Source organism: Syngnathus typhle, linkage group LG11, assembly GCF_033458585.1.
Source record: "Syngnathus typhle isolate RoL2023-S1 ecotype Sweden linkage group LG11, RoL_Styp_1.0, whole genome shotgun sequence".
NCBI classification, from domain to species: Eukaryota; Metazoa; Chordata; class Actinopteri; order Syngnathiformes; family Syngnathidae; genus Syngnathus; species Syngnathus typhle.
In genome coordinates, this window is record NC_083748.1 from 2,275,090 (window position 1) to 2,336,037 (window position 60,948).

At 45.3% G+C, this 60,948-nt stretch overlaps 5 protein-coding genes and 2 non-coding genes across 12 annotated transcripts in view; 1 reads left to right on the plus strand and 6 right to left on the minus strand.

The window, feature by feature from the left end:
* The window catches only part of psmf1 (proteasome inhibitor subunit 1), a 7,756-nt gene extending 639 nt beyond the window's left edge, over positions 1–7,117 (minus strand). The window contains exons 1-6 of one of the 3 annotated variants that reach the window (XR_009716106.1): positions 4,811–5,671; positions 2,739–2,891; positions 1,717–1,799; positions 1,342–1,518; positions 315–371; positions 1–136 (exon numbers count right to left, since the gene is read on the minus strand). The exon at positions 1–136 is cut by the window's left edge and continues 15 nt beyond it. Coding sequence is in view for 2 of the 3 variants with exons in the window: in XM_061290228.1 (XP_061146212.1) it covers positions 1–147; positions 315–371; positions 1,342–1,518; positions 1,717–1,799; positions 2,739–2,891; positions 4,811–5,437 (1,244 nt within the window). In the remaining variant the exon portion in view is untranslated. Of the gene's footprint in view, positions 148–314; positions 372–1,341; positions 1,519–1,716; positions 1,800–2,738; positions 2,892–4,810; positions 5,672–6,759 lie in introns of those variants that run through there. The other 2 variants (XM_061290229.1, XM_061290228.1) reach the window with 2 other exon arrangements.
* A 294-nt stretch (positions 7,118–7,411) lies between these two features.
* Positions 7,412–12,055, plus strand: pigu (phosphatidylinositol glycan anchor biosynthesis, class U). 2 transcript variants are annotated; one of them, XM_061290227.1, is made up of 12 exons: positions 7,429–7,604; positions 8,283–8,347; positions 8,450–8,509; positions 8,664–8,726; positions 8,816–8,925; positions 9,117–9,217; positions 9,282–9,379; positions 9,496–9,650; positions 9,844–9,987; positions 10,058–10,182; positions 10,257–10,399; positions 10,763–11,013. In XM_061290227.1, exons 1-12 carry the CDS (start codon positions 7,475–7,477, stop codon positions 10,874–10,876), a joined length of 1,308 nt encoding a protein of 435 aa, XP_061146211.1. In that variant the 5' UTR covers positions 7,429–7,474; the 3' UTR covers positions 10,877–11,013. The 2 variants fall into 2 exon arrangements, with proteins under 2 accessions (XP_061146210.1, XP_061146211.1); XM_061290226.1 differs by lacking the exon at positions 10,257–10,399 and having other exon boundaries at positions 7,412–7,604; positions 10,763–12,055.
* LOC133161698 (cytochrome c1, heme protein, mitochondrial) lies at positions 11,895–18,714 on the minus strand. Its single transcript, XM_061290230.1, has 7 exons — positions 18,555–18,714; positions 17,600–17,790; positions 16,622–16,748; positions 14,494–14,651; positions 14,090–14,250; positions 12,287–12,387; positions 11,895–12,204 (listed from the first exon to the last, which is right to left on the minus strand). The coding sequence occupies exons 1-7, from the start codon at positions 18,633–18,635 to the stop codon at positions 12,100–12,102; spliced, it is 924 nt and encodes a 307-aa protein (XP_061146214.1). The 5' UTR covers positions 18,636–18,714; the 3' UTR covers positions 11,895–12,099.
* Positions 18,715–32,560: 13,846 nt separating this feature from the next.
* Positions 32,561–46,330, minus strand: ahcy (adenosylhomocysteinase). Of its 2 annotated transcripts, none has more exons than XM_061291298.1 (11): positions 46,170–46,330; positions 43,547–43,737; positions 42,083–42,158; positions 41,614–41,766; positions 37,502–37,614; positions 36,955–37,162; positions 35,956–36,043; positions 33,992–34,109; positions 33,679–33,801; positions 33,411–33,482; positions 32,561–32,998 (listed from the first exon to the last, which is right to left on the minus strand). In XM_061291298.1, exons 1-11 carry the CDS (start codon positions 46,195–46,197, stop codon positions 32,867–32,869), a joined length of 1,302 nt encoding a protein of 433 aa, XP_061147282.1. In that variant the 5' UTR covers positions 46,198–46,330; the 3' UTR covers positions 32,561–32,866. The 2 variants fall into 2 exon arrangements, with proteins under 2 accessions (XP_061147282.1, XP_061147283.1); XM_061291299.1 differs by lacking the exon at positions 46,170–46,330 and adding an exon at positions 45,755–45,909.
* Positions 41,358–41,485, minus strand: LOC133162918 (small nucleolar RNA SNORA17). Its single transcript, XR_009716297.1, has one exon. It is a non-coding gene; the product is annotated as a small nucleolar RNA SNORA17 (small nucleolar RNA).
* Positions 43,349–43,458, minus strand: LOC133162920 (small nucleolar RNA SNORA17). Its single transcript, XR_009716298.1, has one exon. It is a non-coding gene; the product is annotated as a small nucleolar RNA SNORA17 (small nucleolar RNA).
* A 1,194-nt stretch (positions 46,331–47,524) lies between the features above and the next one.
* Positions 47,525–60,087, minus strand: LOC133162133 (charged multivesicular body protein 4b-like). 2 transcript variants are annotated; one of them, XM_061291108.1, is made up of 5 exons: positions 59,733–60,087; positions 49,617–49,794; positions 49,078–49,192; positions 48,835–48,961; positions 47,525–47,963 (listed from the first exon to the last, which is right to left on the minus strand). In XM_061291108.1, exons 1-5 carry the CDS (start codon positions 59,920–59,922, stop codon positions 47,587–47,589), a joined length of 987 nt encoding a protein of 328 aa, XP_061147092.1. In that variant the 5' UTR covers positions 59,923–60,087; the 3' UTR covers positions 47,525–47,586. The 2 variants fall into 2 exon arrangements, with proteins under 2 accessions (XP_061147092.1, XP_061147094.1); XM_061291110.1 differs by having other exon boundaries at positions 47,728–47,943; positions 59,733–60,085.
* Positions 60,088–60,948: the final 861 nt, after the last annotated feature.

The following is a 60,948-nucleotide window of genomic DNA, read 5'->3' on the forward strand; positions in this document are numbered from 1 at the left end:
CCCACGGGTTCAAACGGGTCGAAGCGGGCGCCGGGTGGCACCGCACCAGGGGGCAGGATGTCCGGGATGCCACCAGATGGGTCAAAACCCGAGCGGGGGTAGCCCATTCGCAGAGGGTCCGCCATCATGCCGCCACCTGATCCCGACCTGCCGGGAGGCAGAGAAAGTGAAAAGCAGGTGTCTTGCCACAACGGTCAATGTTGCACTCAAGAATTGGACCGCAAGTTTGTTTGGCAACTTCAGGAAAGAAAATGAGTAATTTGGACCCAGAAAAGGGGAAGAAATGCGTGTGACGCGGCAAGCGGGTGACTCACCCCAAAGGATCCAGATCGGTGCCACCCACTGAGAACGACGGCGCCATGGGTTCGGGCCTGAAAAACACACACCACACCGTGTTGCAACCAAGAGTGTATTCAGACCTGACTGTTTAGTCCACATTAAACGGACCAGGGTTCGATTGTAACGCTGATCCGGACCATTTGTGCAGGTGTAAATACACGCAAACAAATCCTGGTGTGGATTAAAGAAACGGACCCAGACCCACTTTTTAAAGTGGTTTCGGGTCGCTTCCAAATGAACTCTGGTGCGGTTCGCTTAAGGTGTGAATACAAACAGCATAGATTCAAACCAACAGCACAAATATGCGGAGCAGGAATGCGTCCGCGTAGGCCTCGCATGTTTTCTTCCATTTCCGGATCTGTGCTCTGTGTGCCGTCTTGGTCATTGCTGTCCAATGGGAGCACAGATCGTCACAAGCATGGGTGTGTTTACAAAATATACTTCGCTTCCAACATGTACAGTCTGAATAGGAACCGCACCAAACGAAAATAATTAAGTCCGCTTTTGGTCTGGACCAAACAAGCGGACTAAAGGACTTTTCTGGTCTTTATACACCCTAAGTATTGCCACAGCCACAGGAGAGGAACTTGTGCCAATCCCCACAAAGGTGTGTGGAAATGTGCAGGAAATTTGGAAAATTGTTGCATCATTGTACAACTTCGCAAAAATTCAAAGTGGTGTCTTGGGCTGCTTCTTTTGTCAAAATCAATCTCCACAACTTGGGTCCGCACCGGCGCTCGATATGGCGAAGAGTCACCACTTTTCTTCAAGCCAAACTCCCCGACCCATGTAGGCACTAGTGCTGGTGCCCGAGCGCTACTTTTGTCTAAACCAAACTCCTCGACTCGGGTTGTGACGGACGGTTCTTGGGCACTACGCCGCCACAACACTTTGCCAAAGTGCCGTTTGGTCAAAATCCCCACAGGTGGGCACGACTCGGTCCTGATGCTTGTTACCACGCCGACTTGCGGTCGGTCGGCCGGCCAGTCGGCCGGTTCATACCAGTGCGGCTGCGCAGCGTGTCGCGGGTGCCTGTCAGGGACCCGCGTGGTGTCGCGGAGGTTGTCATCGTCGCGGCCGTCTGGCCTGCGCGTCCGTTCCGCTTGCGTGCGTTTGTCCCGCGACGGTAGCAGCTGAGAGCGAACGGCTGCCGCCAGGCCACCCACGTCCTTGTAGACTCTGAACACCAAAAACGAGAGCAAAACGTCTCCTGAGAAAAAGGTTGGAATGTTTACAAAGCGCTGGCTGGATGGCCCCTCTCGTGTTCCCAACGAAGGATCAGCAATGCGCTTCGGCATCTTTGAGAAAAACTCCTTCACAATGTGCAAAACCATTATTTGCAGATGGTGCTATAGCAACAAATCCTGTGGCACTCACCTGTCGAATGTGCGCAAGTGGCCGGCTTCCACGTGCTCGTTGAGGTTGACGATCACGTCCGACCTCTGCTGTGTGCTGCGGTTCTTCACAAACACACACGCGACCACCATCAGTCGCAGCTCCGAGCGTTTGTCAACAACTACTTGAAAGTTCCTGATTTAAAAATCTCCCCCCTTACCAAAAAAACAAAAATCAAGATTGACACATGCTGTTGGTGAGGAGGCGCAATGAAAAATAAAAAAATAATTTCCAATCGCTTCTTGAAAAACAGGACGTTCATTTCCATGGACACTAAACTAAATTAACAACGATTTGGGTCCGTCAGTCCGTTCGTCATATTCGTCGAAAATTGGTGGAAAATGTTCATTCTGAGGATTTGGACAGTTTCAAGTTAAACAAGAGCTCCAAACGATCCAAGTAATAACTTGATCATAAATGGGTCTCGTTAGTTTGCTTTATTAATCAATCCCTTCACCTCCAGTGCCGAGTGTGGTTAGAAAACTGGGCTTCAGACAACTAACGGTGGCAAAAAATATCAGCTCAGTGGCCTAGTGGTAGAGTGTCCGCCCTGAGACTGGAAGGTTGTGGGTTCAAACCCCGGCCGGGTCATACCAAAGACTATAAAAATGGGACCTATTGCCTCCCTGCTTGGCACTCAGCATTAAGGGTTGGAATTGGGGGGTTAGATCACCAACTGATTCCAGAGTGCGGCATCGCTGCTGCTCCCCTCTCCCCCAGGGGATGGATTAAAATCACATGGGGATGGGCTAAATGCAGAGGACAAATTTCACCACACCCAGATGTGTGTGTGACGATCATTGGGACTTTAACTTAACTTTAACTTTAAACACCTTCCAATTCGGAGTAATTGAGTCAAATGAGTTTATTCAATTTACTTGTCAAGTTTCTTTTATGATTCATCGAAGAATTAGATAAAACATTGAATCTTCTGCTTTATTGTCCTTTCATGTTCGCATGACTTGCCCGATTGAAAATCTCTCCGCATAAGGCTGATGACTCACCATGAGGTTGAAGACGAGCGCCGAGTCGACCACCAGTGCTTTGAGCAGCAGCTGAGCGTCTCCCGGCTCCGAGGCGTACCTCAGGGTGTAGATCTCCTTGTTACTGCTCCAGCCAGACGGCAGCAGTTCCGACTTCTTGTCGCTGCTCAGCGCCTGACCAACCCCGAAACAAAGAGAAAGGTTTGGGGAAATACTTACAAAACTTTGCTACAGCCACTTATCATCCCGCAGAAAAGAGCAATAAGGACTATTCATAAAGTCAACTACTTAGAACACACAAATATACTTTTCATACAATCCAAACTATTGAAATTCACTGACAGTATCATATCAAACAGTAATCATTATGTATAAGGCAAAAGCAAAACAACTACCAGAAAATATCACTTTGTAGAGCAACTAGACGGTCTTTATTTGCGTCTCATATTCTTCTAAACTCGCAGCCATTCCACATCACTAGAACACCCCCATCCCCAACTTCCTGTTTTGCCCTTCAGAATAAAACAGCAGTACAAACACCTAACACCACATCCCCCTTTCTTTGCAAACATGAAGACGTACTAATTCTGCATGAAGGAAAAACTTTTTCTTTTCTTATCACACCACTCTTAAACATTTCCTTTTTGTTTTCTTACATACATGCTTATAAATCCAGTTTTTGCGGCCTTGTGACAACACGGCCAAACCTTGTTCTGACAGGACTTGTTGCCTTTGGAGTTTGGACAAGGGACTCACTTATGTTTGGTGTTGGTAAGGTATCCTCTGTTGGACTGATAGGAGTACTTGGGATTGCCATCTTTGGTGTAGTTTCCGGCATTGGCAGTAGATGATGTCTATTCCTCCTGATGGCTCCGGAAGGACTTTCAACCAGGTAAGAGCGGGGTGCTGAGTGAGAAGAAATGACAGTCCCTTCACTCTTAGTGTCCGTGATCCATACAGGTTGTCCTGGTGACAGTTGAGGAAGATCTCTCACACGATGTCTCCTGTTGTACCCCTCACTGTACTTCAACTTCATCTCCCCTTCCCTTGACGCCACAAAGCCCTTGTTCGGTAGACTGGGAACAAGTAACGAAGGGAGCTGGAGCACTGGAGTGCGAAGTCTTCTTCCCATTAGAAGTTGAGCTGGGCTATATCCATTAGCCAAAGGGGTCGCTCTGTAAGCTAAAAGTGCAAGATACGGGTCTCTTGCCTTCTTGAGTAGTCCCTTTACAGTTTGGACATGACGCTCAGCTTCACCATTGCTTTGTGCAAACCTTGGACTGCTGGTTACATGTCTGAAACCGTAGGCTGCAGCAAAATCTTTGAACTGTTGGCTAGAGAACTGAGGTCCGTTGTCACTGTAGAAGAATTCCGGAATACCATGTCTGGAAAAAATTGACTTTAGGTGTACTATAATGTCCTCTGATCTAGTGGGTGTCAGTTTAGCTATCTCCACGAATCTGGAATAGTAGTCCACCAGAAGTACGTAGTTGCTGTTGTTGAGTGTAAAAAGATCTGCACCTACTTTTTGCTATGGTCTCTCTGGAAGCTCGCTGGGCATTAAAGGCTCCACTGGATTGACACGTTCTTTAATGCATGTGGTGCAGTTTTTCACAAGCTCATTTATTTGGCTACTCAAACCAGGCCACCACACTGCCTCTTTCGCTCTCTGTCTGCACCTTGACATGCCCTGATGTCCCTCATGAAGAGCTACAAGGACTTTGTTGCGCATAGTGGTAGGAATAACAAGTCTGGTGCCTTTCAGTAACAGTTCGTCATGGACTGTTAATGTGTCTCTGTGTGGCCAATATGTTTTGATTGGACCTATGAGACGGCTGTAGTCTGGCCAGCCTCTCTGGCAAAATGACATGAGTTCCGAACATACACTGTCATTTTTTTGCTCTTCTTTTAATTGTGTGATATATGTCGAGCTAGCAGGTAGGTTTTTCACTATTTCGTTCACATAGATGTTTGTATCATTTAGTAGTTCCTCCGTAGCTTTAGAGTCTGTCTCTTGATTGACAGGTGCGCGTGACAGTGTATCCGCACTGAGAAGTGCTTTTCCTGGGGTGTGTGAGATAGAGTAACTGTACCTCATGAGCCGTAGTCTGAACCGTTGAATCCTGGGTGGAAGTTCTGTTAGTGCTTGTTGTCCCAACAGGCTGACAAGTGGCTTTTTCCAGCGTCAAATCTTTGTCCATTTGGAGTCTCTCAGCTAAATTGGTGTCTCTCAGTCCCACAATGAGACGATCTCTTATTAACTCATCGTGCAAGGCTCCGTCGTTACAGTTTTTGGCCAACGCGTACAGGGCAGTGACAAATGAGTCCACAGTCTCATTAACTTGCTGTACTCTTTGGTTAAATCTAGCCCTCTCGTAAATTATGTTTTTTCTGGGCACAAAATATATGTCTAAAGTGTCTCTTACTGCTTGGTACTGATGCCTCTGCGCGTCCGATAAAGCTTGACCTCGAAGTTTGTCGTCTGCTTCGTCCCCCAGGCAGTAGATGAGCGTGTTCACTTGATTAGCTTCCGAACTAAGGTGCAGGTTGCTAGCAAGTCGGAATCTTTCAAACCTCCGTATCCACTTCTCCCATTGCTGTGGCCTTGAAAAATCAAATGCTTCAGGAGGCTGAATGGTGAATGTGGCATTCGGGGGCGGATTAGCCTGTTGCTGGTGCGGTGGAGTCCCCACGTTAGCTCCTGCGTTATCCTCCGACATCTTTCTGTGTGTGGCGAGGGCTACTTTTTCTTCCAGCACGACCTACTCTCAATCCCCGGCGAGTAAGCTCTTACAGTTGATCCACTTCTGACACCATGTCGCGTTTCGGGTGTAAGGATTCAAACAACACTTTGTAGAGCAACTAGACGGTCTTTATTTGCGTCTCATATTCTTCTAAACTCGCAGCCATTCCACATCACTAGAACACCCCCATCCCCAAATTCCTGTTTTGCCCTTCAGAATAAAACAGCAGTACAAACACCTAACACCACAGGAGGTTATAAGATCTATCCTAACTTCAAAATCTTAAACATAAGAACAACCTTAAAAAGTTTCTGTGTATCTATAACCGGGGTCAAACTATGAAACAGTCTAAGTGAGGAACTCATAGTCCAAATATCCACCAGTTTAAATTGTTTTTACAAAAACATGTTGTTTCGCGGGTACAAGGACTAAAGATCATAGATTGTGTGTGTGTGTGTGTGTGTGTGTGTATACGTGTATAGAGGTATAAATATTTCTGCGTGTGAATACATATGGATACATGTAGCTGTATACTATATGCTATGCTACTGTGCGTGTACCTATGTACGCATATAAATTATGTTTAGATAAAGGGGTGAGAGCTACAAAACTAAGCTTCTTCTCACTCCTTTCCGAATGTCTTTTTTCCTCTCTTTTTTCTCTCTCCGTGTTTATTTTGCTTCCTCGATTTCATTTGGTCTTACGCAGGGATTTTATCTGAAAGCAAACGGCAAGTTTGTGTATTTGAATGTTCGGAATAAAAGTTGTCAAATAAACAAACAAAAACGATGAAAACGACGAAAAGAGCACAGAAGCCCTTTTCCCGTTTTGCACTTCTTTCTGTGACTCTTCCGGTCTCAAATACGTTCCAAACGAGTGTCCTTGTAATCAAAGCGTAAACTGGACATCGACTCTCGATAATACGTCTCTGGACATTGCGGACAAGAATTTGGAGAAACTTGCATCTTGTCCATAAGCACGTAGCATTACGTTATGTGTGCGGGGGCTAGTGGATTGGTAATCACCGACCTGGACTCATCTAACTTGAAGTGTTGGGGGTGTGAAATTTATCACGTTAAAATTTGATGCTCAACTTTTATCTTCAGCTGCAACCTGGTAATGAAACCCTTTAAACATGTCTCCTTGAAAGAGGCGACGGTGTCACGTGACTTGTAAAGTTAAGCATTAGGCTCGCAGCCTCCGAGCACCGGTTAGTGAAGAATATGCATGGTCAGTAGACAAAAAGAAGAAAGCGAGGTGAAACGACACGCTCAAGAGCCACTAAAGAGTGCGTTTACCTCGTCCCCGGAGCCGAGGCACTTGTATCCGCTTTTGACCACTTCCCAGTGGACGAAACACACGACGGCGTCCTGCGGACACGAGATGGCGTCGCCACAGCAGGAGTACAACAGCTCCAAACCCGCCATGGCACTGACGAAAACTAATGTTGAGAAGCAAAACAAAAAGGAAAAACGCAATAAAATGATGTGATGTCACATTCACAATCGGAAGAAGGGCGGGCTTCCCGCTCGGCCTCTTCAGCGTAAAGCGTCAAGATGGGCGACACTGCCTGCCTAGTCACTAACAACCGACTATTGAAATGATTGAAACTATTGAAACCAATTAGTCGAATAGACTATTGTATTATATTACATATTACAAGGACAAAAATTAACGGTTCCAGCGTTCATTTTGAAATTTGTCATCGATATAAATTGAATAAATTATTATTATATCTAGTTACCCACGTTATTATACTGGCACGATTTGTCATAGTTTGCGTTACGTACTACGATTAGTATTAAATGCTTACGACGTATTGATTACGATACTATATATTATATAGTATCGTAATATTTCGCCCGTCAGTTGTATTTTGAGCCCACACTTAAATGCCCCCCTGAAAACGTTAGCTTTCGCCTTAGTTCCGCCCTGTACAATTAAACAAAAGCTGTGACTGTCGTGGATCTATTCATTTCCCAGCGTGCACCTAGCTTAAGTCTTAACGTCAAGATGGCGGCTCCGTTGACTCTCCTGCTGATCGTGGCTGTCACCATTCGTGCAGCTCTTTTTAGGTCCACCTTGGCGCATTGGATCGCCGAGAGGGTGGAGGTTGCGTCCCCGTTAACTGCCTGGAAAAGAGGTGAGCGTGGCAGACACTCTGAGGGGATCGTTTAGGGGCTTGAGTTACGCTGCTGAAGCATCCCTCATGTGTTCCACAATGAAAGCCACTATGTCTTCAAAGTCACTATTGATTTTGCGTCCCGTTTGGTTAAAAACAGTGTCCCTAAAGCGAGTAATGATAAAAAAAAACGAGCATGTTACTCTTATTATTTATTGTTTGTGCCTTCTTGTTTTTTATATTGCGTCGTTTACTTGTGTGTCTATCGTGTAATATGTCTTGTCACCGTGGGATAGGGAAAACGTAATTTCGATCTCTTTGTGTGTCTCGGCATGTGAAGATGTTGACAATAAAGCAGACTTTGACTTTTGATCAATACTTTGGTGTTTTGAATATGCCTTTTCTATTGCATACACCCGGAAGACTTTCACAACTTTGATGTGTATCGGTGACGTCACAAGTTTCCAGCTGTCCAACCACCTCTCGTACTCGGTGGACACGACATAATTATAGTTATTCTGTTTAGAGGTGAAACGTCAATTATTACATTAATAAACTGATTTGATCAGATTAATAATTTAGAGACCCGGTGGTTAGAGTTTCACAATGTTGTCCGAATTTTACTTTTTTTTACAGATCGAACTGCGAAAAAGTGTATCACACAAAAACAATAATAACCCTCTTTTTGTTGGCTTGTAGTGGTGGAAGGTTTGGCGCTACTGGACTTGGGAGTGTCGCCATATGAGGGAGATGTCTTTCATGAGGTGAGGGGGTTGAACACGTGCACGCGCACTTGGATATTGGTTCTCCTGAACTGGTTGTCATGACAGCGATGATGGATAAACGCCTTTTTCTGTCTTACTTAGACCCCTCTCATCATCTACTATTTCCACTTTCTTGTGGACTATGCGGAAGTTACCTTCATCGTAAGTAACATATGCTCATTATAACCGTTAGACATGGTGAGGCGTAGAATTTCAGGAAATTACAGGTGTAGAATACATGACCATGAGCACTTTTAAAGTAGACTAAGGTTCAAAGGTTAAAAGAAAGAGAAAGAGTCTCTCGGTGTCTCTCCAGCTGGCCGACATCATCGTGGCCGTGTCCTTCTACCACGCAGTGAAGGACTACAACAAACAAGTGGTGAGGAAGTCAAACAACCATACATGGCCGTAATGAAAAATCGTCCCGGCCCATCAATAACCGCCGACACACGCCAACCGTGTTTCCAGTTCAGGAAGCAGAAATTCGCTCTGCAAGCTGAGCGCTACCCCGCCGATTGTCACGAGCTGGTTCGAAGCCCCAAAGAGATGCACTACATCCCCCTCAAGGTGGCCATGTTGTGAGTACCAATCCAATAAAAAAGCAAAACGCACTTACACAGCCAAATTTAGGACAAGAGTCAAATGATCTGACTGTATTTCATCGGCGTTAAGGGAGCAAACATTTTGATTTTGCCCCCACAAATTATTTTTTCCCCCAAAAAATAAAGCCAAGAATGCACAGGATGTTCCATGTGCTCTGGTTCCGCAGTTACCTTCTGAACCCGTTGAGCGTACTGTCCTGCGTGGCCAAGTCCACATGCGGCCTGAACAATGCCGTGATATCGCTCTTCATCCTGGCCACAGTGAAAGGTGAGGCGGCCGAGTTGGTCTGGTGCAAGGGGGTTGGGTCTCATCCCTTTCCTTTTGTGGACAGGGAACACATTGCTGAGCGCAGTCTTCTTGGCCTTGGCCACGTACCAGAGCTTCTACCCACTCACGCTGTGTGCTGCTGCTCTGCTGTATCTCATGCAGGTAAGCTCGCCGACTGATCCCGAGTCGTAATGAGCAGCTTATTCTGCCACTAGATGGCGACCCACCTCTCCTCAACTGGTTGACTGCAAAACTCCTGGCTTGCTTTGTGTGTGCAGCTCCAGTTTATCCCTGTCAACGCGTGTCGTCTGAGTTTCTGGTGGTTCGTGGCACAGTACGCCTTCATGTACCTAGGCAGCCTTCTAGTGACAGTGGGCCTCTCCTTCTTCCTGCTGGGCTCGTGGGACTTTGTGCCCTCCGTTTATGGCTTTATGTGAGTATGCGGTCAAGTATCTGAAAGTACAAATAGCTGGGCGACTTGAGTAGTGTGGTGCCGGCTTGAGATTCAGATGACAAAACTCACCAAGTGCGCTGAACGTTGTCGTAAAAACAACTATAGGCCACGGAACAGAATTGTTCCAAATGGAGGTGAAAGTACAGTGACGCCCCGCCGCGTTTGTTTCCAGCCTCACCGTTCCAGACCTGACGCCCAACATCGGCCTCTTCTGGTACTTCTTTGCAGAGATGTTCGAACACTTCCGCCTCTTCTTCCTCTGCGTGTTCCAGATCAACGTCTTCATCTACACCACCCCCCTGGCCATCAAGCTCAAGTGAGTCCTCCTCCGACACAGAGGAGAGACCACAAACCGGGCTGCCGAATGACATTTGTACGTTTTTCAGGGAGCATCCGGTGTTCCTGATCTTCATGCAGCTCGCCATCATCTCTATCTTCAAGTCGTACCCAACGGTGGGCGACGTGGCTCTCTACATGGCCTTCCTGCCTATCTGGAGTCACCTCGCCAGATGTGAGTCAGGTGTGATGGTGCTCCCGTTGGTGTCCCGCTATCTATCACAAGTTGCCATGCTTTGCCCTTTGTAGTTCTTCACAACGTGTCCCTGGTGTCCTGTGTGCTGCTGACGTGTTCGGCGCTCTTTCCGGTCTTGTGGCACTTGTGGATTTATACGGGCAGCGCCAACGCTAATTTCTACTTCTCCACCATGCTGGTCTTCAACGTCGCTCAGGTCAAACTTTTGTCACTTTTTCAGAATCTCGTCAACTTGATAGGTTTGTCCCAGACCCTGACTTGTTTCTCTCCATCGGTTTTCTTCTCCTGCTATTTGGCTTTGTTTTTCTCTTTTGAGTGTTGTGTGGGGAAAAGCACGTGTTTGAATGGAGAATACCTCAAACAAATACTTGGAGACAAATTGATGTATGCAGTTTCTTGTTCTTCTCTCCCGTGGAGATGCATACAGTTGGCTTTACACCTCCGCCTCGGGCTAATGATTTTGGGCAGACGGACTGGAAGCAATTCTTGTGTACTTGTCTTCAAACAGCTGTTGTGACTCACTATTAAAGGTACAAAAACCTTTGTGTGGCTCTTTCAGATGCTGCTGGTGTCGGACTACTTCTATGCCTTCTTGAGGCGAGAGCACCACCTGGTCCACGGACTTTACCCAAAGAAGCAAGACGGGTCGGAGGCCGTTCTGGTGCTCAAATGATCCCTTCAAACTTCAAAGCACAGAGAAGGAACGACCAGCGGATCTTCTTGCAAGGCTCTTGGAATGGGGGGGGGTCGTTCTGGTGCTCAAATGATCTCTTCAAACTTAAAAGCGCGGAGCAGGAACGACCAGCTGATCTTCTTGCAAGGCTCTTGGAATGGGGGGGGGGTCGTTCTGGTGCTCAAATGATCTCTTCAAACTTAAAAGCGCGGAGCAGGAACGACCAGCTGATCTTCTTGCAAGGCTCTTGGAATGGGGGGGGGGGGGGGGGTGTTCTTAACTATTTTTTACTTATTGAGGACAAATTAACTAATGATTTCTGTTAAAACTCCAGGAAGAATGTTAAGGGCACGGGGGGAGGCTAATTTATTTTTTGTAATGATCATGCATTGGAAATACTATGGTTGTGAAGTAATTTTTTGTTTCAAGTCTAAAGAGTGAAAGTAATTCTCCAGGTTGGGGTCCATACTGACTATTGAGCTAGGAACCAGGTTCACCCATCTGAAGTCATATTCACACTTTGGCATTACAAAAGTCTGGCAGTCAAGATTGTTTTGGAAAGCTATCAAAACTTAACCATTCCGTTTTTGAGCTCATGCTAAAGCTAAATAGTTGGGCTTCGGTGGTAAATGAGGGATGATGGCATATGCAAGTGTCGAGCTTTTGAACTTGACCAAGGTGACATTCGGGTGGTATTTTGAGCCAATTGTTCATGTAGCGAATTTATTTGGATTGAGCTGAATGCAACATTCAATATTCCCAGAGCCAAAGTAGAAGATTTTTCTTGTGACAGCTTATCCATAAGTGGTGGATGAAATGAATAGCTAGATCAAGTTAGGGGAAATTTTCTCAAGGTGGACTAGAAGGACTTGCGTGTGCAAAAAGTGCATTCAGCCTTTTGGTTGCAAGTTGCTAATCTAACTTTTTTTTTCCTTTTTACATAACTTTTCTAACTAAATTGCTTAAAGGGTTTGATTTGATTTCCATGTCTGATAATTACTGATGGATTGAACAGATATTGCTTCTGGATATAATTTATTTTGTACAGTAGAACAAAGGCAGGATTCTCACATGGTTGTCAAGTGTTTACCAAACAAAAAAACATTGAATGTTGACACGCAGCAGCGAGTTTGTTACCTTTTTTCTTGCTTTGTGTAATAAACATGATGGAAAGATGCATATGTTTGTGTGGTGCACTTGCGTGCGTGGTCACGCCCCGTATCTTATTTGGGCGGCCTGTAGGCAATCTTCCTGCTCTTGAGTACGGCCCACCTGTGTCGCTTCATGTAGTAGAGGAGTGGCACCAGGATGGCTGAGCCCATCAACAGCTGCACCAAAAACAAGAACCGTTGCTGATTTGTCACGTGTATTGTGCTCAAGTGCGTACGTGTGTGTGTGTGTGTGTGCGACCTTGAGTCCCATGCGCTTGCGCTGGTCGTGCTCGGGCTCCGCCGCCCACCTCAGGAAGGTGCACACGTCCTTAGCCACCTGGCTCATGGTGGCAGGGGTCCCTGTGAAAACAGCATCTTTGTGCTATTCCACATCTATGTTTGCCACGGTTGGTGAAAAACGAGGGCTCCACCTCACCGCTAGATACAATCATGATTATTTTTTCCCCGAAGGGACTCCTGCCCTTTTAGGTCTTTAGTTTTTAACGGACGAATGGTAAAGTCCACTAAACAGGAATTTGTCTTTGAAGCGCTTGTTTGGCGTTCTCTTCAATTCTGCATCCTTTGCAGAATACTTGTACCGTAATTTTCGGACTATAAGTCGCGTTTTTTTTTCATAGTTTGGGTGGGGGGGCGACTTATACTCAGGAGCGACATGTTTTTCCCCACAAATTTTTACTTGATCATTAACACATCACTTACAAGTATAGTTGACCACTTCACATGTTATTTTTGGTATAGTTGATCACTTCACATGCTTTGATATCTTTATCTTGAACATATTCAAAACATGAAAAATAGAGAAAAAATCAAATAAAGTAATTAACACTTTAAAGCGCCATATCCTCTGGACATGTCCTCTGTCACCAGGATGACAAAGGACGAGAAATTTGATCGATGCATTTAATGATTTGGAGTGACACAGATGGTTTGATAATATTGTTTATGTGATAGTTATTTAAAATATAGTTTATATATCCTTGTATGGGCCTGTGGAATAATTTGAACTGCGGCGCGGTACGCGGCATTGATGACAAGGGACGATCGAGAAAAGACGAGAAATTTGATCGATGGATTTAATGATTTGGAGTGACACAAATGGTTTGATAATATTGTTGTTTATGTGAGTTATTTAAAATATAGTTTATATATCGTTGTATGGGCCTGTGGAATAATTTGAACTGCGGCGCGGCACGCGGCATTGTTTACAAAGGACGATCGATGGATTTAATGAATTGGAGTGATACAGATGGTTTTATAAACGTGTTATTTATGTAATAGTTTTTTTTAAATAACTGAATGTTACGTCAGCCCCGTTCTCAGCTCCTCGTTTGTGTTTGTCACGTTAGCATACCGTATCGTTTAGCCTGTTGTTGCTCGTTCATGTCTGTTCTTGGTGTTGGATTTTGTCGAATAAATTGCTCCCCAAAATGCGACTTATACCCCAGAGCGACTTTACTATGTTTTTTTTTCACATTTTTGGGCAATTTTTGGCTGGTGCGATTTATACTCCGGAGCGACTTATAGTCCGAAAATTACGGTACTACCAAATGTTCAAAAGTATTTTGGGGGTTGATTGGTTATCACTGACCTTGACCATTGGTTTAATTGTGCCATCTCTATTATGAATGCAGTTTTAGGTAAAAACGCTTTGCGCAGCTGTAACGCCACCGCTGAGATGCCACGTCTGTCTCCATGTGCAAATACTGACAAATTTCTTGCGCACGTGTGGAAAATGTATCACTCATGTTACTTGCATCACTGTTCTCTTGTATGCAGCTAATCTGGCAATTAGCATTGCATCAACAAACCGTGCACGTGACACTTGAGCTTGTCTACCAGCAGCTATTCCGACTTCACACACGGACAAATTGGAAGTACAAAGGAGCAGAGGCCAGATGACATCTGCTACTCTCATGCCACACACACCTCAAACGCTACACGTTTATGTTTTCTATACTCATCATTTTTCGTTAATACGGTGCACCTCTAATTTGGCCCATTTGTTGTTTCTCGCGTACATCTGTAACGTGGCGTGTCTTACCGTCATCGTATTCCAGAATCTCGTTGTAGATGGGCGGCGCCATGCCAATTGCCTGTCCAGGGAAGTAGGGGTTGTAGTAGAGACCCTCCCTGACCGCCACGCCGGCGGGGGGCTCGCAGTAGCCCGTCAGCAAGCTGAACACGTAGTCCTCACCACCGTGCCTGGGAGGATTTGTAAAGGAAAGGGCAGAATTTTGACAGACAGCCTCCGCAACCTTTATAAGGCTAGTACAAACGACTGGCCCCGACTGGCATTGTGCCGTCTACATATATGAGCCGGCCACCCAAAATGGTTCATCTTGCGCATAGCCAGAAACAGCCGCCACCCCCCGAGACGGAGCCCAATATTAGTGCCAGAATGCATGACGAGTGAGCAGCCAGGGGCATCCGAGGCATTTTTGGCACCTGGCGTTGACAATGTAGCTGAGGTCTGGCGGCAGGGCGCCGTTGTTGGCCACGCGGGCCGCCTCTGGGTTGGCGTAGGGTTTCGGGAAGTAGTCAGACAACTTGCCGGGCCGGGTGAACATCTCGCCAGTCTCATCAGGACCGTCTACCACCTCCACCTGAGGGGGGCAGGGGGCGACTGTGAAACAGTTGCCAGATAAAACAATAGTGCGCTCTTTACATCGACATCCATCGGAGATATCCGCGCTCCTCAAACTGACTGATTTGTTGTGTTTTTTTTGTGCAGAGGCCATTGCGATAGACGTTACTTGGGCACCATTGCCATCAACCAGGTTCCAAATTTGTTGCTACATTAAAGTCATTGTCAGTGCTTTTGGGCCTGCGGCGTTTCACAGCTTAAGCAAGCCCGCATATTAGTTTGCCCTTGAGTGATGTCATGGCACTTTTGGAAGCCACTATGCTGTCCACCACTAGCAATAGGAGGGTGCTTGCTTGCTTTGCGTGGAACAACGTAGCTGCTCAACACTAGGGGTGTAACGATTCATCGATACACATCGATTAATCGATATAATGTAGGGGTGTAAATCGCGGGTTTTGTCACGATACGATATAATATCGATATAAAGAACTACGATACGATATTTGCCGATATCTTAAAGCCTGCTGCGATTCATTCACGATATATCGCGATATAGTGCTCTACGATCGATATTTTTTTTTTTTTTAGTAAAAAATATATAACAATATCCTGATTTATAACAATTCATACGCAAAATCAACAAGGTACTGCAAACTCTTTATTTAGGAAATTACAAGAGTATTGTAGTATACAAATTGCTTACGTTAACACTGAACTTTGATGTCGTGTTTTTTCTTTACATGTGCGGCGAGATTTGTGCTCCCTGAATATTTGATCACCGCATGGCAGGATTTACAAACTGCACGTGTCTTGGCCGTAGAGCCATCTTTTCTTTGGAATCCAAAGTGCTTCCAAACGAATGACTTGAAGCCTAAAGGGGAGCCAATTTCCTTCCTCGTCTTTTTGGACACTAGCCATAGCACCAGCCCAGGAGCCGCGGACTAGTTGTCCCCTCCCCTTTCACGTGCGTGCTCTGCTCACAACACAACAACGCCGGAAAGAGGAAGCAAGCAACAATGAACTGGATTTCAAAATAAAGTCGCGTCTAATGTCCGAGGTCAAACACGGCGATATAAATCGATGTTTACCTTCAGCATCGATACCAATAAATCGTAGAGCATTATATCGATTAATCGATGTGTATCGATGTATCGTTACACCCCTAATATAATGCTCTACGATTTGTTGGCATCGATGCTAAACGTAAACATCGATCTATATTGCCCGTTTTTGATCTCGGACATTAAACGCGACTTTATTTTGAAATCCAGTTCATTGTTGCTTGCTTCCTCTTTCCGGGAGCAGTGCGCGGCGTGTTGTGAGCAGAGCAGGCATGTGAAAGGGGCCTCGACAACTACGCGGCTCCTGGGCTGGTGCTATGGCTCGTGTGCAAGAAGACGAGGAAATTCGCAACCCTTTGGGCTTCAAGTCATTCGTTTGGAAGCACTTTGTAATTTCTTAAATAAAGAGTTTGCAGTACCTTGTTGATTTTGCGTATGAATTGTTATAAATTAGGCTATTGTTCTTTAATCGACCGTAGAGCACTATATCGTGATGTATCGTGAATGAATCACAGCAGGCTTTAAGATATCGGCAAATATCGTATCGTGGTTCTTTGTATCGATATGATATCGTATCGTGACAAAACCCGTGATTTACACCCCTACTCAACACAGTTGATGCAACGTGGATTTAGCCGCATGTTCATGCTGAGGCTTTTTGCCATCTTGTGGCATTTACATGCTCAGTTATTGTTCCGCGTCTATGCTCACAGGTAGCGCTCAATGCTAAACTAAGAGAGCCGCAGAAGTAAGTGGTGACATGCATCTGCAAAACATTACAGTGCAGAAACATGGACGGCACGACATTCAATTGTGGGGGGGAAAAAAAGTTTGCTTGAGCAAAAACGGAGTCCGAATGTGAGAGAACAGTTCATTCATGTGATAGTGGCATCTTGAATTTTGGCAGCATGATTACTATGGCACTCACCTCCTCAGCGATGGCCTTGACTTCATCCTCGGTGTGCGAAACTCCCACCAGGTTACGGAAGGCAAGGTACTCCATGCTGTGGCAGGCCGAGCACACCTGCTTGTAGACCTGGTAGCCCCGGCGAATACTGCGCGCGCACACACATACATACAAATTTTGGACAAAGTGATCCATATGCACTTGGCTAAGAGTCCAGGAACATTTCTTGCATTCATTTAGACATTTCACACTAAAGCTAGTGGATTAAAGTGCACTGGTCTTTTTTAAAAATAGCAGAATTGTTTTATGTGAATAATCATTATCACAGTTTGACAAACTGAATAATTCAATATGAACATTGAATATTGTATTACTTTTATTAGATAATCTGTTCAATTATTTACGGCAACCAAAACGATGTTTAACATTTTTTAAATTTACAAACTGTTGAATGACTTGTAAAGTCAATATAAACCACTCCTCAAACACTAAAAGTGTTCTATTGAATAGAGAATACTCATCTTTTTTTTACAGAATAGAAAAATACATCCATTAAACAATTGATGATACTAAATTGTAAGAATTTCTATTTAACTTGGGATTTTCTTAAGTAATTTGACATGTTTTAAACAAAAACAAGCAAAACAATTTCACCTCCTCAACTTTTTATAAATCAGTTAGTTTACTGTATGTAAAAAAACAAAAAAAAATCTGTACTAGTTGATTTTTACCTGCAAAAATAGCTACACAGACTGTTTTACAAATACAAAAGAATAGTGAAATAACCTGTTGAACATTTACATTTAGTTTGGAGTATTATTTCTGCCTGAGAATCATTTGCACGATTGCGGTTGGAATAATCTTTTCAAATGAACACATCAGGATGACTTATGATCATATGACTACAACAAACTCTTGGCCCTAATTGCAGGCATGCCTTTGGAAACTCAGAGGAGGATGCATGCATGGTGTCAAGCGTGTGTGAGGCATGCTCCTAACCTGCCGTGGTCCAGGGACGACAGCGGCCCGGCGTGGCTCCAGGGGTAGTTGGGCGGGTGGAGCTCTAAGTCAGAGGCTTTGACGGACTGGTGCAAGGCCAGGGCCACGGCGGCGGTGCCCGCACCTACCACACCCAGTGTGGTCAGTGCCACCTTCTTGCCGCGAGGCAGGCTGGCCAAGGACATGTTGGCCTGCGGGCAGAGCAATCTCATACATGTGCTGTACACCATTCTGCTCGATAACAAAAGCACAGTCAGTGTTGACAACTTGGTCATTTTTTCTTTCACGAAAGGGTAACGTCACATTACAATTTGTGGCTGACCTCAATGTCTTCTTTTTCAACAACTCTAACCTCCCAGTCTAAAGAGGCGTTGTTGTGCACTTTTTCTAGTCCGAAGTCGTTCAAGTCCGACTTTCCAACTCGAATGCAGCAAAAATAATAATAATGAGGGCCTGGATAAACGCTGCGGCAGAAAAAAACGGAAGTCTGCTCAGTCCTTGAGCCGGAAGTACATTTAATTCTTGAAATGCTAACCGGTTGAGCGTCATACAACCGATTGGCTCAGCACCTTGAACAGGTGGCAAATGTATGGCGAGAGGACCGTTGCACGAATGTCGGAATTCCTACCGCATCTCAACAGCGGTTAAACATTTGAATGTACTTCTAGTGTAGCCAAAACTGTAACAGTCGGGTTTATGATAGACAACATGACTACTGCCTGCATCCGATAGGGCTTGACAACTCGATGTCATTTCATTCTTAAGTAACTATAAGTTATTGATTTGAAATAATACAACATGACGCGAGTGACCTTGTCTCCACCACCTGACTGCCGTCCGCGTTAGCATTAGCTCGTACTCGTAGCCAGGGTGTCCGTCCCCGTGCGACGACAGTTACCAAGACTTTGTAGTGAAAGCACAGCGTGGGCTAGTTTACACGCTCCGGTTCGACTACCTTTGGCGTGGTGATGCTTTTCGAGGTACGCAGGAGGGCTCTCCCGTTGCCCGAAAGCGAAGTGACTCGTAACGCCGCCATCTTTACTTCTGCTCGCTCGCGCTCAGTTGGCGCCGACAAGTTTTGACTTGTTTCCTCGCGGCGTTTCCGGTATTAACATCCCCAATGCTAAAGCTACTGGAGTTGAAGCACAAGATGATTCTTTTATTCTGAAAATCCCAGCCGTTCTCTAACCAGAAATGACGTAGGTTTTACGCAATCGTGGGTCGTAATGTTATAAAATGAAGGTGAAACCTTTTTTTTTTTTCAATCGACAATCAATTAATTCAGCTCAAGACGCTCGTCCCGGTCGCGTGACATGTTTCCCCAGTCGAGCTCGCAAAACTAGCAAAAATGAGTAAGAATTTATTTTGAACAATATAAAAAAATTGGCGATTCTCTCCCAATTACATCCGTCGGTGCATCTGTGTCTCTTGACAGGTTAATTCTGGTCAAGACGCTCGTCCTGTTCACGTAACATGTCACCCCAGTCGAGCCCGCGAATCAAGGAAAATGAGCACGAAACAAATGTTTGGAAAGCTTCTTCAGAAAGGGAAAAAAGCCCAATAAGGAGACGGAAGAAGAAGAGGCTACGACTTTTAAGAAAAGGAAAGCTGCAATCAAAAGAACATTTCTGGAGTCCTACTTAAAATATGGATTTATTGGCACGGGTGATTCTGACGCGCCATCGGCATAATGTTTGGCGAGAGGCTAGCTAACGAGGCAATGAAGCCTTCAAAACTGCTTCGGCACAGTCGCCACAAAAGCGCCGAAAACCCTGATTCCTTTTCCAACAACCTATCTTTGTGAAGTTGGATTTTCTGCGGTTACAGCGACTAAAACAAAGCTGCGGAGCAGACTGGACATCAACGGCACACTTTGGGTGTCATTGTCTCCGACTACACCTAGATGGAACACACCTGTTGTGCTCGATTTGGTTCCCCCGTGGGATTTTGTTCCCCCTGCCGCGGGAGCGCGCACCCCTTGTTTGGAAAGCGAAAAACCAATGTCGTACGACGTCAGCACTATGTTGTTTTCAATGAAAACATGAACTCACGTTTGCGTCAGTCAATTTTAATTTTTAGAAAGGATTATTCACATTCAATGTCTTTAGGTTTATCCGCGTTCTGCCGTTGAAGCGCGGTGCATTCAAAGACCAGTCGTACAGAGGGAGCACTAATTCACTTCTCCAAAAAGAGCCTTCGGTTGGCGGCTCCTCGACACATACAAGATGGAACCACCTGCAACACTCGTCACACTGAATCTGGTCAACAAAATAAGGGGGGGAACATATCCTCACGGGGCCGGAAAATCTAAAAAGTAGAAAGTTCAAAAGTAGTAGAACCAAGTGCTAAGATCTTTTCAACTGATTGACTAGCAGAGGAAGCAATCAAAGTTGCTTTGTTTACACAACGTCGTAAAAGACCCCCTCCTATGCTTTAATCAGCAGGCCAGGGGCTTCACCCCATCCTGACTTCACACACCCCCACTTTCCACCCCACTCTGTTTCGCTCAATAAATATGCACATGATGAGGCCTGAGTCAGACCTCCTTCGACCATCGCTGTAAGCACAGCGACGAGTGGACTCTCCACCTGCAGGTGTCTAAAATGACTTGCTTGTCTCCAGTGTGGTTCTTGCAAAATAAGTTAGAGTGAGCACCACCCTAACATTTTGGTGCCGAAACCCGGGACCCTCATACCCGCCATCTGGCTGACGGAGCAGAACGTGCTGCATTGTCGACAAGCCAGCGTCCTTTAGGAGGACCTGGAAAAGAAAGTCCTGGGAAGAGAATTTCTTCGCTGGGCCAGCATCTTAGGTCTGCCTTCGTCTGCCAGAGGTGGATTGACGGGACCCGGCAGTGCAACGAACCAGGGGACAAGTAAGTTAAAGCCCTAATGTTGTGTGATTGTGTTGTTGTGCACAAGATATACGGCTTTGATTTGTTCGAGCTATGAAACGTGTGTTGCGACGAGTGAGAAAGACAGATGTTCTGATGTATTTCATCTAGAGAATGATGATGATGTTGACCTAGAGATGAAGATACAACAGTCTTCTTCCGTGGGTCCCAGTGGGCCAGTGGAAGAGGTAGAGGCCAACAAGGTCGCAAGCCACCATTCAAATCAAAATCCCCACCAGATTCAGAGACCTGTTGAAACTGTGGGAAACGAGGACATTTTGCAAGAGAGCGTCGTCAGGCGAAACAATACCAAATCAAAGGGTGGAGGAAGGGACAGAGGAAACGCCAAATTTTCAACATGCCAAGTTTCCTCCTCTTTGACCGCTCATGCTAATACAGAGAAAGAAAGAATTAACAGATGCCCATATGACAGCAAAACATGTCATTGTCAGTTTGTTAGAACATTTTGGGGATTATTAGAGCTCCTGTCCATACAAGAAGTATGACAATGCTGTTTGTATGCCCAATGACAAATGATCTGAGATCAAATTGTGTGCACACTAAAGTTAAAATTTGCAAAATAAATGGAAAAGAATTACAAATAGCTTCTAAAAGTAAAATAGAGAATAAATCTGACAAGTAAGACGAGCAAAAAGGTGTTCTTCGTGCGGTCTATATCTTCTTATATATATCTTGCTCTTGGCTCGGCAAGCGGCTCCAACCCAACTTGCTGGCCACTTGGCCGGCGTCCTCGGGGGGATCACTCGCTCGCTGCGAGCTCGCCGGTCGTGGCTCGGCTGTGTGCCGCCATGACACACTGGGGCGTGCCGTTTGCACGGGTACAGTTGGGATTGACCAACACCACCACCCACTCCACCTACATCACGACTCGGTCCACTGCTGCTTCCATGCATTTCACTGCCTACCAACTTCTAGTTAACCAGCTACTAGCCATTTCTACCATTTTATCTGGATTATTCCCTTCTGCTGTCACGTCTCATCTCCTGCATGAACTATCACTTCTGCTACTCCGGGCTTCCATTCCACTAACTTCTCGTCCATTTGTCTACACTGCTGCTGATCTTCATCATTTCAACAATAATCACCGTCTCCCTGCTGCTGCCGCCTCAGCTGCCAGCAAGGCTGGGATCCTCCGCCGTCGCCGCTACATCCACCGTAGCTCCGGGCTATCTTTTAAACGACATTTCCCTGATGGCTCACCCATCCCCTCTTTCTGGACTAACTCTCGCCCCCCCGTCACCCCCACCTTCCGTACTGTGAACTTCAACAATCTCCGTTCCCCCACCCCCGCTCCTTCATCCATCTCCCTTGCACTGCTGAACTGTCGCTCCCTCTCCAACAAATCACTAGTTATTTTCGAACTAATATTGGACAATAATTTGGATCTGCTCCTTCTCTGTGAAACATGGCAACAGCCCCTGGACTATTTTTCTCTCAACCAAGCCACTCCGTCTAACTACAGCTACATCGCCAAACCCCGCCTCTCTGGGCGAGGAGGTGGTATTGCTGTCTTCCATAAGCGGTCCCTATCAATCACTGAATTGGACCTCAACCTCCCATCTATTTCATCCTTTGAATATCTCGCTTTTTCCCTCCCCAACTCTACTACTGCTGTTCTTATCTACCGCCCCCCCAAGTCACATCCGTCTTTTCTCTCTGAACTCTCTGAACTTCTCACCATCGTATCCTCAGTCTCCTATCGCCTCCTACTAATCGGTGACTTCAACATCTACATCGACCAGCCAACTGCTCCACTGACATCTCACTTCATATCCGTTCTGGACTGCTTTCATCTCACCCAGCACATCAACTTCCCCACCCACACCAAAGGCCACACCCTGGATATAGTATTCTCCTCGTTTCCACTCACATCCAACCCCCATCCTCTCACCTTTCCACTGTCAGATCATCTCTGCATCCTCTTCTCCGCCCCTCTACCCTCGCCTCATAAATCCACAAAGCGCACCATCTCCTACCACAACATCAAGACTGTAAACCCAATCACGCTTTGCCAGCTCTTATCCTCTGCTCTTCCCTCCGACCCAACTTCTTCCTCCCCTGATGACCTTGCCACCACGCTCAACAACATCCTTTCTGACTCCCTTGATTCCCTAGCCCCCTGGAAAACTTCCTCTGTTACATTCACTAACTTTGCCCCTTGGTACGCACCGGAACTCCGCACCATGAAACAAACTGGCCGTCAACTCGAACGCCTCTACAAAAGAACCCGCCTCACCGTCCATGCCGAAACCTTTGAACAACACATCTCCTCCTACCGTGATGCTCTTCTTGCTGCCAAATCTGCCTACTTCTCATCTCTCATTAATAACACCAACCGAAACCCCCGGATACTCTTCTCCACCATCAACAAACTGCTCCAGCCACCGGTCACCAAGCCACCCTCCTCATCCGCCCTCTGTAACTCCTTCCTTGTCAACTTCAACAACAAAATCGCCTAAATCAACAGTTCTCTGACCGACACCATCAATAACTCCTCCTCCCCTGCCCTCCTGCCCCCCTTTCCTGACCGCCTGCCCTTTCCCTCTCTCACTGCCTTCTCCCTTGTTGACTCCTCCACTATCCTAGACATCATTACCTCATCCAAGACAACCACCTGCTCTATTGACCCTCTTCCAACGACCTTAACTAAGGCCTGCCTCCCTGTCCTCCTCCCCTACCTCACCACCCTTTATAATCAGTCTTTATCCCTTGGCCACTTTCCCGCTGTCTATAAACTTGCAGCCATCACCCCCATTCTCAAAAAGCCCACCTTGGACCCACTCAACCTCTCCAACTACCGTCCCATCTCCAACCTTTCATTCCTTTCCAAAACCCTTGAACGCATTGTCTCCGCCCAACTCCACACCCATCTCCAGTCCAACAACCTCTATGAACCCTTCCAGTCCGGATTCCTCCCACTTCACAGCACTGAAACAGCTCTAGTTAAAGTCACCAACGATCTCCTCATTTCTGCAGACTCTGGTGCCCTCAACATCCTACTACTACTTGACCTTAGCGCAGCCTTTGACACTGTGAACCACTCCATCCTCCTCCAAAGGCTGCGCCAACTAGGAGTTGAGGGCACTGCACTCGACTGGCTCACCTCCTACCTCACCAACAGAAACCAGTTCATCTCTCTCTCCGGTCACACATCCATCCTCTCCCCAGTTACACAAGGGGTCCCCCAAGGCTCAGTTCTTGGCCCCCTCCTATTCATCTGTTACCTCTTTCCCCTTGGTACTGTCATCCGCAAACTCAATCTGGACTTCCACTGCTACGCTGATGACACCCAGATCTATATACGTACGACACCAACCCGTAACCCTTCCCTCACCCATTTTGAAACCTGCATCTCTACAATAAAAGCATGGCTGACCCACAACTTTCTCAAACTCAACAGTGACAAAACAGAGTTCCTCCTCATAGGCACTAAATCCTCCCTTAATAAAACTGGATCCATCACACTCACCATCGACTCCTCAAACATCACTCCTTCCCCTCTGGCACGCAATCTTGGCGTTATTTTTGACCCCACACTGTCCTTTCAACCTCATGTTAACTCAGTTGTCAAGACCTCCTACTTCCACCTCCGACGCATCGCTAAAATCCGGCACTGCCTTTCTCTCCCTGCCGCTGAATCTCTCATCCACGCCTTCATCTCATCCCGGCTTGACTACTGCAACTCCCTTCTCACTGGAATCACTGCTCACTCACTCCATGGACTTCAACTAGTCCAAAACTCTGCTGCCCGCCTCCTTACCCACACCCGGTCCCGTGAACACATCACTCCTGTTCTCCACTCTCTTCACTGGCTCCCCATGAAGGAGCGTATCATCTTCAAGATACTACTCCTCACCTTCAAAGCCCTTCACCACCTGGCTCCCACTTACCTATCCGACCTCCTTGTCCCCTACTGCCCCAACCGTCCCCTCCGATCCTCCAATACTTCACGTCTGACAGTCCCAAAATCCAAAATCCTTCGGTGACAGAGCCTTCTCCTGCACATCACCCCGACTCTGGAACTCTCTCCCCCAGTCTGTCTGTGACTCACCCACACTCCCCATATTTAAGTCCCGTCTAAAACGTAGCTCTTCTCCCAAGCTTATGACCTCCCCTACCCATAACTGGTTTCCTCCTCTTAAGTTTATCCGATTGTTTCCTCCCCGTCACCCCCCCCCCCCTCATGTATGTCTTTGCCTTGTTCCCTGTAAGCGTCTTTGGGTTCTTGAAAAGCGCTAGAAGATATGTTGTGCGTCATCCTTTTGTGCTAGTGTGTGTGCGTGTGCGCGCAGAGGAGCCTCATGAATGTTAGGTAGATGTGTGTGAGAGTGAGATGTGTGTCCTATGGAAGAAATCAGTAATGGAGAATGTTCAGGAGGCTGTTGAGGAATTATAGGGACATTGAGAAGTGGATGATGATGTGTTTAAGTTGGTTGGAGAAACTAAGATGAGCAGCGTGTGGCAGAAAGTGACTAGTACGGTGGGTTGATAGGATGAGAATAAGAGACAGCAAATGTTGTGTAGAACAGTGGTCCCCAACCACCGGGCCGCGGACCGGTACCGGTCCGTGGGTAACTTGGTACCGGGCCGCCAAGCCGCACAGAATTTTTTTTTTAATCGACGATCAATTAATTCAGGTCAAGACATTCGTCCCGGTCACGTGACATGTTTCCTCAGTCGAGCCCGCAAAGCTAATAAGTGGCGACAGGCTAACTAACCAGGCAATGAAGCATTCAAAACTGCTTCAACACATGGAGACCAAGCATCCTGCAATAAAAGACAAACCTTAATCACTTCGGGTGTCATTGTCTCCGATTACGTCTGGATGGGACCGGCTCGTTTCTGAGAAGCAAACTCAGTGCTCCCACTAATTCAACGTAATGGTGAGTTTTGTTTTTGTCATTTGTACTTATTTTTATGTCAGTCGTATCATTTTATTTCATCGTATTTATATATTCATTATAAATGTATTATTTATTTATATAAATGCCGGTCCGCGAAAATATTTCTGACATGTAACCGGTCCGTGGCGCAAAAAAGGTTGGGGACCACTGCACTAAAGAATTTATTAGTCTGTGGTCTATCCAATTTGCACCGCAGAACAGAAACGATTTTGAAAGATAAAAATGAGAGGAAAAGAGAGAAATCTGTTTGCGAGCAGAAACTGATCCACACTAGTGCATGTTAAGAAAAAAACAACAGAAGATGCTTTCAGGAATTGGAAGAATCAAAATTGTGAATTTAAGACGTTGCAATGCTACATTTAATAGAAATAATTGATTGGTTGTGTTATAAGATTATACAAACTTCTACCGTTTTTTTCCGTGTATGGTGCGCAAAATTTAACTAATTTATTGTCCTAAAATCTGGGGTGCGCATTATACATGGGTACAAAACTTTTTTAATTTTTTTTTTTAATTTTTTTTTTTTTTTTTTTAAGTCCCAATGATCGTCACACACGCAGGGAGGCAATGGGTCCCATTTTTATAGTCTTTGGTATGGTCTTAACTAGGCTGGATGGAATTTTTTTTGTTGGCGTTGATTTCTCCGACTGCCCGTAAACGCACCACCGCGCTCCGTGCGCGCACGGGAAAGAGGCGGCTCTGTATGGGAGAGACGTTGAAGAGGAATAAAAACACCCTTGGAAACCAAAACTTGCCCCTCGTCGTGACTCGGAGCCGCAACAAATGTTTCGGATTTGTGTAGGGTACATTGTGACAGACAGCAAACGAGCAGGTGATCGAGCAAGCCTTGTCTGATACGAGAGCATTGCGGTCGCATGGAGCGTGTTTGAAGTGAACAGCAGAGAAGAAAGGAACAAGGCAAAGTGTTGTGAAATAAAATGCACAGAACGGATGCGCAAGACACGTCAGCTATATAAAGAGCGAGAGTTGTTTTCTTCCTATTAGTTTCAATTCACAGTTTAATTAGCAGTTTCAATCAGCAAATAACAAAATGCGTATTACAGGTAATATTTTATTTCACAACACTTTGCCTTGTTCCTTTGGTCTCTGCTGTTCATCCTAAAACACAAAGGCGCTCTTTAAGCAATGCGACAGTGAGCGCCCGGCGCGCTGCGGTTGCGCGACCGCACCAAATTAAGCTCCCTGCGCAGTGCGCACTGAGGTCCACTTAAATTTTAGAAAGTACATCAGGACTTTAAAAATATCTTCTAAATTTCAGCGACGGCTCTGTCACAATAATAAGACCAGCGCGGTGCAGTTGGGCGGTCGGCGGCGCGCTACGGTTGAGCGTTCTCTCTCGCTCTCTCTCTCTCTCTCTCTCGCACACACGCAAACCGGATATTATACGGAGGCCGCCATTACAGATGCGCAGAACGGATGCGCAAGACACGTCAGCTATATAAAGAGCGAGAGTTCAGTTCTCTACCTAAATCCGTATTACAGGTAATATTTTATTTCACAACACTTTGCCTTGTTCCTTTCTTCTCTGCTGTTCACTTCAAACACGCTCCATGCGACCGCAATGCTCTCGTATCAGACAAGGCTTGCTCGATCACCTGCTCGTTTGCTGTCTGTCACAATGTACCCTACACAAATCCGAAACATTTGTTGCGGCTCCGAGTCACAACGAGGGGCAAGTTTTGGTTTCCAAGGGTGTTTTTATTCCTCTTCAACGTCTCTCCCATACAGAGCCGCCTCTTTCCCGTGCGCGCACGGAGCGCGGTGGTGCGTTTATGGGCAGTCGGAGAAATCAACGCCAACAAAAAAAATTACATCCAGTCTAGTTAAGACCATACCAAAGACTATAAAAATGGGACCCATTGTCTCCCTGCGTGTGTGACAATCATTGGGACTTAAAAAAAATAAAAAAATAAAAATAAAAAAAAATTCATAAAAATTGGGTGCGTATTATACATGGGTACAAGCTTTTTTCCAGCATCAGCATGCCATTTTTAGGGTGCGTATTATACATGGGGGCGCACTATACACGGAAAAAAACGGTATATGTGAGCTGAATCTGAGAGATTGAGTTCTTCAAATTTAATAACAAAGAAAAGATTTTGATTACCGTTTTTTTCCATGTATAATGCGCCCCCATGTATAATACGCACCCTAGAAATGGCATGTCGATGCTGGAAAAAAGCCTGTACCCATGTGTAATACACACCCAAATTTTATTTTGATTTATTTTTAAGTCCCAATGATCGTCACACACGCATCTGGGTGTGGTGAAATTTGTCCTCTGCATTTGACCCATCCCCGTGTGATTTTGATCCATCCCTTGGGGGAGAGGGGAGCAGTGAGCAACAGCGGCGCCGCGCTGGGAATCATTTGGTGATCTAACCCCCCAATTCCAACCCTTAATGCTGAGTGCCAAGCAGGGAGGCAATGGGTCCCATTTTTATAGTCTTTGGTATTGTCTTAACTAGGCTGGATGTATTTTTTTTGTTGGCGTTGATTTCTCTGACTGCCCGTAAAGGCACCACCGCGATCAGTTAGGTTAAAATGAAAAGAGAGGAAAGTGACGTGCGGACATGTGAAAAAGGCGGCTCTGTATGGGAGAGAAGTTGAAGAGGAATAAAAACACCCTTGGAAACCAAAACTTGCCCCTCGTCGTGACTCGGAGCCGCAACAAATGTTTCGGATTTGTGTAGGGTACATTGTGACAGCAAACGAGCTGGTGATCGAGCAAGCGTCTGATACGAGAGCATTGCGTTCGTATGGAGCGTCTTTGAAGTGAACAGCAGAGACGAAAGGAACAAGGAACAGTGTTGTGAAATAAAATATTACCTGTAATACGTATTTTGTTATTTGCTGATTGTATTAAACTATCACATTCATTGTCAGTCAAGAAGAGAAGAGGACTATTCGCATCGGATCCATAGTGCGCATGCGCAGTGATACTGCCTCCGTATGACGTCCAGTCCGCGATGGAGATTAAAAAACAAACAATATTTGACAACAACACAGGTTTCTGTTCCTGTCTTTGGTAATGTCACCCTGAGTTTTTGTTCCACGTCTTTGTCGGTCAGTCCTGTTGTTGGTTTTGTTAGAGAGTTATGTTAGTTTACCAAGTCTGTGTTTTGAGTTCCTCCAATGAACCCTGGTCCAAGCTGCACTTGGTCGCCCTGCTCCTATCCACACTCCATCCGTGACAAGATTTTCTTCAAAAATTGTTGTACCATGATTTTCTTCTTCAAAAAAATAAATAAATAAATTGTACCCATGTATAATGCGCACCCCAAATTTTATAAATAATAAATTAGTTAAATTTTGCGCATTATACATGGAAAAAAACGGTCTATGTATATATATATATATGTATATATATATATATATATATATATATATATATATATATATGTATATATGTATGTATATATGTATGTATATATGTATGTATGTGTGTATATATGTGTGTATATATATGTATATATGTATGTATGTGTGTATATATATGTGTATATATATGTGTATATATATGTGTATATAAAAAAAAAAAAATCCCCCTCTCACCCTCCGCGGGTGGTCTCCCACTCCAAGCTCGGGTCCTCTACCAGAGGCCTGGGAGCTTGAGGGTTCTGCGCAGTATTTTGGCTGTTCCTAGCACTGCACTCTTCTGGACTGAGATGTCTGATGTTGTTCCTGGAATCTGCTGTAGCCACTCCTCCAGTTTGGGGGTCACTGCCCCAAGTGCCCCAATGACCACGGTCACCACCGAGGCCTTCACTTTCCAGGCCTTCTCAAGCTCTTCTTTGAGGCCCTGGTATTTCTCTAGCTTCTCAAGTTCTTTTTTCCTGATGTTGCCATCGCTTGGTATTGCTATATCCACTACAACGGCCTTCTTCTGCTGTTTGTCCACCACCACAATGTCCGGTTGGTTCGCCATCACCATCTTGTCAGTCTGGATCTGGAAGTCCCACAGGATCTTGGCTCGCCCGTTCTCTGCCACCTTAGGGGGTGCTTCCCACTTTGAACTTGGGGCTTCCAGTCCATACTCTGCACAGATGTTCCTGTACACTATGCCAGCCACTTGGTTATGACGTTCCATGTATGCTTTCCCTGCTAGCATCTTACACCCTGCTGTTATGTGCTGGACTGTCTCAGGGGCCTCTTTGCACAGCCTACACCTTGGGTCTTGTCTGGTGTGGTAGATCTTGGCCTCTATTGCTCTGGTGTTCAGAGCCTGTTCCTGTGCAGCCATGATGAGTGCCTCTGTGCTGTCCTTCAGTCCAGCTTTTTCCAGCCATTGGTAGGATTTCTTGATGTCAGCCACTTCACTTATCTGCCGATGGTACATCCCATGTAGGGGTTTGTCCTCCCATGATGGTGTCTCTAGTCACTCTGTTTGCCATTGTCTGAGACATTCACTGAGCACGTCATCCGTTCGGGCCTTTTCCTTGATGTACTCATGGATCTTGGCTGTTTCATCCCGAACAGTGGCTCTCACACTCAGTAGTCCCCGGCCTCCTTCTTTACGGCTAGTGTACAGTCTCAGGGTGCTGGACTTAGGGTGGAACCCTCCGTGCATGGTTAGGAGCTTCCGTGTCTTGACATCTGTGGTCTGCGTCTCTTCCTTTGGCCATCTTATTATTCCTGCAGGGTATCTGATGACTGGCAGGGCGTAGCTGTTTATTGCCCGGATCTTGTTCTTGCCATTTAGCTGACTTCTGAGGACTTGCCTTACGCGTTGTAGGTATTTGGCTGTGGCTCCTCTCCTTCAAAGTCAAAGTCAAAGTCAGCTTTATTGTCAATCTCTCCACATGTCACAACACACAAAGAGACCGAAATTACGTTTTTCTCTATCCCACGGTGACGAGACACATAACACGATAGACATACATGTACGCGACACAATATAAAAATCCTTGTGGCTTCATCGAGGTTGCCATTTGCTTGTTGGATACCAAGGTACTTGTAGCTGTCCTCAATGTCTGTTATTGTTCCTTCTGGGAGTGAGACCCCTTCTGTATGGACTACCTTCCCTCTCTTTGTCACCATGCGACCGCACTTCTCTAGTCCGAATGACATTCCAATGTCTGTGCTGTAGATCCTGGTTGTGTGGATCAGTGAATCGATGTCTCGCTCGCTCTTGGCATACAACTTTATGTCATCCATGTATAGGAGGTGACTGATTGTGGCCCCATTTTTGAGTCGGTATACGTAGCCAGTCTTGTTGATTATTTGGCTGAGGGGGTTCAGACCTATGCAGAACAGCAGTGGGGACAGAGCATCTCCTTGGTATATGCCACATTTGATGGAGACTTGTGCAATTGGCTTGTAATTGGCCTCAAGGGTTGTTTTCCACAGTCCCATCGAGTTTGCAATGAAGGCTCTCAGGTTCCTGTTGATGTTGTACAGTTCCAAGCATTCAGTGATCCATGAGTGTGGCATGGAGTCGTAGGCTTTCTTGTAATCAATCCGGGCAGTGCACAGGTTGGTGTGTCGAGTCTTGCAGTCTCGGGCGACTGTTCCGTCAACCAGCAGCTGGTGTTTGGCTCCTCTGGTATTGTTGCCTATGCCTTTCTGTGTTGTGCTCATGTATTGAGCCATGTGTACACTTATGTTAGCCGCGATGATGCCTGACATGATCTTCCATGTTGTAGGGAGACAGGTTATTGGCCGATAGTTGGATGGGACTGTACCCTTTGTGGGATCCTTCAGGATCAGGACTGTGCGTCCTTCAGTTAACCATTCGGGGTGAGTTCCAACTTTTAGTAGCTGGTTCATTTGTTCTGCTAGGCGCTCATGGAGTGCAGTGAGCTTCTTTATCCAGTAGGCATGGATCATATCTGGCCCGGGTGCTGTCCAGTTCTTCATACCTGAGACTCTCTCTTGGATGTCTGCCACAGTGATGGTAACTGGGTTCTGCTCAGGGTGGTTGCTGTGGTCTTCTCTTAGAGAGACTAGCCATTGTGCCTCACTGTTGTGATGTGTCTTTCTCCCATATGCCCTTCCAGTATATATATATATATATATATATATATATATATATATATATATATATGTATATATATGTATATGTGTATATATATGTGTATATATATGTATGTATATATATATATATATATATGTATGTACGAAGAGCTGAGAACAGGCCTGACGTAACATTCAGCGTTATTAAAAGAAACTATTACATAAATAACACATTTATAAAACCATCTGTGTCTCTCCATTTCATTAAATCCATCGATAGTCCTTTGTCAACAGTGGGTGTGAGCCGCTGACGGCGCTTGCACTTCAAAATATTTCACAGGCCCATATAACGATATATAAATTATATATCAAATAACTATTATTAACCAATAATATGATCAAACCATATGTGCACTCTAAATCATTACATCCATCGATCTAATTCCTCGTCCTTTGTCAACAACGCCGCGCGTGGGCCCTGACGTCAGGCTCGTTGTTATTCCACAGATCTAGTATATAATTATATTGTAGCATTAACAAAGTACGAGGAAAGACGTGGGTTTGGTAAACGGCTCTTTAACAAAACAAACTTCCAGGCGTGTGGCAGCGTGGACTTCCAGCCACGGAGATGGAAGAGCGATCCATAGAATAGGACCGGGCGTTCGTAAAAGCCATGACCGAGTCCCATCCACCGTCCCCGGACAGCCACCCGGCCGAGCGCCGGCCCCCGACTTCTGTCCACGGAGGTGAAAGAGCTTCGTAGAGTAGGACCGGGCGTGGGTAAAAGCTATAATAGTTTTTCAAACCATCTGTGTCACTCCAAATACTTCAATCCTTCAAACTCTTAGTCCTCCGCGTCACTTAGAAACAAAGCCACTAATGATGCCAGTAGTACATGGGCCCTTCGTCATCCCGTGATCAATCTTTACCCTTTTGGTAAACAACTGCCGCGCCGCTGACGTCACTTGAAATTGAAGTTACAGTAATCCCTTGCTACATCGCAGTTTCCCTTTTTTTTTTTGAAATTTTTTGAAAAAATTTACATGCAAGTCAGGTTGGCTCAAAACACCTGCGATGTTAAGCAGCAATCAATGAGGAATAGTATTCCTTGCCATCCTATCACCAAAAATACCTTTTGTATAGACACCATGATAGTGAACAAAAAAAAAAAAGGAAATGACCAAGTTTATTGTTCACAATCATCAGTAATGTTGCAACATTAGTCAGTTGACAAAGTCAAATTAAATTAATTAGTCATGACGTATTAAGACCTTGTCAAAAATCCTCTGTCCTCTGCTGTACCTGACAGAAGACTTGGTGGGTGACAAGTACTAACTGGCAGAAGGCCACTCCAAGTAGTTAGTTAGCTAGCTAAAAATGCTCCAGGGAAAAGGCTTAATTTGATTCAGTTAAAAAGAGCAAAGGGCAGCAGATGAGTCCAAGAAACAACCACACTTTTTTTGGCTGCCAGCATCAGTAGCGGTAATGGTCGGGCTTGAAGGGTCCTTCTGTGGGGAGCCCCAAGTATTTGGCCTGTTTGTCAGTCAGCTTGGTCAGCTTCACAGCCAGCTTGTCCAAGTGGGCCTCCGCCACCTGTTCGTCCAACTGCACGTGTGGACAAAAGCAAACAAAAATTGACAACAGACCAAAACGGGTCCAAACGTCACAGAAAAAAGTAGAGAGAAAAGCAAAGCCGGGAGAAGGCATAACAGTTTAAATTAGACATTGTTTATTAAAGCTAAACCAAAAGTACTCTTCCCAAAAAAGGGGGGAGGCCTGACAGAAACAAACAAAGCTGAGAAAAATAAAAACGGAATAACCAAACTAAAAAGGACGAGAGCTCAAAGTGGGATTAAAAAATAAATAAATAAATAAAATACAGGTGGGGGGGGGGGCATTAAAAAAGAAACAGCAAGAAAAATATTAAATAAAATGGATGGGACAAAAAAAATAACTCAAAGCAAACAGGAACCCTAAATGACAACCAGAATAACAGTAGTATTAAGCACCATCTGACCTTTTTGGGGAGGAAGTAGACGCCTAGGGGGTATTTGTCGTTGTTGGTCCACAGTTCGATCTGAGCCAGAACCTGAACACAAAAAAGTGTTGGAAATACTCTACATATGGCTCATTTCATAGTACTGACTACAGAATTTCATTTCACCATATGATTGGCGAAACATATCTTTTTCTCTTAACATTCAAAGGAAAAGCCAACATAGGAAGCATGACGTTTTGCGTCGAGCCGCCAGGGCTGTTGATATAGCGACGATGCTTAGGGGTACCTGATTCGTGAAGGAGTTGCTCATGACGAACGAGGGGTGTCCCATTGCGCAGCCCAAATTCACCAGCCTGCCCTCAGCCAGCACAATGATGTGGCGTCCACTCTTCATCCGGTAGCGGTCCACCTGCAGCCATAAAGAAGCAGCTCTTAAGCCATTCCAGTTTGCCTTTGTCGTTTGAGTCCACGGTCTTTCATCTTTTTTAAGCATATCCGCTGGCGTTGGTGTCAACTCCTTTGCACTATTTGGAGTTCCTTCCAGAGGACAAAAGAATATCACATTGCCGGTGTACTGTTATATTTTTAGCGTGTTCGACCTGTGGCTTGATGTTTATCTTCTCTACAGCGTTGTGGTTGAGCCAGCTCATGTCAATCTCACAGTCAAAGTGTCCGATGTTGCACACGATGGCGTCGTCTTTCATGCTCTCAAAGTGCCTGCAAGAAAACAAAACAAAAAAACAAACCTTAAGCAAAACACCTTAGCGAGACCTTTTGTGTTGTGACCAAGGATGAGCACCCAAGTCGCTACGGACGGATTAGAGTCAGTACTACAGAGTATAGATCAGGGGTGGGCAAACCTTTTGACTTGCGGGCCAAATTAGGTTTTAAATTTTGACTGGGTGGCAGATCCAGGAGTAGATGGATGTAGTATTTGTGTGAAGTAATATAAATGAAATGTAAAGGTCATTGCATAAAAGGTTTTGGCCTTTAGTAGGTAGTAAAGCATGGATATTCGAAAAAAAATAAAAATACATTTTGAAAACAAATGCATTTATTAATAGCATTAAAAAAATATGTATTTCACCAAAAAACTATTATCAATGATTCTCATTAATTATGACAGTTATTATGAATAACAGTTTCCATCACTTCAGCAGCTGCAGGTCAGATTTATGAAAGATGTTTATAATTATGAGGCAAAATCACATAACGACAAACATTCTGACTAAATACATCTTGAAGAATGAGTGAAAGAATACATCTAAATAAAGTAATAAAGAAATCAAAACGGCAACACGGTGACGGATATCTGAAAATCAGAGCAGAGCTTTAACTCACAAACACCTGGTGACAGAGGTGAGGAAATGGGAAACACTTCCTTAAAGTTGGCCTTAAAACCTTTAAAAGTTAACATTCGTCTCAAACAGGTGGTGCATGAATGTCCTTGAGCATCCTGCATTGTTTGAAAATGAGAATGGTCGCTAGGAGCCTGCGCTCCCGCACCACCAGACTCACCAATAACTTCATACTCCAGGCTGTTAGGATCCTGAACTCTCTCCCCCTTTCTGCGTAGCGTCCTGTACTTTTGCGCTGTGCTTACTGTCTGCTGTATGCACACTAGCTCCGTTTTGCTCCTCTTATTTGTGTTGTTTATTTATTATTTATTCATCACTCTTATTTATTGTTTGTGCCTTCTTTTTATTTTGTGTCGTTTACTTGTATGTCTATTGTGTACTATATATGTCTCGCCACCGTGGGATAGAGGAAACGGAATTTAGATTTCTTTGAGTCTTGATATGTGAAGAGATTGACAATAAAGCAGACTTTGACTTTTGGTTTCAATCCCTGCTATTTGTACAAATTATTTTCAAAATGCATTTAATTACAACAAACTCCCCTTCATTTTCAGTGGGAACAGTGTTGTTGGTCTTCCTTTTTTTGCTAGTGCATCATAGTCTGGAGTCAAATTGGTTGTGGAAATTCTTAGGATAGAGCCGAGCTGACACACGTAGGTCAAGCCAAATAATTGTCCACCTTTCTTTTTGTCTGAACACTCATTTTAATGGAAGGATTCCAGGGGAAGGTTTGTGGGTGGCTTTGGCGTAAAACTGTATCTGAAAGCTCAGCGCGCGAAATACGAGAATGGTGACGTCACAGCCCACACTCGAAATTCGGCAGTGATGGAAATAGGGTGCGGAGTGCGCCATGTCCGTACTACTGAGTACGTACACGCACTTGTGAGTGTGCAACGAGCTTTCTGACACTGCTTCCGGGAGTAAATGCGCGGGTAGGCGTTTCCCCATTTACTGGGGAAATGCAATCATTGACAAAAAAATGACAACAAAAATTACAAAAAAAAAAAGTTTAATAATACAATTTATTCAGGTTTGGCGGGCCCGATTAAACGGCCCAGTGGGCCGGATGTGGCCTGCGGGCCGTAGTTTGCCCATGTCTGGTATGGATTGACGTGAAATCAAATGCTAGCGCATTTCAAAGCCAAATTGTGGATTTGTGATGAGTTGCGCGTGTGCAGGAGTAGAAGTGTTGCGGCGCCACCTACTTCGCCTGTATGATGTCCTCACAGCCGGTGGTGGTGACAAAGATGTTTCCTTCATGGCAGGCTTCGTCCATGGTGGTCACCTCATAGCCTGCAAGGTACATTGCATAGGAATAGTCTGCACACCCCTGTTCCAAAACTAGGTTATCGTCAAAGCGGCACCCTCCCGAGAACATGAAGGCCATGCAGCGCATAATGAACACGGCTGGTATGATTATTGGTGCTTCACTCCCCTCCCTGAAGGACATTTACATCTCCCATCTCACCCGCGTGGCGACCACGATTCTGAGTGATGTGAGTCACCCCGCTCACTCTTTGTTTGATCTTCTGCCCTCTGGGAAGAGGTACAGGACCCTGCGCTCCCGCACCACCAGACTCACCAACAGCTTCATACTCCAGGCTGTTAGGATCCTGAACTCTCTCCCCCTTTCTGCGTAGCGTCCTGTACTTTTTGCGCTATATTCTGACGGTCTGCTGTATGCACACTTGCTCAATTTTTGCTCCTCTTATTTATTATTTGTTTATTTATTATTTGTTCATCACTCTTATTTATTCATTGTTTGTGCCTTCTTGTTTTTATTTTTTTGTTGTTTACTTGTATGTGTATTGTGTACTGTTTTGTCACCGTGGGATAGTGGGAACGTAATTTCGATTTCTTTGTGTGTCTTGGCATGTGAAGAAATTGACAATAAAGAAGACTTTGACTTTGAGCACACCAGACAGTGTTGAAAAAAAAAAAAAAAAAGTTTAGGTTTCATCAAACACCCAAATGCTCAGTCACTGGTAATGAATTTCTTTTTAGGGCGCTTTGATCGCAGGGCTCGCTAAATGAACGGTTTCTTTTGAGTTAATGGCGTGTGTGGCTCTCTGCTTTTTATTCCTCCTTCTCAGGAGGTCTCTGGCAAGTAGGCAATGAGTTCTGTTCTAAAAATTGCTGACCAGTAATGGGACACTGGGACTTAAGATTCATCACAGAAGGAGAATGTCAAAATTGCTCCTCACCCTCCATGGCAGCCTGCAGGGCGTTGATGGGGTCGATCTCCGTGACGATCACGCGGGCTCCGAAGGCACGCAGCGCCTGCACACAACCTTTGCCCACGTCGCCGTAGCCCGCCACCACCGCCACTTTGCCGGCGATCATCACATCAGTGGCGCGCTTGATGCCGTCAATGAGGCTCTCGCGGCAGCCGTACAGATTGTCAAACTTGCTCTGAGAGCGAGACGGCCACACCGGTCAGTCCTCGCGCTCATTTACTCACATTGACATTGCTTCAGAGTTTAGAAAAATAAATAAATCGCACCTACCTACTCAACTCTCCCACATTGGCATACCCAGGACGTATACATCCAAAATCAAAATTAGTCAATTTCAATGAATCTTAGAAAATTTGTCTAAATGGGGAAGGGTGTAGTTATTTTTTTATTTAGAAAAAATAAGACTACTAGCGTTTGATGACAAAGGATTTTGCCGAGGGAAAACAAAGCCAGAATACGGTAGCTGGATGTAAGAATGGTACGATGACCAGCGTGTCACGTTGCGGTTTGGTACCTTTGTGACCGAGTCGTTGACGTTGATGGCGGGCACCTTGAGCTCTCCCTTTTTCATCATCTTGTACAGGTTGTGGACGCCCGTGGTGGTTTCCTCTGACAGGCCGCGGATGCCTAGGGAACACACGCCGCTTTAGTACGTGTACGTGTTCAGAGAAAGCACATTTGTCATATGTTTTGATTTATATGCCAACTACCGTTTTTTTCCGTTTATAATGCACCCCCATGTATAATACGCACCCTAAAAATGGCATGTTGATGCTGGGAAAAAAGCCTGTACCCATGTATATACGCACCCATTTTTTTTTTAAGTCCCAATGATCGTCACACACGCAGGGAGGCAATGGGTCCCATTTTTATAGTCTTTGGTATGGTCTTAACTAGGCTGGATGTAATTTTTTTGTTGGCGTTGATTTCTCCGACTGCCCGTAAAGGCACCACCGCGATCAGTGCGGACATGTGAAAAAGGCGTGCGGACATGTGAAAAAGGCGGCTCTGTATGGGAGAGACGTTGAAGAGGAATAAACACACCCTTGGAAACCAAAACTTGCCCCTCGTCGTGACTCGGAGCCGCAACAAATGTTTCGGATTTGTGTAGGGTACATTGTGACAGCAAACGAGCAGGTGATCGAGCAAGCGTCTGATACGAGAGCATTGTGTTCGTATGGAGCGTGTTTGAAGTGAACAGCAGAGAAGAAAGGAGCAAGGCAAAGTGTTGTGAAATAAAATATTACTTGCAATACGCATGTTGTTAGTTTTTTTTCGTGTATAGTGCGCAAAATTTAACTAATTTATTGTCCTAAAATCTGGGGTGCGCATTATACATGGGTACAAAAATGTTTAAATTTTTTTTTTTTTTTTTTTTTTTTTAAAAGAAAGTCATGGTACAACAAAACCAACAACAGGACTGACCGACAAAGTCGTGGAACAAAAAGACAGGGTGACATTACCAAAGACAGGAACAGAAACCACATCATGACAGTAACACATGCAATGATCCGACGGTGAGCGAGGGGCAGACAGGACTTAAATACAAAACACGTTACATCGATTGAGGTGACACAGGAAGAGAGGGGCGACGCGAACAGAAACTATGGCAACCTAGACACATAGCAAAACTGGGGACGAGACATGACAAATCTCCCCCGAAATAAAACTTGAAACCACCTTTCTTCTTGTTTGTTGTCAATCGCGCATCGCATTCAGCCATCCTGCCCAACACACTTAGTAAAATTCATAATTGACGACACATCGTTTGATGCGATGGTGCAATCCTTGATGGTGTGTTATTGTCAAATTGTTTGTTTTTTAATCTCCATCGCGGACCGGACGTCATACGGAGGCCGCCATTACAGATGCGCAGAACGGATGCGCAAGACACGTCAGCTATATAAAGAGCGAGAGTTGTTTTCTTCCTATTGGTTTCAATTCACAGTTTAATTAGCAGTTTCAATCAGCAAATAACAAAATGTGTATTACAGGACGCTCATATTTTATTTCACAACACTTTGCCTTGTTCCTTTCGTCTCTGCTGTTCACTTCAAACACGCTCCATACGACCGCAATGCTCTCGTATCAGACGCTTGCTCGATCACCTGCTCGTTTGCTATCTGTCACAATGTACCCTACACAAATCCGAAACATTTGTTGCGGCTCCGAGTCACGGCAAGTTTTGGTTTCCAAGGGTGTTTTTATTCCTCTTCAACGTCTCTCCCATACAGAGCCGCCTTTTTCACGTCCGCACGCCTTTTTCACGTACGCGCACGGAGCGCGGTGGTCCGTTTACGGGCAGTCTGAGAAATCAACGGCAACAAAAAAAATTACATCCAGCCTAGTTAAGACCATACCAAAGACTATAAAAATGGGACCCATTGCCTCCCTGCGTGTGTGACGATCATTGGGACTTAAAATAAAGAAATAATAAAAAAGAATTCATAAAAATTGGATGCGTATTATACATGGGTACAGGCTTTTTTCCAGCATCAGCATGCCATTTTTAGGGTGCGTATTATACATGGGGGCGCATTATACACGGAAAAAAACGGTATTTGCTGATTGAAACTGCTAATTAAACTGTGAATTGAAACTAATAGGGAGAGAACTGAAGTCTTGCTCTTTATATAGCTGACGTGTCTTGCGCATCCGTTCTGCGCATCTGTAATGGCGGCCTCCGTATGATATCCGGTTTGCGATGGAGATTAAAAAACAAACAATATTTGACAATAACACACCATCAAGGATTGCACCATGGCATCAAACGATGTGTCGTCAATTATGAATTTTACTGACTAAGTGTGCTGGGCAGGATGGCTGAATGCGATGCGCGATTGACAACAAACAAGAAGAAAGGTGATTTCAAGTTTTATTTCGAGGGAGATTAGTCATGTCTCGTCCCCAGTTTTGGTATGTGTCTAGGTTGCCATAGTTTCTGTTCGCGTCGCCCCTCCCTTCCTGTGTCACCTCAATCAATGTAACGTGTTTTGTATTTAAGTCCTGTCTGCCCCTCGCTCACCGTCGGATCATTGCATGTGTTACTGTCATGATGTCTGTTTGGTTTCTGTTCCTGTCTTTGGTAATGTCACCCTGTCTTTTTGTTCCACATCTTTGTCGGTCAGTCCTGTTGTTGGTTTTGTTGTACCATGATTTTCTTAAAAAAATAAATAAAAATAAAAAATAAAAATTGTACCCATGTATAATGTGCACCCCAGATTTTAGGACAATAAATTAGTTAAATTTCGCGCATTATACACGGAAAAAAAACGGTATATCTTTATAATGTATCTTTCACAATTCATTTCCGAAAGATAGGTATTACGAGTGTTCTTTGATAACAAGATACGCATGTGGTTGTAGCTATATGTTGCAAAAATTTTACGTTTTCATTAAAAAGAAAAACTCCAGAATTGATTGTGCCATTTTGATGTACAGTCAAACCTCGGTTTTCGAACGTCCCGGTTCTCAAACAAATTGGAATTCGAACAAAGAATTCGAGATTTTTTCGCTTCGGTTGTCGAACAAAACTCGGAGGTCGAACCTCGCAAAATAAGCCGAAAGGACCCGACCGCACGGCCCGAATGCCAACTGACTTCGTTAGTTATTGTATTTTCGTTACCTTGAGGATTGTATTAACACCTAATCATGCCTCCAAAGAAAGCAAGTGGGAGCAGTAAAGCTATCCTAAAACACAAAGATGCTCTTAAAGCAATGCGAAAGTGAGCGCCCGGCGTGCTGCGGTTGCGTGATCGGACCAAATTAAGCTCCCTGCGCACTTATATCCACTTGAATTTTGGAAAGTCCATTAAGACTTCAAAAATATTTTCTAAATTTCAGTGACGCCTCTGTCACAATAATGCGACCAGCGCGCTGCAGTTGCGCGTTCGGTGGTGCGCTGCAGTTGCGCGATCGGACCAAAACCCGCAAATTAAAAAATGCTTAAGAAAGGCGTTTTTTTTTTTCTTTTGTCTTGGAACAGATTAAAAATGCTTCCATTATTTGTAATGGGAAAAATGGAGTCGGAATTCGACCGATTCACTTCTCGAACCACCTTCTGGAACGGATTGTGGTTGAAAACAGAGGTTTGACTATTATATTTACCTTGGTAGCCCACCAAGCAGGATTTTTTTTTTTTAACAAAACCGGTGAAATTGAGTGATGAAATTAATGGTTTTGGGGTTGCTATACTGCCAAAATCCAGAAGTTTCCAAGCCCCCTGCGGCCCCCAATGGGGGCCTGTGGCCCCTGGCCCCCTGACGCCCCCAGTGGGGGCCTGCGGTTCCTCATGCGGAGCCCAGACCCCGGCTACTTCTCAGTGGGTTTTCACATTTGCTGTTCTCATCCCTGTCAGAGGGCCACGTGTCGGTAGTCGCTCGAAAAAAAACGAGTCGTCACTGTTGTCGACTCGGCGCAAATAACCGCCTTTGCTCTCTGCCGCCTTCTGACACGATGGCAACACCGACTGCTGCACCGCAACGCCTCAAGGGGCATCCTAGAGTATGGAAAAAAGCTCTTCGTGTGCTCAGCGGAGCGCAATCCTCTTGTCGTTCAATCCCCGACACAAGAGAACCTTTAACCTCAGCACTTTGATTCCGACGAAAAGCGCTGCCGTAGACTCACCTTGGAGCAGTTTGGGGTACTTGCTGTGGACCAGGTTGGTGAGGTCGCCACCGTCATCCAGGATCATGTTGAGAGGTTGCCCGTCTTTGAAGAAGATGGTCTGCTCGATGCACCACATGTACTCCTCGTCCGTTTCGCCCTTCCATGCGTACACTGTGTACAAGTTTACGGGCAGGTCAAAAGACATCAATTTTACAACCATCAAACTCCTTTAAGGACACTTTTCAAACAATTCTCCAAACAGGAGGCACTGTGTGCTTGCTTCACGCCATTTGTCACACGCACACAAAATTAATACACTACACTATAAGCAGGTCAACAGTAATTATTTAAGTCTGTAACTCAAAACTCCAACTGCTACTTTAACGCACAACAAGACAATATTCAAAATTGTCCAGTCCCGCTCTTCTGCTTTCTCGCTCAGAGCTACAGTGGAGGCAGCCCGTCAAGGAAAAGCTGTCTGGGTTACCTGGGACGCCAGTTTTAGCGATGGCTGCTGCAGCGTGGTCCTGAGTGGAGAAAATGTTACAACTGGACCACTGAACCTGCCATACAAACACACAATGACAACTTGTCAGATCCTAAAGGACAAAAATAAGTTGGAGGAAGGGGGGGGGGGTAGTTAGGTTTTCTCGTTGGGAAGATGTATTATCAAGAAGGTCTAAGTTTTTATTGAATTGTGTTTTCCTGTGCGAAAATTCAAGTCCTACGTTCGAGGAAATAGTGTTCACATATGAGAAGTTGTTTTCTCTGGGAACTAGTTCTTTAAAATATATAATAATAATTCATTGAATTTGTATAGCGCTTTTCAAAGACCCAAAGACGTTTACAGGGAAACAAGGCGAGGATGTACAGGGGGGGACGGGGAGGAGACAATAGGATAAAGTTAGGAAGAGGACACCAGTTCTGAGTAGGGGAGGTCATAGGCTTGAGAAAAGAGGCAAGTTTTTAGACGTCACTTAAATATGAGGAGTGAGGGTGAGTCGCAGACAGATTGAGGGACAGTTACAGAGTCAGGGTGCTGTGCAGGAGAAGGCTATGTCACTGAAGGATTTGAGTTTGGATTTTGGGACTGTCAGACGTGAAGTAGCGGAGGATCGGAGGGAACGGGTGGGGTGGTAGGGCATAAGGAAGTCTGATAGGTAAGGAAGAGCCAGGTGGTGAAGGGCTTTGAAGGTGAGGAGTATCTTGTAGATGATGCGCTCTTTGATGGGGAGCCAGTGAAGAGAGTGGAGAAAGGGATTGATGTGTTCGCAGGACTGGGTGTGGGTAAGGAGGCGGGCAGCAGAGTTGTGGACTAGTTGAAGTCTATGTAGTGATGAGCAGTGATGCCAGTGAGAAGGGAGTTGCAGTAGTCAAGCCGGGATGAGATGACGGCATGGATGAGGGATTCAGCGTCTCTCCCATACAGAGCCGCCTTTTTCCCGTGCGCGTACGGAGCGCGGTGGTGCGTTTACGGGCAGTCGGAGAAATCAACGCCAACAAAAAAAATTACATCCAGCCTAGTTAAGACCATACCAAAGTCTATAAAAATGGGACCCATTGCCTCCCTGCGTGTGTGACGATCATTGGGACTTAAAAAAATAAAAAAAATAAAAAATAAAATTCATAAAAATTGGGTGCGTATTATACATGGGTACAGGCTTTTTTCCAGCATCAGCATGCCATTTTTAGGGTGCGTATTATACATGGGGGCGCACTATACACGGAAAAAAACGGTAGTTGGATAAAAAGATTTGAAAGACGAATCATCAATGTTTAGTTGCGTTGACTCGGCCTTCACTCTGTCACTTTTTGACGCAGCTGTAACACCGACAGCTGAGCTGCACTGCCTCAAGGGGCAAACTCGCAGGACACGTGTGGACGCTGCGCCAATGCCGACTGCGTAATCAAGCGGACGCAAACGGAGCAGAGCGAGCGAGCGCGCGCAGACCTCGGCGCCGAGGGCGGTGAGCGTCTCAATGAGCACGGCAGTCTGCAGAGTCATGTGCAGACATCCGGCGATCCGGGCGCCCTTCAGAGGTTTGGAGGCGCCGTACAGCTCCCTCATCTTCATCAGGCCTGGCATCTCGTTCTCGGCGATGTCGATGGCCTTGCGCCCCCACTCGGCCAGGCTGATGTCAGCTGAGGGATAGGGCAGGGGGAAAGATAAATTAGCAAGTCATCCTCACTTCTAAAGTCAGGAATTGAAGTCATCTCAACTTTGGCAGTAATTTCTTGGTGTACCACTAGAGCCCAAGTAGCACAACAAATGGCCCACAAATTGTCAGTTTACCAGCTCAGTGGACTAGTGGTAGAGTGTCCGCCCTGAGATTGGAAGGTTGTGGGTTCAAACCCCGGCCGGGTCATACCAAAGACTATAAAAATGGGACCCATTGCCTCCCTGCTTGGCACTCAGCATTAAGGATTGGAATTGGGGTGTTTTATCACCGAATGATTCCCGAGCGCGGCACCGCTGCTGCTCACTGCTCCCCTCTCCCCCAAGGGATGGATTAAAATCACACGGGGATGGGTTAAATGCAGAGGACAAATTTCACCACACCCGGATGTGTGTATGACGATCATTGAGACTTTACTAAGAATCAGGAACATTTAGTCATAGGCCTGAAACTTATTCTTGAAGACTAGAACATTTCAAATGGACTAAGCAGAAAATGTGCTGGCAAATAGGATGATTCAATTTGTGGTTTGGTCCATAACATCATTAGAAAATCAGCCAAAGTTTGATTTTCTTTTTCCACCCCAAAAAAGCAGTTGTTTGCAAAGGTTTTATTTTGATAAAAACTTGATCAGTCTCCCTTTCTGAAGGACTACAGAAAAGAAAGTGTATTTGAGTGATTCCCTCAGTTTTCTACTTTCACCCTAAAATTTCGAGTTTAGATTTATTGGGCTCCTAATAAGGAAATAAAAGCTTGTCTGAAGCCTTGTAGACGATTAAAATCTCCTGATTATTTCCAAATTGACTGATTAATCAGGAAAAAAAAAATCATCCCTAAAATGTATTACTTTTCAAAATAAAAGCACGCGTTTGTAAACATTTCATTTTGATTAAATACGTGCTTTCATGAAGGACTACAGAAAGTAATTACATGTTTGGCCATTTAAATTGAAAAGTTGTCAATTGATTGTTGCACCTTACAAACTGGTGGTGAAATGGTAAAAAAAAAAAAAAAATTTAAAAGTCAGGGACAGGAGGACCATCATTTGACAGATTGACAGTCTGTAAATCAACCACTGGCCGGAACGCCGGACGCATGAAACAAGGGTGAATTTTAACGGGTTCTACGGACTTTGGCCCTTTGCTCTTATCTGACCGCATGCTGTTGAGCAACGTGCGCTTTTGACTCATTTTTGCAGGACAAGACAATGTGACATTGCCATGTAAAAGGTGAAGGAATTTTAGAAAATAAATTATTCGCAATCAGGATTTATAGACTATCTCTGCGAGTGTGGCTGTTCAATTATTCATTTGTCTTCTGTAACACCTCTTCACGAGGATCCTGGTCATGCTGAAGCTTATCCAAGCAGTCTTTGGGCAATAGGCGGGGGAACACCCTGAAGCAGTCGCCAGCCAATCGCGATGCACACAGATGAACAACACAATCACATCTTTGGACAATTTGAAGTGGTCAGTCGGCCTTTGGAATGTGGGAGCAAACCGGAGTCCCTGGAGGAAACCCACGCAGGCACGGGGGAGAACACGTATTTATGTAAAAAATAACGTGTACATTTGTGGACAAACGTTTTGCAATAAAGTATGGAGATATAAGTACATTTGCAATGAAATACACAACTAAAAAGATAATGAAATAAACAAAGAAATTTTGAACTTGCGATATTGAAAAACACTCCATATTAATTGAAAAAAATAGGTGCTGTGAGTATGAAAGAAGCAAATATTTTGAAAACATTTTGAAATTATCCAACAGTATACAGAATTGGGATCCCATTGATCGATTGCTATTCACTCATGTGTTTTTAACCCAAATGTGTCTTTACATTTTACATTAAAGTACAATTTTGTGGAATTTTGTAATTAGATAATATGCAAATACCTTGACCATTAATTTACTTTAATTTGGCATTTGAGTTGGTAGTGAGCACGTTTGGCACTACAAGTCTGCTGCTGTCATTCACTCACCATAGGGGGGCGTGGCGTATTGCATCATGGGAAAGGCAGTTCGCAGGCATACGACCTGTGAGCAATTTACCGCGCCCACAAACTACAACACCCAAAACTCCTACGCAGTTGATGGTTCATCATGACGATTCCTTTCAAAAATCCTGACACGCTGCGAAATTGAACAAGCAGCTGTCCAAAAAACTCTCCATAACGATCCAAACACATAAGCGCTTTGCAATTCAAAACGCGAATTGTTAACGTAGAAAGAAACGAGGTTATGAGAACAAGTGTTACTATACAAACGTAAAAAGCTTTTCTGATCTTGTAGTGAGTGTGCCCCTCGCTCATGCTAGCGCGCTAACTCGCCCTAAAAACATCGCGACACACGCGTGCAAAACTCGACCTAAGGAGACCAACCAAATTCAACACTGACCAACTTTGAAGGCAATTTTCTCTGACATGGTTGCGAGTTCGCGTGTTGATCGAGCTGAGGTTGGGTGAAGAGGCTGAAGCCTGGCCGATGAGTAGAGGCGGAGAGGAGGAACCTAAACGCGTCGCCGTGCTTTTCAAGTTTGAGGGCGGTGCTTCGAGAGCGATTTACGTTTTCCAATTGGCTGAACGACCACAACCAAATATAACTGACGTGTTCGTTGAATGGCGGGGACACGCCTCGGCAAATGATGCGTTCAAGTGCCGCATGTGGATGCCTGCTACTAGTTTGGTGTGGAAACTGACAGCTTGAGCTCACGTAATCGTTTCTTACGACACATCTTATTTAACGGTATCTTGTGTTAAGAGAAAATGTACAACTGAAGACAAACACACGGACAAAAATACACATGGGCAGACTTATAAAACACTGACCACCTGCGCTCGCGTGGAGCCTTTGAATCCCCGTCGTTACGAGTTCTCAGTACGGCAAAGTATAAGCGTGCAACCAAAAAGGTTTGAATGTGTAGAAGTTCAGAACCCAGCTGTGGTTAGCACTCATGTTGTGAACAGCTGTCTCCTCCACTCACATCTTCCAAGCTTGTCGTTGTGTCATAATGATAAAAAACAACATTTTTGGTACACAGAAAAATAAACAAAATCTGAAAGGTCTCATCATGAATTTTGAATATCAGGTATGACTCGATGCATTTTGTTGTAATTTGATTTTTGAACTGGTAAACTCAAATTTGGTCAAACACCAGGGGTCCTTGCTGTATTAATCGTTGCGGCATTGAGGAAATAGTCATAGGACAGGAACACTCTTGATGAGGTTTCATTTGAGGTGTGATTTGATCCATTTTTGCTGTCATTTGTTAACTTTTCCCCCCATTAGTCCTATTTGTCACTGGCCCTACAAAAACATTTATTGGTTATTAATACAATCGTATGCCATTAAACCTTTTGTTGTTTTGGTGGATCATTCTGGCAAAATGCGATTGGACCTTGAACTTCAAACAATCACAAAGTAGCCAATGTTTTACTTTGGATTGATCATTGAGTGAGAGACCCTCATTATAAATCACTGCACTTAACCCCCGCACCCCCCCCCCCCCCCCCACCTGCTCATCTATTTTAGACACATTAACACGCACGCGTGCACACGCACGCACACGGACACACACGCACACGGACACACACACATACACACAAACTCACCCACTCAATACTAGTGTACAGGCACCGTGCGTACTAGCGTCCATTTTCAGACGTGATGTGTGTTTAGCATGCGTGTCAATGTTGAAGTCAACGCGCTCATCAATCTCAACCTTCCCCAATCAAGCAATTTCTTTTGGTAGATTTTAGTCTGTCAGCTATAGTTTATTGAACAGCAGAGCTTGATGATAAAACAATCCCACAAGTCAGGATGGGACATGTTTCCTGTATCCGCCGTCTTCACCTAAATGTCTTTTTTTCTTTTTCTCATTTTGTCTTTTTTTTAAGAATAAAAGCAGCACAAATATTTTCAGTGGTGGCATTGTTGTTGTGTGCGTGCATTGATTGTTCACATTGCACGCTTCCACCTGAAGAGGATGCACAACGGGGTCCGGCATGAACGCACACTTCAGGGTGGCGGCTCGCCAGGAGGTGGGTGGGTGGTGTCGGAGGGGCGCCCATGCGGTCCCCTGACCCCCCCCCCCCCTCATCCACTTGAGTTTAGTTGGTGGCCCAGGCCTGCAGTTCGGCCATGTCCATGCCGTCATCATCTTCCTTCTTGGCTGAAAGGCAACAAAAAACACTAACATGTCATTGCAGAACTCCAACTCCTAACACAAATGTGTCCAAGTAGACCCACAAAAAAAAAAAGGATATTCAGCAATATGCAATTTGTCCAGAAAGAAAGAAGGGCGCTGTGGGTCAAGGTGAACATTTGTTCATAGTAACTATTTTGAAAATTATGTCCAGGTCGATCAATAGTAGACCCAGAAAAAAAGCCAAAGGAAGTCAAGCCTGCAGAGAAAAAGGAACTCTTGACACTTTGGGTTTGAACCAGCCAATTGGCGCTTGCTTGCTTAAAGGACACATACCTTGGAAAATTGTTTTTTTTATTTTTTTTTATTTTTTTAAATCAATTTCTTGTGTATCTGGAGTCGTATCCATTAGTGTAGAAAAGTGTAATATGTTCCTCCAGGTGCTGCAGATACGGTTATGATTGTTTTGAGGGGCTATTTTTTTTCTCTATTTTCTATGATGTTTTTTTTTATTATTACATCACATCCGTTGAGGCGGGACAAACCAAACAAGGTAATTGGTGTTGCCAAACGAAAATCCGAGTCATAAACATGGCGGATTTGCGAATCCACCATGTTTAAAACGAATCCGCCTTGTTTATAAGTCGGTGAGACTTTTGTAGTACAAACAAATCAAGGATGCCGAAGTGGAGAGATCAAAATGTTCCGTTGTTGATTGTTTTAATAGGTAAGTGTTCTCTGAATGAGTTACTGTGGTGTGGTGTAGGTTGATGAGCTACAAAAAAAAAATGGGGCAGATTTTGCAAACTACAAGCCTCCTGCTATAACCAGGTGTTGTGCATCGCTCCAAACATATCATAATCTTCCAAAGGCTTTCAGGGAGGCATTTATTGTTTCTTTTGCCAAAGGACGGCTCACCTGGTCTGGACGGCAGCAACACAGACGGGACGCTGGGCAGGTTGACATTCGCCATTCCTTCCACGTCCAGAAGGTTCCTGTCCAGCTCTTCTTGCTCAAGCTCCTCCAGCTCGGCCATGAGCTCATCCTGAGGAGTTCAGTGGTTATTGTCAGGCGCCAAAGGTCACCACGAGGGTTGTGTGTGTGTGTGTGTGTGTGGGGGGGGGGGGGGGGGTCATGGGGAACAAGTCAGTGAGCTCCTACCTCATCCACTTGATCGCCAAAGCTGATGGGATTGGAAATGACGTCCGTGATTTCCTGCGCCAGCTCCTGCTGCTCCATGATGTCCGACATCAGGTCGTCCACGCTGTCCACGTTCCTGCCGTCCCAAACAAATCACAATGTGAACATTGACGAGCTGGTAATTTCTGGATCGTTTCCGAGAAAAATGACATCTTTTCAAAACAAGACCAACTTTTAGATGACAACCAGTGAAGATGTGGAGTTGAATTTCCCAAGATTTCTGAGTTTGAATGTAATCGTAGGTTGATTCGGTTTGCTTTAATAATGTAGCCAATGAAATCATGATTTGAGCTGGTGGGGATAATATTTTCTTAAATTTACATACACATTTTAAAAAAGTGACTATTTAGCCAATCTAAATAAGAATAGTACAACTTATTAGGTCATTGGGAAATTACAACAACCTTTGTATTTAATAACCTCCACGTGGCAACTTTTTGGAGACCTCATTTACAGCGACGTCTTTGCGTGCGTGTGTTTGTGCATGCGTGTCGTCTCACAGTTCTTTGTGTGCGGCCTTCATGGCCTTGGCGGCGAAGCCCATGTTCTTCAGAACTTCCGTGTTGGTGTTGGCGTTCTCTAGCGCCTCCCTCTGGAATTCTATAGTGGACAGCGTGCCGTCGATTTGCTCCAGCTGCTTGCTGTAGCGTTTTTTCCTCTTCAGGGCCTGCAGCGCCGCTGCGGCCACAGGAGAGGAAGGGCAAGGTGAAGAAATTAAGAGCATGCGGTCAGCAAAGAAACTAAGCACAGCTGGGTAATTTAAGAAGACCAATAAATGGACGTGGATAGGCTTGGACCTGCGTCTTTTCCCAGTTACATGCCGTCGTTTGGTAAATTTTCTTTCCCTTCTTTTGTGAGCTATAATTTGAGTTGCACCTTACGAGTGACGTTACCCAATTACAGGGACTGGGATGCACTGGCATGTGGCCAAGACAAGTGGCGAAGTGGGACTGTAGGCCACAACGTCTGAGCAAATTCTCACACACAGATGATTTTTCGCCATTTCTCAATGTCTCCTAGCAGGCCACACCCCTTAAAGGCACACCAACACTACAGCGCTTGTGAAACAGCTAACCTGACGTTTTCCTTACAATCTCTTTTACTCGCCGGTGGCATGTTTTGAAACAATCGGGAGCAGTGTTTCTTCATTCAAAACATCTCTGGGGGCTCTGGTAGGGATTATTGATTATTGCATCATTTGCAAGCACACAAATCGGGATCGTATCCGAATGACACTTTGACGCGAGGTCCTCTGACAACGCAGTCAAAATACAGATCAGATGTCAACTGGCAAGTTGAGAAGGCAAAGCAACAGAGAGGACAGATTGCAGTCTGAGTCAAGCGAGACTCTTTTTTTTTTTTTTTTTTTATCTGATTAAATCCTATCTGATTAAAACATATGGCAGCGGCTTTTTGGCTCAGCGACTGGGCAGACCGACATCTTAAAAGAACAGCGCAGATGCTCCGCCCCACTGGAAAAAGCAGACTGGAAAACAAAAGCAAGAGTTGAAACATGGCGCACATCCAAAAGCGGCACGTCTTAGGCTACGATTTGAAACCGACTACTCGGACAATGTAAAGAGGCTTTCTTTTTTGCAATTTGCATTGAGTAGTCGACAAGCATGTTCAAACCTATTTACTCGTCAGAATATTTGTCCTCCGCTTTGGCAGGTACATGCTTGCGTAAAAAATTATGATGAATATGATTTTTTTAATGGAATCATCTGACGTCCGAGTCACATTGCCCTATCTGTCCGTCTACAATCTGGCTTGTTAGTGGACACGCCAGCATGCCCTCCCCATAAAAGTGATCCAATTTAATGATTTTATATTATTTGATCTCAATTCGCGTTATGATCTTTTTTATTTTGTTTATGAACTGCCCGTTATAAAGCAGCTGCACTTAAAATGAAAGAAACTAGATTGAAGTTTAACATTTAAATGATAAAATGGGCAAAGATTTTTTTGGTCTGCAGCAAAACAAAATTTGAAGGATGCAAGAGTGAACTATTTGAGACACTCTTGTGTTTTAGCAAAAGTCCAAATATAGAAAGTCCTGAAGCTTGTAATGTGCGAGTTGATGGATGATGTTTCAAAGGGCGTGACATCACCAAAAGATGATGCCACCGATTGTTGCTTTGCAGCCAAGCAGCTTGTTAGTAGCGGCAAAAGCGCCTATGTCTTATGTGTGGCCAGCGCTGGCATTTTGCTGCTTTCCACACCATCGCTCGGCTGGCTTCGCTCCTTTTCACGATTCAATGGCAAGCGGCAACATATCGTGTATATCGGATCCACATGCTCACTGTTGCCAGCGCCACACAAGCGATGGTAAGTAAGCGGCCTCGTCGGTTGGGGAAAACGCAGAGTCACGGCTGACATCAAATCACTCCGCCATCGTCTCTTTCTGACGATCGACTCGCAAAGCAGAGTGGGAAGAATTGACTCGGATTGGTTGGTGTTTGGCACCTGAGTTAACGCAAAAAGTCAATGTCATGTTTGTACAAGCGACGGGATCGGTTGAATTCCAGAAGTCTGATTTTGATTCCGAAAAAACAAAACCGTATATACCGTATTGGCCCGAATATAAGACGATGTTTTTTGCCTTGAAATAAGACTGAAAAAGTGGGGGTCGTCTTACATTCGGGGTCTAGACATTACACCCATTCACTTGGCCGCAGCGGTAAGTTAAAGGTTGCTGGTATCGAATGAGTATGTCGCTGTGATCATGTGCGTCTTTGACGCTAAGTGAGTACCGTTTTTTCCCATGTATTATGCGCAAAATTTAACTAATTTATTGTCCTAAAATCTGGGGTGCGCATTATACATGGGTACCAAAAAAAATATATATATATACACCGTTTTTTCCCATGTATAATGCGCCCCCATGTATAATACGCACCCTAAAAATGGCATGTCAATGCTGGAAAAAAGCCTGTACCCATGTATAATACGCACCCAAATTTTGACTCCTACTTAAGTCCGTGAACGTAAAATTATTTCAGAAAAAATATCATCTTTGGGAACAACCGGATGTTATTCTGCCGGTCAGTATCACTGCGCATGCGCTAGCATACTCAATACCGAAGAAATGTTTCGGATTTGTGTAGGGTACATTGTGACAGCAAACGAGCAGGTGATCTAGCAAGCGTCTGATACGAGAGCATTGTGTTCGTATGGAGCGTGTTTGAAGTGAACAGCAGAGAAGAAAGCGCATCTGTAATGGCGGCCTCCGTATGATATCCGGATTTTAAAAAAAAGAAATAAAAAAAAAAAGATTATTTTTTTATACATATACATTTTATACATATATATATACACTTTATACATATATATATATATACACACTTTATACATACATATATATATATATATATATATATATATATATATATATATATATATATATATATATATATATATATATATATATATATATACATATATATGTATATATATATATATATATATTTTTTTTTAATCCGGATATGATACGGAGGTCGCCATTACAGATGTGCTTTCTTCTCTGCTGTTCACTTCAAACACGCTCCATACGAACACAATGCTCTCATATCAGACGCTTGCTCGATCGCCTGCTCGTTTGCTGTCACAATGTACCCTACACAATTTCGAAACATTTCTTCGCTATCGAGTTTGCTAGCGCATGCGCAGTGATACTGACCAGCAGAATAACATCCGGTTGTTCAAAATGGGACCCATTGCCTCCCTGCTTGGCACTCAGCATTAAGGGTTGGAATTGGGGGATTAGATCACCAAATGATTCCCGAGCGCGGCGCCGCTGCTGCTCCCCTCTCCCCCAAGGGATGGATCAAAATCACACGGGGATGGGTCAAATGCAGAGGACAAATTTCACCACACCTAGATGCGTGTGTGACGATCATTGGGACTTTTAAAATAAATTTTAAAAAATTGGGGTGCGTATTATACATGGGTACAGGCTTTTTTCCAGCATCAACATGCCATTTTTAGGGTGCGTATTATACATGGGGGCGCATTATACATGGAAAAAAACGGTATATATATTTCATTGTTACTACTGTCCACTGTTTTGCCGTTTGTCCGATCGCGATTAGCTTCGCGTGCGCGCCGTTTGATTGACAGCTCCGGCGCGCTCCTTTAAGTTTGCCTCGCATCGTACGAGCAGCGTACACGCATGACTACAACCGTTACGCAGCGGCACGGCGACTAACGGTCGCCAGCAAATGTATTTTGTTGTCTCGATGATTTATGTTTCATGTGTTGCCGAGAGTATTTCATTTATGGTTATCTAGTATAGCGGAAGGCGGCTCGGTGGTGCACTGGGTAGCAAGTCCGCCTCGCAGTTAGGAGGGTGCGGGTTCGATTCCACCTCCGGCCCTCCCTGTGTGGAGTTTGCATGTTCTCCCCGGGCCCGCGTGGGTTTTCTCCGGGCACTCCAGTTTCCTCCCACATCCCCAAAACATGCTTGGTAGGCCGATTGAAGACTCCAAATTGTCCCTAGGTGTGAGTGCGAGTGCGAATGGTTGTTTGTCTCCGTGTGCCCTGCGATCGGCTGCCAACCGGTTCAGGGTGTCCCCCGCCTACTGCCCGATGACGGCTGGGATAGGCTCCAGCACTCCCGCGACCCCCGTGGGGACTAAGCGGTTCAGAAAATGGATGGATGGATAGTATAGCGGAACCGTTACGCACAGTTAGTTATGTAATGTGTACGCGCAGTTAGTTATGTAATGTGTGCCATCCACTAGTGTTGTGTGATGTCACAAGTTGAGCGTTGACTTACGTGCTGTATTTGTCTGTTGCAGAACCACACACACACACACACACACACACACACCACACACCACACACCACACACAAATCACATTCACACACCCAAAGACTCACCCATGTACACGACACACACCTGCTCACACATCCTTGCCTATACCACGGGTGGGCAATTCCGGTCCTCGAGGGCCGGTGTCCTGCATGTTTTATAGGTGTCCCTGCTGCAACACACCTGATTCAAATGATCAGGATTGTTATCCAGCTTCTGCAGACCTTGCTAATAATCTGACCATTTGAATCAGGTGTGTTGCAACAGGGTGACATAGAAAACATGCAGGGCCCTTGATGACCGGAATTGCCCACCCCTGGCCTATACCCTTTTGCCCGCTTGCCTGTATGCCCCTATGAGCCACAGTGCCTGCTACTTTTTTGGCAATAATTCAGTAAAGCAATCAAAACTGAACCACGTCTTCCCTCCTGTGTTCTGACCGACACCCGGGGGCGAAAAGAGCATAACCATTCGAGCCAACAGTCCTCAGGCTCCCCAACAATAGCGGTAGCAGTTTTCATTATTTTATTGCAATGTTTTTCCTTATTCAGATTTATTTCAAGACATTTACAGCTAGACTTCACTTTGATGGTTAATGCAGTTATTGCAATTTTGTTGTTTTATCACAGTTGATTGGTTTATTTACATTTCAAAAACCAGAAGCCATTCATTTACAAATGTGACTGCACTTTAGTTTACATATAAGAAGTGATTGACAGTTTTTGCATGATTTGAATGAGGCAAAATAACATGCTTTTTCTCTCAAATATATTGTTATAATCATTTGTCCATCTACCTTCTTCCGCTAATCCGGGGTCGGGTCGCGGAGGCAGCAGCTTTAGGAGGGACTCTCAGACTTCCCTCTCCCCAGCCACTTCATCCAGCTCATCCCGGGGGGTCCCAAGGCGTTCCCAGGCCAGCTGAGAGACATAGTCTCTCCAGCGCGTCCTGGGTCTGCTACCGGTGGAACATGCCCGGAACACCTCCCCAAGGAGGCTTCCGGGAGGCATCCTGATGAGATGCCCGAGCCACCTCATCTGGCTCCTCTCAATGTGGAGGAGCAGCGGCTCTACTCCGAGTCTCTCCCGGATGACCGAGCTTCTCACCTTATCTCAAAGGGAGAGCCCGGACACCCTGCGGAGGAAACCCATTTCGGCTTGTATCCTGGATCTTGTTCTTTTGGTCACGACACATAGCTCGTGACCATAGGTGAGGGTAGGAGCATAGATCGAACGGTATTTGCCAGCTCAGTGGCCAAGTGGTAGAGTGTCCGCCCTGAGACTGGAAGGTCGCGGGTTCAAACCCCGGCCGGGTCCTACCAAAGACTATAAAAATGGGACCCATTGCCTCCTTGCTTGGCACTCAGCATTAAAGGTTGGAATTGGGGGGTTAGATCACCAAATGATTCCCGGGCGTGGCTCCACTGCTGCTCACTGCTCCCTTCGGGGATGGGTTGAATGCAGAGACAAATTTCACCACACCCAGATGTGTGTGTGACAATCATTGGGTCTTTACCTTTTTTTACCTTTAAATTGAGAGCTTTGCCTTTTAGCTCAGCTCTCTCCTGCCCTCACTCGTGAACAAGACCTCAAGATACTTGAACTCCTCCACTTGAGGCAGGATCTCATCCCCGATCCGGAGAGGGCATTCCACCCTTTTCCGACCGAGGACCATGGACTCGGAGGTGCTGACCCTCATCCCGACCGCTTCACACTCGGCTCCAAACCGCTCCAGTGAGAGCTGGAGATCACGGCTTGTAGAAGCCAACAGCACCACGTCGTCTGCAAAAAGCATAGACGCGATGCTGAGGTCCCCAAACCGGACACCCTCAACGCCTCGGCTGCACCTAGAAATTCTGTCCATAGAAATTATGAACAGAATCGGTGACAAAGGGCAGCCTTGGCGGAGTCCAACCCTCACTGGGAACAAATCCGACTTACTGCCGGAAATACGGACCAAACTCTGGCATCGGTGATACAGGGACCAAACCGCTCTTATCAGTTGGCTCGGCACCCCGTACTCCCGAAGCACTCTCCACAGAATCTCCCGAGGGACACAGTCGAATGCCTTCTCAAAGTCCACAAAACACATGTGGACTGGTTGGGCGAACTCCCATGCCTCCTCGGGGATCTTGCCGAGGGTGTAGAGCTGGTCCACTGTTCCACGGCCAGGACGAAAGCCACACTGCTCCTCCTGAATCAGAGGTTCGACCTCCCGACGGACCCTCCTCTCCAGCCCCCCTGAATAGACCTTACCAGGGAGGCTGAGGAGTGTGATTCCCCTAAAATTGGAACACACCCTCCGGTCCCCCTTCTTAAAGAGGGGAACCACCACCCCAGTCTGCCAATCCAGAGGCATCGTCCCCGATGTCCACGCAATGTTGTAGAGCCGTGTCAGCCATGACAGCCCCACAGCATCCAGAGCCTTTAAGAACTCCAGGCGGATCTCATCCACCCCCGGGGCCTTGCCACAGAGGAGTTTTTTTTAACTACGTCAGTGACTTTGACCCCAGAGATTGGAGAGTCCGCCTCAGAGTCTCCAGGCCCTGCTTCCACAATGGAAGGTGTGTCGTGTCGGTGGAATTTAGGAGGTCTTCAAAGTATTCTCCCCACCAACACACGACGTCCCGAGTCGAGGTCAGCAGCATGCCATCTCCACTGTAATGTGTTGACGGTGCACTGCTTCCCCCTCCTGAGACGCCAGATGGTGGAACAGAATATCCTCGAAGCCATCCGGAAGTCGATCTCCATGGCCTCGCCAAACTCCTCCCACGCTCGGGCTTTTACTCGGGCCGAAGCCGCGTTCCGCTTGGCCATCCGGTACCGTCAGCTGCCTCCGGAGTACCCCAGGCCAAAACGGCCAGATAGGACTCCTTCTTCAGCTTGACAGCATCCCTCTCGTTCACCGGGGTGAACCTTAAAGTGCAGGCGCCCAGCCGGGGGGGGCAATAAGTATGCTCACACCTGTTCAACGCCTCTCACCGTGGGCAACTCCAGAGTGGAAGAGAGTCCAGCCCCTCTCGAGAGGGCTTGTTCCAGAGCCCAAACTATGTGTGGAGGCAAGTCCGACTATGTCTAGTCCAGTGGTTCTTAACCCCTAGGGGTGCGAGAATGCTTCCTAGGGGGTGCGAGGATACCCTGGGGGAAATTTAAAATTTTTCGGGAATAATGGTCGGGTAACCAAAAAAAGTGAAATATTCTAGAAATCAAGAAGTCATTCTGTTAACTGGCATTAAGGATAATGCTAATTAAGCCTTATAGCTGTAAGGTAAACCAATTATGATTATACTTACTTATAATAATTACTTAGGGTTAGGGTTAAGGTTAGGGGTGCGAGAACTGGTTGATGAATTGAATGGGGTGCGAACAAGAAAAAAGGTTAAGAACCACTGGTCTAGTCGGAACTTTTCTGCCTCACACACCAGCTCGGGCTCCTTTCCAGCCAGAGAGGTGACATTCTATGTGCCAAGAGCCAGCCTCTGCAGCCGGGGATCGGACCACCAAGGTCCCCGCCTTTGGCCGCCGCCCAGCTCACTTTGCACCCGACCCCTTTGGCCCCTTCTACAGGTGGTGAGCCCATGGAAAGGGTGACCCATGTTTTCTTTTCGGGCTATGGCCGGCCATAGGCAAAGCGCCACCAGGCGCTCGCCTTCGAGCCCCACCTCCAGGCCTGGCTCCAGAGGCGGGACCCGGTAACCCGCGTCCGGGCGAGGGAAAACAAAGTCCATTTGTGTTTTTCGTCATAAGGGGCTTGGGTGACCCGTGTTTGGCCCCTCACTTAGGACCCTTTTGCCATGGGTGACCCTACCAGAGCCCTGAAGCCCCAGACAACATGGCTCCTAGGATCATAGGGGCACGCAAACCCCTCCACCACGATAAGTTAGGAGGGTGCGGGTTCGATTCCACCTCCGGCCCTCCCTGTGTGGAGTTTGCATGTTCTCCCCGGGCCCGCGTGGGTTTTCTCCGGGCACTCCGGTTTCCTCCCACATCCCAAAAACACGCTTGGTAGGCCAATTGAAGACTCCAAATTGTCCCTAGGTATGAGTGCGAGTGCAAATGGTTGGTTGTCTCTGTGTGCCCTGCGATTGGCTGGCAACCGGTTCAGGGTGTCCCCCGCCTACTGCCCGATGACGGCTGGGTTCAAAGCGCGTGCAAAAGTAGCGCCTTATATTCTGGAAATTACGGTAATCGGTTACCAAATTAATTGATGGCATGTAGGGGTGTAACGATTCATCGATACACATCGATTAATCGATATAATGCTCTACGATTTATTGGCATCGATGATAAACGTAAACATCGATTTATATCGCTGTGTTTGACCTCGGACATTAGACGCGACTTTATTTTGAAATCCAGTTCATTGTTGCTTGCTTCCTCTTTCCGGGAGCAGTGAGCGGCGTGATGTGTTGTGAGCAGAGCAGGCACGTAAAAGGGGAGTCGACAACTAGTACGCGGCTCCTGGGCTGGTGCTATGGCTAGTGTCCAAAAAGACGAGGAAATGTTCTCCCCTTTAGGCTTCAAGTCATTCGTTTGGAAGCACTTTGGATTCCAAAGAAAAGATGGCTCAACGGGCAAGACACGTGCAGTTTGTAAATCCTGCCATGCGGTGATCAAATATTCAGTGACCACAAATCTCTATATTTATATTTAAAGAAAAAACACGACATCAAAGTTCAGTGATAAAATAAGCACTTTGTATACTACAATACTCTTGTAATTTCCTTGCAGTACCTTGTTGATTTTGCGTATGACTTGTTATAAATCAGGAGATTGTTCTATATTTTTTATTTAAAAAATATATATATCGATCGTAGAGCACTATATCGCGATGTATCGTGAATGAATCACAGCAGGCTTTAAGATATCGGCAAATATTGTATCGTGGTTCTTTGTATCGATATGATATCGTATCGTGACAAAACCCGCGATTTACACCCCTAATGGCATGCGCTGAAAGCCTTCCAACAGTAGATATTCTCCAAGTTTTTTGCAGATTGTCTGACATGTTATGGACCAAATATGTGACTGGCTCTATCTTGACTTGTGTTTGTGCATTTCAAATAACGTCATGTTTTTGAATAGAGGGATAGCTAATATAAATGTTTTTTCTAATTCACCAGTTCATCAACAAAATAACAGCTTAATTGAGTACTAATATTCTATAACTATTTGGATAATGGATTTTGGGAACAATAAAGATGTTTGAGAATGAAATTTAGAGACCTTGTTAAATCTCAGCCTCTCAACTGGAATTCTTTTCTGATTCCTGTAGTCTTTGTGTTGAATCAAAATAGGAATGTTGCAAACGTTTGCTTTGCCTCGGGAAAACAATGATCAGCATGTTAGCCACTTTTCTACCACGTTACATACCAATACATTGAATAAATGCTAATCTATTGTTTCTGCACTGCCATTTTCAATGATATCCTGTTTTTTTAAATCAAATGAATCGACAAATGACCAACGAATTAATCACTGTTTAAAATATTTGAGTTACAAGTTGCAGCTCCACTATACATTTTCACTGAAACATTGAAGTCGAATCAGACCTTCTTTTTAGATTCAAGTAAATGTCCTTCTACTCACGTTAAGAGTGAGTACATTTAATTTCGAACAGAGTAGGAGTGTTTTTCACACCTGTTTTTTTTTTTTAAGGCGTCGCCTGTCAAGGTGATTTAAAAATGGAGTCCCGTCAAGTTAGCCCGTGTGCTTACAAGTGATGAACTCCACAATCGAAAGCGATGTAGGCGCCGCCGCCCCTCACCCAACACCCTCCAACTCTACTTCCCACGCCCCCTCACCTCGCTGGTTCTTCATGCCGTGCTTCTTGGCCGTCATGATCTCCTGCTCAATTTTTTTCTCGAGGAATTCCTGCTTTTTGGCCAGCATCTCCTCAGTCTCGCGGAGTTTCTGGACAGCCTCCTGGGGTGTGGGCCCTTTGCCCCCTTTGCCCCCACCGCTGGTGCCGAACCACTTTCCGAACAAAGACATGCTTGCAGACCGAAGACGATTATGCTCTTGACCAATGAAATTTTAATTTTTTTTTTCTTTCTTTCTTTGCGAAACCTTTCCGCCGAGTCGAAGCTGCCTGCTTGGTGCAGCTGTCGCTGATGTTGTTTTCCGTCTCCTTCCGCCTTCTACATACGGGTCTCGTGGTATCATGACGTCAGCGCCCTGACATGACTCACCAGGGAGTTTCCCGCCCAAAGTGGGACAGGCATCATCACAACAAAAGAAATATGTGATTCACCGTCCAAATAACGTTACAATTGGAAATGACATAAATCAATTTGAGTTATTAATACAGTGGAGCCTCGGTTTTCGAACGTCCCGGTTCTCAAACAAATCGGTATTCGAACAAAAAAATCAAGATTTTTTTGCTTCGGATGTCGGACGAAATGCGGTTGTCAAACCTCGCGAGTTGAGCCGAGAGGACCCGCATGCCAACTGACTCCGTTAGTTATTACGTTCTCGTTACTCTGAGGATTGCATCAACTCTAATCATGCCTCCAAAGGAAGCAAGTGGGAGCAGTAAAGCCATCCTAAAACACAAAGACGCTCCTAAAGCAATGCGACAGTGATCACCCGGCGCGCTGCGGTTGCGCGATCGGACAAAATTAAGCTCCCTGGGCACTGATATCCACTTAAATTTTGGAAAGTCCATTAAGACTTTAAAAATATTTTCTAAATTTTAGCGACCGCTCTGTCACAATAATGCAACCAGCGCGGTGCAGTTGCGCGGTCAGCGGCGCGCTTGCGCGTTCGGCGGTGCTGCAGATGCGCGATCGGACAAATTTAAGCTTCCTGCGCACTGAGGTCCACTTAAATTTTAGAAAGTACATCAGGACTAGGATAATATTTTCTCAATTTCAGCGACGGCCCTGTCACAATAATGCAACCAGAGTTCGGCGGTGCGCTGCGTTGCGGGATTGGACAAAAATGCGCAAATAAAAAAATGCTTAAAAAAGGCATTGTTGTTTTTTTGGCTTGGAACGGATTAATTTTTTTTCCATTATT

Bases quoted from the DNA above. Each gene is read 5' to 3' on its own strand.
- LOC133161698 (XM_061290230.1), bottom strand. From the start codon at position 18,635: ATGGCGGCGTTACGAGTCACTTCGCTTTCGGGCAACGGGAGAGCCCTC. The intron at 17,791-18,554 runs GTAGTCGAACCG...CTCTGCCCGCAG, and splicing joins AAAGCATCACCACGCCAAAG to GCCAACATGTCCTTGGCCAG. The intron at 14,652-16,621 runs GTGAGTGCCATA...TGCCCCCCTCAG, and splicing joins TCAAGGCCATCGCTGAGGAG to GTGGAGGTGGTAGACGGTCC.
- pigu (XM_061290226.1), top strand. From the start codon at position 7,475: ATGGCGGCTCCGTTGACTCTCCTGCTGATCGTGGCTGTCACCATTCGT. The intron at 8,727-8,815 runs GTGAGGAAGTCA...CCGTGTTTCCAG, and splicing joins AGGACTACAACAAACAAGTG to TTCAGGAAGCAGAAATTCGC. The intron at 8,926-9,116 runs GTGAGTACCAAT...CTGGTTCCGCAG, and splicing joins CCCCTCAAGGTGGCCATGTT to TTACCTTCTGAACCCGTTGA.
- ahcy (XM_061291298.1), bottom strand. From the start codon at position 46,197: ATGTCAGAGAAAATTGCCTTCAAAGTTG. The intron at 42,159-43,546 runs GTCTGCGCGCGC...TTTGTATGGCAG, and splicing joins TCACCGCCCTCGGCGCCGAG to GTTCAGTGGTCCAGTTGTAA. The intron at 41,767-42,082 runs GTAACCCAGACA...ACTTGTACACAG, and splicing joins CGCTAAAACTGGCGTCCCAG to TGTACGCATGGAAGGGCGAA.
- LOC133162133 (XM_061291108.1), bottom strand. From the start codon at position 59,922: ATGTCTTTGTTCGGAAAGTGGTTCGGCACCAGCGGTGGGGGCAAAGGG. The intron at 49,795-59,732 runs GTGAGGGGGCGT...CTGTGGCCGCAG, and splicing joins CGGCATGAAGAACCAGCGAG to CGGCGCTGCAGGCCCTGAAG. The intron at 48,962-49,077 runs GTAGGAGCTCAC...TGAACTCCTCAG, and splicing joins TTGGCGATCAAGTGGATGAG to GATGAGCTCATGGCCGAGCT.